Source organism: Rattus norvegicus, chromosome 1, assembly GCF_021556685.1.
Source record: "Rattus norvegicus strain SHRSP/BbbUtx chromosome 1, alternate assembly SHRSP_T2T, whole genome shotgun sequence".
NCBI lineage: Eukaryota > Metazoa > Chordata > Mammalia > Rodentia > Muridae > Rattus > Rattus norvegicus.
In genome coordinates this window covers 221,309,371-221,375,527 of record NC_141534.1, presented here as the reverse complement: position 1 = coordinate 221,375,527, position 66,157 = coordinate 221,309,371, and the positions used below count along the sequence as shown (strand labels likewise).

At 40.0% G+C, this 66,157-nt stretch overlaps 2 pseudogenes across 1 annotated transcript; one reads left to right on the top strand and one right to left on the bottom strand.

Moving 5' to 3' along the window:
- Oosp3-ps (oocyte secreted protein 3 pseudogene) lies at positions 6,884-21,447 on the bottom strand (annotated as a pseudogene).
- Oosp1 (oocyte secreted protein 1) lies at positions 27,626-39,567 on the top strand (annotated as a pseudogene). The gene is given in 5 exon segments (NR_190517.1): positions 27,626-27,733; positions 29,794-29,975; positions 31,153-31,250; positions 38,694-38,813; positions 39,284-39,567. The product of NR_190517.1 is annotated as an oocyte secreted protein 1 (transcript).
- Positions 39,568-66,157: the final 26,590 nt, after the last annotated feature.

The following is a 66,157-nucleotide window of genomic DNA, read 5'->3' as shown; positions in this document are numbered from 1 at the left end:
TTTTTTGGGGTCTTTGTGTGGTTTAGGTATAAGCATAATTGTGGGTTCAAAGAATGAATTGGGTAGTTTTCCTTCTGTTTCTATTTTGTGCAATAGTTTGGACAGTGTTGGTATTGGGTCTTCTAGAATTCTCCATTGAACCCATCTGGTTTTGCGCTTTTTTTTTTTAATTAACTTGAGTATTTCTTATTTACATTTCGAATGTTATTCCCTTTCCCGGTTTCCGGGCAAACATCCCCCTAATCCCTCCCCCTCCCCTTCTTTATGGGTGTTCCCCTCCCCATCCTCCCCCCATTGCCGCCCTCCCCCCAACAATCACGTTCACTGGGGGTTCAGTCTTAGCAGGACCCAGGGCTTCCCCTTCCACTGGTGATCTTACTAGAATATTCATTGCTGCCTATGAGGTCAGAGTCCAGGGTCAGTCCATGTATAGCCTTTAGGTAGTGGCTTAGTCCCTGGAAGCTCTGGTTGCTTGGCATTGTTGTTCATAAGGGGTCTCGAGCTCCTTCAAGCTCTTCCAGTTCTTTCTCTGATTCCTTCAACGGGGGTCCCGTTCTCAGTTCAGTGGTTTGCTGCTGGCATTCGCCTCTGTATTTGCTGTATTCTGGCTGTGTCTCTCAGGAGCGATCTACATCTGGCTCCTGTCGGCCTGCACTTCTTTGCTTCATCCATCTTGTCTAATTGGGTGGCTGTATATGTATGGGCCACATGTGGGGCAGGCTCTGAATGGGTGTTCCTTCTGTGTCTGTTTTAATCTTTGCCTCTCTATTCCCTGCCAAGGGTATTCTTGTTCCCCTTTTAAAGAAGGAGTGAAGCATTCACATTTTGATCATCCGTCTTGAGTTTCATTTGTTCTATGCATCTAGGGTAATTCAAGCATTTGGGCTAATAGCCACTTATCAATGAGTGCATACCATGTGTGTTTTTCTGTGATTGGGTTACCTCACTCAGGATGATATTTTCCAGTTCCAACCATTTGCCTACGAATTTCATAAAGTCATTGTTTTTGATAGCTGAGTAATATTCCATTGTGTAGATGTACCACATTTTCTGTATCCATTCCTCTGTTGAAGGGCATCTGGGTTCTTTCCAGCTTCTGGCTATTATAAATAAGGCTGCGATGAACATAGTGGAGCACGTGTCTTTTTTATATGTTGGGGCATCTTTTGGGTATATGCCCAAGAGAGGTATAGCTGGATCCTCAGGCAGTTCAATGTCCAATTTCCTGAGGAACCTCCAGACTGATTTCCAGAATGGTTGTACCAGTTTGCAATCCCACCAAAAATGGAGGAGTGTTCCTCTTTCTCCACATCCTCGCCAGCATCTGTTGTCCCCTGAGTTTTTGATCTTAGCCATTCTCACTGGTGTGAGGTGAAATCTCAGGGTTGTTTTGATTTGCATTTCCCTTATGACTAAGGATGTTGAACATTTATTTCTTTAGGTGTTTCTCAGCCATTCGGCATTCCTCAGCTGTGTATTCTTTGTTTAGCTCTGAACCCCATTTTTTAATAGGGTTATTTGTCTCCCTGCGGTCTAACTTCTTGAGTTCTTTGTATATTTTAGATATAAGGCCTCTATCTGTTGTAGGATTGATAAAGATCTTTTCCCAATCTGTTGGTTGCCGTTTTGTCCTAACCACAGTGTCCTTTGCCTTACAGAAGCTTTGCAGTTTTATGAGATCCCATTTGTCGAGTCTTGATCTTAGAGCATAAGCCATTGGTGTTTTGTTCAGGAAATTTTTTCCAGTGATTTTGTGCTTTTTTTGATTGGGAGGCTTTTAATAACAGCTTCTATTTCTTTAGGAGTTATGGAACTGTTTAGATGGTTTATCTGATCCTGATTTAATTTTGGTACTAGGTATCTGTCTAGAAAATTATCCACTTCCTCCAGATTTTTCAGTTTTGTTGAGTATAGCCTTTTGTAGTAGGATCTGATGATTTTTTGAATTTCCTCAGGTTCCGTTTTCACATCTCCCTTTTCATTTCTCATATTGTTAATTTGGTATTCTCTCTGTGCCCTCTGGTTAGTCTGGCTAAGGGTTTTTTATCTTGTTATAGATAAAAAAGAACCAGCTCCTGGTTTTGTTGAATGTTTGTATAGTTCTTTTTGTTTCCACTTGGTTGATTTCAGCCCTGAGTTTGATTATTTCCTGCCTTCTACTCCTCTTGGGTGTATTTACTTCTTTTTGTTCCAGAGTTTTAAGTGTGCTATCAACTTGCTAGTGTATGCTCTTTCTAGTTTCATTTTGGAGGCACTCAGAGCTATGAGTTTTCCTCTTACCACTGCTTTCATTGTGTCCCATAAGTTTGGGTATGTTGTTATTTTCATTTTCATTAAATTCTAAGAAGTCTTTAATTTCTCTTTTTTATTTCTTCCTTGACCAAGTTATCATGAAGTAGAGTGTTCTTCAACTTCCATGTATATGTGGCTTTGTGTTTTTGTTGTCATATAAGAACAGCCTTAGTCCATAGTGATCTGATAGGATGCATAGGATTATTTCAATCTTCCTGTATCTGTTGAGTCCTTTTTTGTGACCGATTATATGGTCAGTTTTGGAGAAGGTACCATCAGGTGCTGAGAAGAAGGTATAGTCTTTTGTTTTAGGATGAAATGTTCTATAGATGTTTGTTAAATCCATTTGGTTCATAACTTCTGCTAGTTTGTGTATCTGTTTAGTTTCTGTTTCCATGATCTGTCCATTGCTGAGTGGGGTGTTGAAGTTTCCTACTATTATTGTGTGAGGTGCAATGTGTGCTTTGAGCTTTAGTAAAGTTTCTTTTACCAATGTGGATGCCCTTGCATTTGGAGTATAGATATTCAGGATTGAGAGTTCATCTTGGTCAATTTTTTCTTTGATGAGTATGAAGTGCCCTTCCTTATCTTTTTTGATAACTTTTGGGTGAAAGTTGATTTTATTGGATATTAGAATGGCTAAGCCAGCTTGTTTCTTGGGACCATTTACTTGGAAAATTGTTTTCCAGCCTTTTACTCTGAGGTAGTAAAGTGTCTTTGTCACTGATGTGTATTTCCTGTGTGCAGCAAAATGCTGGGTCCTCTTTATATATCCAGTCTGTTAGTCTATATCTTTTTATTGGGGAATTGAGTCCATGGTGTTAGGAGGTATTAAGGATTAGTGATTGTTGTTTCCTGTTATTTTTGTTTTTAAAGGTGGAATTATGTTTGTGTGTCTATCTTCTTTTGGATTTGTTTCAAGGAGATTACGTTCTTGCTTTTTCTAGGGTATAGTTTCCCCCCTTGTGTTGGAACTTTCTGTCTATTATCCTTTGTAGGGCTGGATTTGTAGAAATATATTGTGTAAATTTGGTTTTGTTTTGGAATATCTTTCTCTATCTATCTTAACTGAATGTTTTGCTGGCTTTAGTAGCCTGGGCTGGCATTTGTGTACTCTTAGGATCTGTATGACATCTGCCCAGCATCTTTTGGCTTTCATAGTCTCTGGTGAGAAGTCCGGTTTAATTCTGAAAAGTCTGCCTTTATATGTTACTTGACCTTTTCCCCTTATTGCTTTTACTATTCTTTCTTTGTTTTGTGCATTTGGTATTTTGACTGTTATGTAAAGGGATGAATTTCTTTTCTGGTCCAATCTATTTGGAGTTCTGTAAGCTTCTTATATGTTTATGGGCATCTTTCTTTAGGTTAGGGAAGTTTTCTTCTATAATTTTTTTTGAAGATAAGTACTGCCCCTTTAAGTTGGAAGTCTTTGCTGTCTTCTATACCTATCATCCTTAAGTTTGATCTTCTCATTTTTTTTTTCTGGATTTCCTAGATGTTTTGGGTTAGGATCTTTTTGTGTTTTACATTTTCTTTGATGGTTGTGTCTATGTTTTTTATGGTGTCTTCTCCCTGTAGATTCTCTCTTGTATTCTGTTGTTGATGATTGCATTTATGACTCCTGATCTCTTTCCCAGGTTTTCTATCTCCAGGGTTGTCTCCCTTTGTGATTTCTTTATTATTTCTATTTCCGTTTCTTGATCCTGGATGGTTTTGTTCAATTCCTTCACCTGTTTGGTTGTGTGTTCCTGTAATTTTTAAAGGGATGTTTTGTGTTTCCTCTTTAAGGGTTTCTACTTGTTTACCTTTTTTGTCCTGTATTTCTTTAAGGGAGTTATTTCTGTCCTTCTTAAAGTTCTCTATCATTATCCTGTGATGTGATTTTAAATCTAAATCATGCTTTCCCAGTGTGTTTGGATAACCAGTATTTGTTGTTGTGGGAAAACTGCATGCTTTTCTCTTACCAACTGGTTGTGTCTAGTGTTAGCTGGTCTTTCTATCTCTGAAGTGGTTTGACCCTCCTGTAAGCCTGTGTATCAGCACTCCTGAAGACCTGCCTTTTCCCTGCAGGATCTGGGTACAGGGAGCTGTGTCACAGGGTCAACTTCAGGTGCAGGTAGACACCAGAAGGATCCTGTCCCAGAGTGCTCCTGGGTTCCTGTGTCCAGAGGGCTCTAGGGCGGGTTCCTCTTGTGCCAGGAATGTGAGCAGTAGTGGTCATCTCCTCTGAGCTCTCAGGATTGTCCTCATTTCTGAGAGTCCAATTCTCTCCTTCTCTTCCCAATGGAATTTGGGTACAGAGAACTGTGGGACCAGGTCAGCTCTGGGTGCAGACAGAAACCTGAAGCTGTTAATCTTTACTGCATCTAATTTTAGATTGCTTTGACCTGAACACTCAAGTGGACCAACAGTTCAAGGTCTTTTTTTTTTTTTTTGGTCTTGAAAGCTTGTCTCAAAACAAAGCAACAATACAACAAAACAAAAACAAAAAATAAAAACATTTCTGTTTAATATCTATTGATACTAGTTTTAGAAAAATATTTCACACAGTGTTCTTCCCAAGGTTCTTTAATGACAAGGAGTCTTATGCCTCTTTTTTAGGTGATGTCAATTTTTCATGGAGATTAAATAAATGATTTGTTGACCAGTCTTTCTGGAACTGGAACCCCGGTTTCCATATAGTTTTTTAGTAAACATCTTGTGTGATATATTGAAGGTCAATGGCTGACACTAGAAATAGCCTCATCCTAAGCTTCCTGTTAACTGTTCCCTATTGTATAAATTTACTCTTTCTGATCTTTTTAATGACTACCTTGTTTATTTGCATTATATCCTTTGGTTTCTATGGGAGCTGAGTGACTTTAGAATGGGGAAAGAAAAGAGGAAGATAGATTCAAGTCCAGGACTTGAAGCCAAAGCCTTGAACCTTGCCTTTTCTGATTTTGAACCAGCTCTGCAGAGGCAGAGTGAAGTTTAGGTGTCCTGTACCCTCCCTGGGAATGAAAGTGACTTCTGTACAAAGGGCTGAAACCACTGTAGGGTGCTTCCTTTACTAGAATTCAGTTAATTGGATATACACATAGAAAGTATACATTATTCTATGTATGGATATACATTATTAGTTTCTAAACAGAAAGTATGGTAATGATACAGGCAAGGGGAAGTTGTACTCCTACCAGGTAAATATTAACCTAGATTTGAGACAAGCATGAAGTAGACTGTCTGGATTTTGGAAAGCTGCCTTGTACTTTCTTACCAAATTATGAGGTGACAATGCCCAAGTCCTCACCACAGAGCAACAACTGCAATTGAATTCGACCTTTGTCAGGATAGCAATATTGGTGAAAGAACTACTGGGAAAATAGCAACCCATGGTCACTACTTTCACTGTCTAGAGCAACCAGCCCAGTTAATTCAGCATCCTTGTATTGAAGAACGGAAAGGTCGCTAACACTGCCTAGGACTGACTGACAGAATAACCATGTTAACAACTCAAAGCTTAACTATCTGCCCCTGAACTTCTGTTACAGAATGGTTTGGTTCTGGAAGAGCTTCTATTTTCTTTTCTTTTCTTTCCTTCTTTCCTTCTTTCTTTCTTTCTTTCTTTCTTTCTTCCTTTTTTTTTTTTTTTTGCATTTGCCTCTGTGTTGCACATGCCTGTAGAGGTCAGGGGCCAATGCCAGATGTCTTCTTTACTGTTCTTCATACTCTTTACTGAGGCAGGGTCTTTTGCTGGCAAGCCCAGCTAGCTAGCTTGTCCAGAGGATCCTTTTGTCTCTGCTTCCAGAACACTAGGACAGTATGTAGACCATCATGTCCTCCCTCCACTTAATTTTAATGTGTTTGGGATCCAAGTTCCAGTTTGGCAATGCAAGCTTCTAATTTACTGATCCATTTACCCAACCCCTGGGGAAGAAGGTTTTTTGTTTTGTTCTTTTTTTAGAGTTTTTTTCTATGTAGCCCTGGCTGTCTTGGAACTTTATAGACCAGGTTGGCCTTGAGGGAGATCTGACTGCCTCTGCCTCTGCCTCTGCCTCCTTAGCCTGGGATTAAAGCATGTGCTACCACCATCCAGCTGCAGGGAGGATTCTAACAGATGTTCTGTTTACATATCTGAGCTCTCCATACTTCTAGTGGGTTTCAGTGTCCACTGACTCTTTTTCAAGCAAGTTTGTAGGCCATATGACTGCACACAATGAGGACTAGTTTTCTTTTTCTTTTCTTTATCTTTTTTTTAAAAAAAGATTTATTTATTTATTTATTTATTTATTTATTTATTTATTTAATGTATATGAGTACACTGTCATTGTCATCAGACACACCAGGAGAGGGTATTAGATCCCATTACAGATGGATGTGAGCCACCATGTGGTTGCTGGGAATTGAACTCAGGACCTCTGGAAAAGCAGTCAGTGCTCTTCACTGCTGAGCCCTCTCTCCAACCCCAAGGAGGACTAGTTTTCAATTGGCAAATATTACAAACAAGGTATTGAAAACAAAATTAGTAATTACTTTGCCGCAGCTCCCACTTTCTTCCTAATTTAGCCTAGAAATATAAAAACTGAATTAGCTAGATTTAGAAGCACAATAATACAATAAAATGTTTTATTTAGAGGTTGTGGTTGCAGTAAAAGTTAAAAACACTGATAGTTATTTTCATAGGTATTACAGAAGAGTTAGAGTATATTAAAATAAAATTAAAACATGCAAGTATATAAATATCAACATCCATGTCAAATTCTTAAATGCTATGTTGCTGTGGTCAGTCAACGGTGAAATAATGAATGAAAAGTTCTTTGAAAGGAATCATTCTTCCACCCAAAAAACGGCTTTGACTGTGAAAAGAAGTTCAGCAACTCATGTTACTATTTTGAGATACCAAGGCTCAAGAATATTTTTCTTTCATTATTGGGCTTGTTTTTGTATTTTAAATTTTTAAATAGAGCAATAGTAATAACAATATTGAGTCCTCAATATATATCAATGACTGTTCTAAAAATTCTTTAGGAGCAATATGGTAATTATGAACAAAGATTGGGAGGAAGGGAAGAACAGGATCCAAAATATATTCCAATTTAAAAAATGTTTTAAATAATAAAAATAAAATATATAAAAAACCGCGTCAATGTAGGTAGGCTAACTGAAGACCTTCACCCCTTCCTCCTTCCCTGCAAATCCATCCCTTTAGCCCCACCCCTAACTCCTCAGCAGACTACTTGCTGCAGCCTCTTCCCCTCCTTGCCCCCTATCCAGTGCTTCGCACAGATATTCCCTCCCAAACCTCATTCTCCCCTCTCATCCCATTATTCTAGCTCCCACCTCCATCAGGCACTCCCTAGGGACTTACTAGACAAGCCTGCCAGAGAAGCAAATAAGTCATCTTAGTAGGTGGGTGAGCCACAGGAATGCAAGTCTTCACTCCCTCCTTTCCTCTGAATCCAATGTCCTAGTCTCATCCTCAGCTCTCTAGCAGACCACCATTGTGGCTTCTCTACCATTCCCAGAGGCATTAAGCAGCTACTGCTGGAACACTTTGATTGCATTCCCCCTGTGGATGATCTCAGCCCAATACCCTTCTTTTCCATTCCCAAGTGTCATCTCCCAATACCTAGAAACACATTTTCCCTGTAATACCCAGTGATGACACCTGGCAGGATCCTAGAATTCCCTACCAAGAAAGATAAAGCCACCACTTATGAGGAGTTAAAACCCTTGATGTTAAGAGTTGTACTGTTTCTTTTTTCCTCATTTCTTGTAGTTTTTTTGGGGGGTGGTGGTTAATCCAAGTTGAAGTTCTTGATAGTAAAAAATTCTCCCAGAAGCAATCTTCAGATTCAATGCCATCTCTATCAAAATTCCAACATAATTTTTCACGGACCTTGAAAGGGTAAATTTTAGCTTCATATGGAAAATTTTAGCTTTACTGTAAAACCCAGGATAGTTCAAACAATTCTTAATAATAGAAGAATTGCTGCAAATATCATTGTGCCCTATTTCAGGTTCTACTACAAAGCAATAGTAATAAAACCAGCATGGTATTAGCACAAAACAGTCATGCTGATCAATTCAATTGAATTGATGACCCAGACATAAATCCATACACCTATGGGCAACTGATTTTTGATAAAGAAGTCAAAAATACACAGTGGAAAAAGACAACATTTTAAACAAATGGTGCTAGTCAAGCTGGATGTCTGCATGTAGAAGAATGCAAATAGATCTATATTTATTACTCTGTACAAAATTCAACTTCAAATAGGTAGGAGACCTCAACATAAAAGCAGATAAATTGACCATGATAGAAGAGAAAGTGGACAAGAACCTTGAACTCATTGGCATAAAAAAAGACTTTCTAAACAGACACTGTTAACATGTCACTAAAACAAATTAATCAATGGCACCTCATGAAACTGAGATGCTTCTGCATAGCAAAGGGCACCATCATTCCAATAGGTAGCAGCCTACAGTGTGGGAAAAGATTTTTACACTCTACACATCTGGTAGAGGACTAATATTGAGAAATATGAAGAACTCAAGAAACTAGATATTGGGAAAACAAATGACCCAGCCAAAAAAATGGAGTAAAGATATAAATACTGAATTCTCAAAAGAGGGAACTCAAATGACTGAGAAACACTTAAAGCAGTGTTCAGCATTTTTGAGTCATCATGGAAATATAAATTAAAACAACTTTAAATTTCATCTTATGCACATAAGAATAGCCAAGATCAATAAAACAAGTGACAGCACATGCTGGTGAAGATGTGGAGTAAGGGGAACACTCATTCATTTGCTGGTGGAAGTGCAAACTTGTACAGCCACTATGGAAATCAGTGTGGTTGTTTCTCAAGAAGAAGGGAATAGATCTACTACAAGTTCTAGCTATACCTGTGGATATATACCCAAAGTATGCTTTATCCTACCATAGAGATACTTGTTCAACTGTGTTCATTGCTGATCTAGTCACAATAGCCAGAAATTGAATACAGTCTAGAGGTCCCTCAACAGAAAAATTGATAATAAAAATGTACATTTGCACAAAGGAATATTACTCAGCCATTAAAAAAATGAAATTCACAGGTAAATGGATAGAACTAGAAAAAATCATATCATTCTGAATGAGGTAACTAGGCCCAGATAAAAACATTATTTATTCACTGATATGTGGATATTAGCTGTTAATTCAATGGTAAGCAAACTCCAATATGTAGAACCACAGAGGCTGGGTATAGAGTAAGGGACTAGGAAGGCAAATAGATCTCCTTAGGAAAGGGAAATTGATTAGGTACAGATGGGCAAGGGCAACTATTGGGAATGGGAGGATCAAGTGCAGAGCAGAATGAGTGAGGGAATATATTTAAAATTAAGGGCCATTTGAGGGGTAGTATGGAAACCTAATGCAGTAGAAGCTTCCTAATACATGTACATATAAGAAGAAGATTTAAATGAGACTACCAAATAATAAGAAAGACAGCCCCAAAAGGACATGTGTCATCAAATGAAGCTCCCAGTACTGGGAATGGGTTACATCTAATTCAGTTGTTGGACAAAGGGGTATCATGGGAACTCTGGACAACACAGGCTGTTGCCAAAGCTATTGTCTGTTTTCCATAAACATAGCACTGCCTTATTGCTGATGACGATACTTCCGCAATTCACTGAACACAGAGAAGTTGAGTCATGGCCTCCTAGAGCCATTATGGATAGTGTTCCTTGGTATTAGAAAGTACTCTGTATGCTACCAAAGAAGAGACATAACACCAACTCTTATACAAATGCTTTGTTCTGCAATGGTATCCTGTCTGCAAGATATGCTAGTGCAATGTTGGCACAAAGCTTGTGGAAGGAATCCATCAATATCTGATTTTACTTAAGGCCCACTCAAGTAAAAGATAGAAACCATACCTTTTGCTGCTCTGGTGACCAAAACTTGAGACTAGATAGCCCAGGGAGGGAACTATCAGGTAAGCCAAATACTACGGTTCTACTAAAGGAACATAACAATAAAATGACTCCAAATGACATTCTGCTATACTCATGCCTTGCTCAGCCATCATCAGAGAAGCTTCCCCCTCCATCAGATGGTAACAAATCCAGAGACCCAAACCGGATAGAATGCAGAGGGGACACTAGCTTAAATGAGATGCCTCCATCAAATCCCTCCCCTTCAGGGCTCAGAGAACCCAGAGGAAGAGGAGGTGGAAAGAATGTAAAAAACCAGAGGGGATACAGGGCACCAAGGAAACAAAACCCTCTAAACACAACAAGATTGACACACTATTAATTCCTAGGGACTGAAGCATGCACAGGGCCCCTATTAGTCTACACTTGATGGGGTCCTTGATCTGAAAGGAAAAGAAGACACATGTTCCTATGCTTAACGAGAGGCTAGGTCCAATTAACAATCACTTGGAAATGAAGATTTAGTTTTCTCCAATGCAGTCTTACAGGAGAAACAAACTGTTCTTATGGGTAGGCTGCATGTTCAGCAGTAGATGATGAGCAGAAACAAAAAGAAAAAAACTCAACTGAATCCATCGAGGTTCCTTTTTACATAATGTCATTTCAGGTCATTTTCCCTTTTTTAAAATTTTATCTTTTTAAATTTTATTTCCCTAGCCCTTCTGTCTCTTTGCCCTATCAGCCCTTTGAGTATATATAGTGGACTTTTACATTTTTATGGGATTCCTGAGTGTGTCAGTGAGTGTCTCTGTATCTCTGTTTCTTGTGCCTTTTCTTGGGTTTCTTTCCTTCTGTTTGTTTTGTCTTATTCTGATGTTTTTATTTTATTTTATTATAAATATTCTGTAGAATCTATTTTGTTTTCTAATTGGAGACAGAAAGGTGGTGGATCCAGACGTGAGGGATGGTGGGGAGGAGCTGGGAGGAGTAGAGGGAGGGGAGAGCATATCAGGATATACTATATGACAAAAGTCAACTTTCAATAAAAGAAAGAATTAAATATATTATTCTTTGACAAATTTGTACATTTATAACATTTACACAATGTATTTATTCCTTTCTACCCATGAGTTTCTCTCATCCCCATTCATTTCTATGGAACTACCCTCTTTTTCTGAATACAGATAGGGGATATTTACTGAAGCATGATCAACCCAGCAGTGGCCTCACCACAAAAGAGAAGGACTCTTCTGCACCATTAACTGCAAATAGTTCCCCTGGAGGGGTGGAGCCTCATGAGCCCCTCCTCATGGCTCAAGAATATTTTTTGAAAGTCTAGCACTTTCTGAGCAGGAGATAGCTCACTTTAAAACAGGAGCAAAATGGTCCATAATCCATCCTTTATGAATGGGAGCCACATAGATCATTTTTCTAAAGACTTACAGAAAAAGGAGGGAAAACAGCTCTCAAAGAAATCTTGAATATACTTAACAAAAACCCAGTAGTAAATCATGACTGTTTTGCTCATATTTCTTTTCAGGGCCACATTTATCTTAAGATATTTGGTCTTTTTAATGAAAAACATGAAGAGAATGGTCCAAATTGGTATAACTTTTCACCCTCCCTTCCATTCCAAACCTTGGCATCGGATTCAGATGTTTAGTTTCAAATACTGTAAGGTAAAATAATACCGCCAAGGAAAGACACCCAAGAATGAGGAGAAGATGATGAGACTGGACCTTTTTGTAGCCTCTTATCAAGTTGTACAGTGACTATGTATGACTCTCCTCCACTGAGTACATGGTGGAGATCCTCAAACAAACACTGAATGTAATGGATAATTATAACTGTTTGGATATTAAAGTTGGCCCTTGTAGGAATTCTTACCCAGTTTTCTGGTAAGTGGAAATGGCCACAAATATTGCAGTATCTCTTCAGTACCAGGAACCAGCATTGAGGAGGAGCATGCCTTTGTAGGTTATCTACATCATAAGGGTGTCTACAGGGAAAACAAAACAATAAAACCAGGAATTAGAAATCAGAGCAGAGACTGAAGGAAAGGCCATCCAGAGACTGCCACACATTGGGATCCATCCCATATGTAGCCACCAAACCCAGACACTATTGCGGATGCCAAGAAGTGCTTGCTGACATGAGCCTCATATGGATGTCTGCTGAGAGGCTCTGCCAGAGCCTGACAAACACAGAGGTGAATGCTCACAGCCAACCATTGGACTGAGAACAGGGTCCCCAGTGGAGGAGTTAGAGAAAGGACTGAAGGAGCTGAAGGGCTTTGCAACCCCTTAAGAACAATATAAAAAGCATAATATATATAATCAGTAATTTACACATTTCTGTTTCTGTATCCTTGGCTTTCCTTCCTGGACTTATCTAGAGATGATGTGAATTACTCAAGGTCCAGGTATGTGTAAGTCATTCAAACAGTAAAACTTACGTAAATCTTTCATGCTTACTTTTTGCCTACAGTTAAAACATAGCAATCGTTATGTTTTAGATATTATTTTGGAATATTAATGTCTAGGATTAGATGATAGTTAAAGTGTACATTGGTTTAATATAAAGATACACTTTTAAAATCAGAATTCATTTAGCAAAAATATTTAAAGATGTTTTATGACTTGTAAAATTTATGTGGAATGTATTTTTGTAATTTTAGATCATATAACTCACATTTTTACTTAAAAAAATCAAGTAGCTCTTATTGGATGTGTATGTAATGTGTATATAAAATGTGTCCTTTGATCTCCACACATATGCTGTAGCATGTACACACATGCAAACACATACACACTCAGACAAATAAATGTAGTAATTTAAAAAATATGCAAATAAAAATGAAAAATAGAAATATTTGAAATAGGGTAATGTGAAATTGTATACATTTGAAACAGTTCAATAAAATATCTAATATATTCATATTACTATATACATGAAATATACATTCTACATATTTATATTGTGTGCTCAGATACTAAAATGAACAAACAAAAACATGAATTACCAGGGTCAATGTTAAGACACTGAGTATATATGTGAAGGAGCTACCTGAGAAAGAAAAAGATTCAAGACTGCACAAAAGATCCATAAGAGCAAATGAGGAGATTGTGAAAAGATTGGAACTTTAGGGATAAATAGCTAACTTTCACAAATGGGTTTTTTTACCTACACCTTCTATTCACCCATAAGGAACACAAATTATGATTTATGAGCAACAGAAGGTTGCTTTACCTTTCTACACAAGGTTGTAATCTGGTCTTATGGTAAAACAATGTGCCTAAGACATCGTCATCTCAGCAAGGACTGGATCGTACAGTAACCCCCAGGAATGGCCTCCCTGATACCCTGTGATGTAACGTACTGTGTACTGTATGAAATTTCCTCACTCAGTGCACTCAGGGATTTAATGGGGAAAATTCTGATTTCCCCCTTTGTGATTGTTTCTTTAGTAGAAAGCCTCTTCTTTCAGAATAAACATTTGAAAATGCTGGTGTGTTTGGAGCACTATCTTCAAATATATTGAGAATTATTCATTTTAGTTTGTGATTTGAAATAACAATCTTTAAATAAAAGCAGACTTGATTAGCTCCAAGTAACCTATTCATTCAACTTTGAGATAGAACATCTTCCTTTCAACCAAGTTTGCCAGGGGCCAGCCGTGGTGGGGTTCTTCTTTTTTGTCGGTTTTTCTTGAGGCAGTGGAGAGGGAAGAGCGTTGGTAGAGGTAAGACAAAGTCTTACGAGATACTTAGGGTTGCTGTATAATAAAAAGTTTACTTGTCTAAGTTACTGTGCTACTAGAACTGACCTGCCTGCTGCATTCCTCTGAGGCCAGAAGCTGCAGTCTCTGGCACTTAGCCCGGCTTCCTAAAACAGCAAAGGATTAGGTACATGGTCTTTGTCCTATCTCAGCAGGAACTGCGGGGCTCTAACTTTCTGCCTGCTAGTTGGAGATCACAGGAAGAAAAAGGAACATTTTGAAAAGTGAGTACAGCGTTTATTACTAGGTTGTAAGATGGTGGGGCAGTACGGGGGATGGATGGGAGGAATACCCGTTTCAGGGAGGGAGAGGGGATGGGGACTTATGGACAGGAAACCGGGAAAGGGAATAACATTTGAAATGTAAGTAAAGAAATATATCTAATAAAAAAAGTTTCCTATGAAAGCAATCTAAGGGGGAAAGCGGAAAGATCCTAAGTGGGGAAAGGAAAAAGTTCTAAGTGGGGAAAAGGAATAAGTTTCTACTCTAAGGCAAAAATTTCTCCAAGGGAAAAAAGTTCCTTCTGTCTCCTCTGTGTCCTCAGCACTTATACATCTTTCACAATACATAATCACATGTTACAAAGTTCATCACAAATTCACACAAAAAATCAAATCATAAATTGAAATAGAAGTTCACAACAGAGAATGTTTACATGCATATCCATTGGGAGTAATTATCTGGCTAAACACCACCGGTCTCAGCTCCACAGGTTCACTGAAAGCTTAAAACCATAACTAAGCTATCAGTGAAGTTTTGCATAGATAAACCCAGTCAATATTTTATCTTCTGTCCTAGCATGTATAACAAATTGTTACCTCCCTTTCTATGACCTTTGGTTAATTGTTTTGCAACCTCTTGGGATGTGCTCTGGGTAGAAGAAAGTCTGGTTACCATCAACGAACAATTAACTGGTGACACTTGGGAGACTGGCAGAGTTCTCATTGCAGTTTTGACTGTCAGAAAAGGACCTAACAGCAGTCCCACTATAAAAGAGCTTAATAATCACAGATATAATTTTAGGACTTCTTATAGGATCATCATTAAGATTTAAGAAGTCATCAATTTGTCTACATAGCATCATTACAAGACAGTATGTCTTCGTAGATCTGCAGAGATCTGCTTCAAAGGGGTAGGCTATTTAATGATTGTTGTGTATGTTCAGTAATAACAGGAAAAGCATATTAATAGCAGGAATCTTTCCTAAAATGAATTCCCTTACAGCCATGCTGAATAAGAGTGAACCTGTCGCAGATTATATAACAATCTGAAGGAGGCCATCTCAGGGAGATCACCTGCTAGTTATTAGCTTGTCCCATTATAGCTCCTGGCATAAGTTGGCGTGGTACTCATGCTCTGCACACAGAGTCGATGGTGAGGATTCAAGTGCTCTGGGCTCCCGAATGCTGTGGAAAGTCATCGTCTTGCCTGAATGCTGATGTCATACACAGTCTTAGTGCAGGAGCACTTCACAAACCAGAAATAAGCTATCAAACTTTCCAAGGTTTTTGTCTTATTTAACTCAAACTTCCTTCAGGAATTTAAAACTTTCTGTTTAAGCTAGATGACTGTATTGTAAAAGTTTCGTCTTGTATGTCATTATTACTGGTTTTCAAACTCAGGTAGAACTAATTTTTATTAGACTTTCTGAACTCTAATCTTTGAATAACCTAGAGTCTCAGTGTCCCTTCTCTTTCTTTCCTTTTTCACCTTCTCTCCCTCCCCCTCATGCCATCCTTTCACACCTTCCTTTTCTCTCTCTCTCTCCCTCTCCCTCTCTCTCTCTCCCTCTCTCTCTCTCTCTCTCTCTCTCTCTCTCTCTCTCTGTATGTGCTTGCTACATAAGTACTCTACCATCGGGCTCTAACTCCATCCCTCTTTTTATATTGTGACAGCTTCACCTAGGTTTTTTATGTCTGGCTTTGAACTCACTGAGTAGTGTCAGGTAGGTCACTCCTCCTAAGCCTTCTGAGTAGCTGGTTTTACCTGACTGCCATGAGGCCCAGCTAGTGTCCTTTGGATTGTTCAGAGAGTTAAAGCCAATCTGTGTACTTAAGACATTTCCTTAGATATTGTGTACCAATGTTGGTGTGATGCATTTGGCTTGGCAGCATGTCCTGAAAACCTTTCAAGGAGTAGATAGATGAACAGCAAAAACCCACCCATGTAACCTGTGTCATTTTATTGACCTAAAGTTTGGTCTCTGAGTAGGGACTGCAAGATGGATTAACATGCTTCAGACATACAGCTACTTAAGACGTCATGTATTTCAAGATTGTGGACAAGCAGTGACATATTTTTGCCAAGAGCTGTTGGAATTGAATCAAGAAATCAATGGGTGTTTTCCACTGACCTGGGAATGACACACTGCAGTTGAAGCTCAGCAGAAAGAGATATATTCCTGGGCTTATAGGTGATCCAGTTATTAACAATAGTTCTATCAAATGCGTGCTGTTGAGATAAGAGATCTTTGAGGTATACATATGGATTGTCACCACACATTTTAATATATTCAAATAAGAAATTGAAAAACTACCACCCCAAGAAATAAAGACGTGCAGACAAATTAATGTACTTAAAGTTCTCCCTGCAATGCAGAAGCACTTAACAAACAGGAAATAAAGCAACACACTCGACATAGGATTTGTGAATGAGATTGGCAGGAGGCTGATCCCATTATCCCTGGAGCTTTTCCACTAGGCTTTTCAAACAAGTTCTAGGAAGTGTTTCTTACTTATATGGAAACTTGCTCTGTGAGTATTTAGGAAGATGAAGAAGCTAGTTAAAGAATCCCGAAAGACTTTTCCTGATATAACTGACTTCAAACACAGTATTTGATTTTTACTTTGGATTTACAAGTTTCTAAAAAAGCACATCAGGAGAAAGACTGCTAACTAAAAAAACATGATGTATTTGTACTGGGCATGAAATGCATATACATTTCATAATAAGTTACAAATCTTATGGTTTTGCTGTACTTTTGGGATCACATTAGATATGGCATATGATCCCAGTTAATAGGTTCCAAAATCAGTAACTCATTGAATAAATAGATTAGCTGAAGAGTATCCTAGAAGATAGATTCAGGTGATTGCCAAGGTCTGAAAGATTTATCTCATCTAGCTTTCAAATCAAGAGGTTAGGCAGACAAACACTATTAAAACTGTGAAGTAGCCTCATGATGGCTGGCAGAGTTTAAACTGGGTCATTTGTAGAAAAGTCTACCCAGAGCAAGGGGCCAGGAGAGATCAATATACTTTGATCAGTTTCTTAGCTGTGGCCCTTGTGGCCCTGTAGGATAGGTAACTCTCTGTTATGTGTGTGCTAAATACCTGCTCCTCCTCACCAGATGTCAGCTGCACCCTCCCCTCTCTGGATGGAGTAATGAGTATTGTGTCCCCAAATTGCCCACTGTGGAGAAGATTGTTTCCACTTGATAATGGTTGGGCTTCACTTCTATGAAGGGCTCTGTCATGGTTTGAGTATGTTTGGCCCAGGGAATGGTACTATTTGGAGGTATGGCCTTGTTAGAGTAGGTGTGTTACTGTGGGCATGGGTTTAAGACCCTCACCCTAACTGCCTGAACGTAAATATTCTGCCAGCAGCCTTCAGATGAAGATGTAGAACTTGTAGCTCCTACTGCACCATGCCTGCCTGGACTTTGCCATGCTCCTGTCTTGATGATAATGGAATAGACTTCTGAACCTTCGAGCCAGCCCCAGTTAAATGTTGTACGTTATAAGACTCCTTGGTCATCTTGTCTGTTCACAGCAGTAAAACCCTAACTAAGACAGGCTCTGTATTTGACACTTGCTTTTAGCTGCCAAAAACCTCAAAATGCCTTTGGATTTCTTCTTATGGATACATGGAAACAAATCAGAGTGCCTGGCACCTTGCTGTGAGTAAGCATAGGCTTGAGAAAATGACCAAGATAGACAATATACTATGAGGCAAAGAGGACTAGAAGATCTTCACATCAATTTGGTTAAGTTATCCCATGCATATAACATGAAGTTTAGGTTCCTAGAAGAATACACTTATTTCCATGACTACAGCAATGAAAATGAAGATAAATGGAATCTTTTAAATTTACCTTGGATATGCTTGAGACTTGCTATATTAAGGTCTGGGCACTGAGCACAGTACACTAAGGAGGAGGAGTTACCCTCAGGAATAAGCTATAAGTTAGTGACGGAAACAGATCTGTAAATCAAGTACAATAGGAGACTTCCCCAGGGATATTTTCTATGGATTTTTCTCATCATTGTTGTTCATTTCATTCTGCTCAGAGTCAGAACTAAAGCAACAAGTTCAGACTAGGCATCAGCAAGCCTCTTCTCTGACCTTTGCTCTGCTGTGTTCTAACTTCATGTGTTGGGTTACATGACTAACTTTTATGGCCCAATCCCTCACTCTATATAAACGGAAGCAGAATTGATCCAGTAGGATTAGGTGTGTAAAAAGCCATGTGAAAATGATGTCTACCATATTAATAGAATATTAACTTGTTTTTATAGAAAACCTATAGTTTACTTATTAATGCCAAGTATCCTATACATAGTAAATCTCTGGTGAAGGAATAGAAGGTGGGTGGGTGGGGAGGGGACATCCTTATGGAGACTGGGGTGGGGTAGTCTGGGGAGGAGGTATGGGGTGTGGAATAGTCCGGGGGGTGGTGGACCGGGAGGAGAATAAAATCTGGGGTGTAAAAATAAATACAAAAATTGAATAAATAAAAAAGAATGTCCAAAAAATTAACAAAAAATTCTTTGTGTTTCTCTTAGGCTAAGGCACTAGGATGGTAATACCAGTGTTATGTATCTATTAAGACAAGAACAGAAAACACTTGAAAGGACTTTACAGATGGCACCAAGAAAAAGTTCCTTCTCTTACCTCTATGAAAGTCCCACAGAAACTGAGTTCATAACTAAACTCAAGCTCAGATGGTGTCATGGAAGTTACCGGGCAGCCTGGCCCTAGGAATAATTCATCATGGTGGATGAGTTCATCGGGATAAAACAGCGCCCTTTTAGCTATAACACGGAGTTTAAAGTAGTCACATTCCACAGATACTGTTGAAGAGACGAAAAGGGCGTCAGCTGCTCCACCTTCCTACGTACATAGCAAAGGACTTTGATCCAAATTAGGGGAAATGAAAAACCCAATTTAACCAAAATCACTAGAGTTTAGGGATGTGGGCAAAGGGGATTACTTTGATGGTATGACTATCCTTCTTTTTCCTACCTATTGATATTGCTTAAATAGAATCAAAAGTTCTGCCCGAGATTAACCATAGTGACTATTGAGAACGAAAGGGGCGGGGGAGGGGTGAAGAGGGATGGGGGAGGGGAGATGGGGGATAACATTTGAAATGTAAAGACATGAAATAGCCAGTAAAAATAAAAGAAAAAAATAGAATGAAAGTAGAGGTTTGTACTTTTATTAGGGAGCGAATATTGGATTCACCAAGAGCCTGCCAGCTTTGCTCTATTAACTGGCTAACAAACCCTGGCACTCCTTCCCTCTCTGCCTCCCAATCACTGAGGTTACAGGCTTTTTCTGTGTGTTGGAGATCTGAGCTTCGTTATGCTTCCATGAAAAGTAACTTTATCAGTTGAACCAGCTCCATGGCCCCTAGGCTTTAATTTTCAGGCCATGGCTGTGTACCAAATAGTAGCAGACATGTAGTTCATGTGGAGAAGATGCAAGTCTTTCAAGATCCAAGGATGAATAATGAGCGGAGTCTAAACATTATGCTTTATGGATTCACTACAGTACTGCCCTGGAGATCAGAATGTTCAATTTACACCTCTTCTGGACTCCTCCTGAGCTTTAGGACAGATATCCAGTTAGCTATGAGATATACAAAGGATATCTGCAATAGTCCTTCTCAGCATGCACATGATTTACATGAGATCCATGTTGTTTTACATCACTTCCATTTGTATTTTCCCATTCTCAGTGAACAGAACCACACTTACCAACACTGAAGCTTTAGGATCTAAGGATCTAATCCCAGTTCCCACATCTCTTCCTTCCCACATAGTCTCCCACTGAGTCAATTCTCTTTTACTTTCAAACTTTATCTCGCATCTACTTCTGCTTGGCTGTGCCTTTGGCTCCATTACTGTCCCTTACATGGGCAACCTCAGCAGCCTGGCAGAGGAGCTCACTGCCTCCAGCCTCATTTCTTTCATTCTTTGCAGCTGCCCTATTCTGACAGAAGGGTCCTCTTGCCTACACCCCTTTTCCGCCACCTCAGAGACCTCCACTTTTCTGTTTTTAAAAGTCCTTTAAATTTTAAGTAATATTTTTTCAGTTGTTTAAAAATATTTAATTCATTTTGGTCATATTTCATCATTTTGGGCTATCACATTTGCATCACGTGTTTTGCACAATTCTCCTTTCATTTATATAAAAAAGGCAAAGAGTAGGGACTGTTTCTTGCCCTCTAATACCCCGCCCTTCCTGTAAGCAGTGACATTATTTGAAGGTTCCACAGTTACAGCGCTACCTCCGGCAATTCCCTTTTGTCCTCCCAATACTACACACATTATTCTTAGTGCCCAGACTCATAGTCAACTCTCCTTCTGAGACATTCTAATAGTTTCTTTGGAAAACTCTTAAGTTTTGTCTCCTTTGAGTTGAGTTCGTGCTGGTCTGCAGGACTTGATGGTGTTTTAAATGAGTTCTGTCCCATCATGCCAGTGGTGGAACAAGGTTGCTCAGTTGTTTGGGAAACTCAGACCTCCTAGGATCTGAGAGCAGCCTGGGGTCAGTTCGTGTGGGACACTGAATGCTAGTCTATGCGTCACTAAGTTGGCTGTAGGAAAACACTGGAATGTTTAAGAACTGTTTATTGAGAATATCTTAAAAAGAATTATATAATGACATAGGGAGGGCATGAGAGATGATTACATAAGGAAAGTTAGTTAAGAATGTTGAATAATGCAGGTAGGAAACTGTTAAAAGAAAGATAAGAAGTAGGGAGAGAGAATCGTGTAGAAGAACAGGCGGCTCAAGGGTGACCTAACTGGAGTGCCTATGTAGGAAGCGGGTGGGGTAGGAAATCCAACTCTGAGAACCTCAGCACACTAACGACTTGAGTCCAGAACACCTTTACTAGCGGGGATGAGGGGAGAAGACAAGACATGGATAATGAAAATTAAGTTTGTAAATCCTGTATGTTGGGCCATTAAGGTTCTAGTAATCCAGGCGGAGACAGCATAGAGGCCTAGGAATTATTAAGTCTCCAGCTTTTCAGACAGAATGATAAAATCCTGAAACCTAGAACCTCATAACTCCTAGACAGTGAAGGATCCCCTGGAAACAGCACCAGGCAAGGCCCACTCTGGTACCTGGCTCTATCCCAGAACATCTCCACATCCCAAATATGAGCAGCAGCAGTCCTGACGAAACGACGGCCTTCATTATGCCAGACCTTGGCCTGGGACCTCCTCAGGTGTCAGATAGTTGAGAGGAACTAGTAAGGCAGACTTGTTTTTATGCCTAAAGCTATACTCAGATGTATTCAATGAACCCAATTCAGGAAAATAAAAAACCAAAATAAATAAGCAGGAGAAATCCCTTTACCATACCATTAACTCCAGCTCCCAAGTCTTTCTTTATCTTATGGGCTAGAAATATATAGTATTGGCTAAGTGAATACAGCCACACATTATGAGGTGCTTTTGAACTAACTGTGTAAAGCCTGAAAATGCTTGACTAGGTAATTAATTTGCCGGCCAGTTTTTGGTATTCTATGAGTAGATGTAGGGATGCCACTGACTCTGACACAATGCTGTACTTTGTCACTTGTGGTTGAAGCCATCTGCCCCAAGTTTGTAGTAGTTAGCTTAGTTGATTAACTTATTAATTAATTAATTCATTGGTTGCATTAGGAGCTAACTTACTGGATGTTACTCACTATTAACAACCCAAGAAGGAGAGGCAAATAGAGGCCCCAATATTGGCCATTTCTGAAACAACCTTAAGAGATTCCCAGTGTTCTTCAGTGTTTTCATAATATCCTTGCTAGAGTGACATGTCTAAGCCATTAATCTCTTATACCTTTGTAAATGAGCCTTTCTAGACCAACAGACAGATTGAGTCCCAGGCACTATGGGATGTCCTGAGTGTATGTACCTCCTGGAGAGAGTGTTTCATCTGAAGGCTTAAAAAATTCCTGTGATCCACAATACTTTTCTATTGCTGTGCTAAAATACCATGACCAAGGCAACTTATTTATTGCCTTTATTCATTGTTCAGAGATATGGGCTTACTGTTCAGAGATAAAAAGCCCATGACTATCATGGTGGGGAGCTAGGCAGCAGGTAGGCAGACATAGTGCTGGAGCAGTAGCTGAGAGCTCACATCTTGAGATACAACCATGAGAGAGAGAGAGAGAGAGAGAGAGAGAGAGAGAGACAGAGAGACAGAGAGAGACAGAGAGAGACAGAGAGAGACAGAGACAGACAGAGAGCACTGGACATTCTTTTGAAATCTAAGAGCCCTCCCCCAGTGACTACACCTGCTCCAATCCAATAAAGCCATACTCTTAATCCTTCCCAAACAGTTCCATAAGTATTCAAATATATGAGCCTATGTAGGCCATTTTCATTCAAACAGACAGATCATAAAAGTCTTGTTTTCTTTAGGTATGTCAATAAATGTTTGTTAACATCTATGCTAGAATTTATTGTACAAGTTCAGGATGCTAGTATTATGTTTTTTAATATAAGCAACAGTAAAATGTGCATGTGTAAAGTGTCCTGGGAAGTGTATTAAGAGAAGTGCTTGAAGTCTTATCTAAAAAAACAATTTTACACCCATGAAAAGGATACTGTAGCATGAAAGAAAAGATCCACGTATACCTAGAATAAAACACGTAATTCAAACATGCAGCTTCCAGCTCAAACGACCTATACTATGATGTCCAGTTTTTTCCACCTCACAGATAATTTGAGAGGGATCAGCTAGATAATTCTGAAAATATCATTAATTTTTACAATATCTTAACCAGCATCCTCATAGGGCAGAATATGACTTCCCATAACTCTAGCTACAATGGATTTGATGCTTATCTGGTCTTGGTTGGCACGTATATCCGTGTTACATTTCAACACAGATACAGAAACAGTAAACGAGAGGAATGTAAAGAGTACTGATCATCACTTTTAAATCTTTTTTTTTTTTTTTTTTTCAGAGCTGGGGACCGAACCCAGGGCCTTGCGCTTGCTAGGCAAGCGCTCTACCACTGAGCTAAATCCCCAACCTTTGATCATCACTTTTAAAAGCTGAACAATTAGCAAATAATCCTACTCCTTGGACCTTACAAAGGAATAATCATGTTTGCTTTTTATGCCAATAACAATCAAATTCACAGTTACAGCTCAGAAGTGTCACATTGCCGTCACATGTCACTGTGATGACACACACCAAACCTTCAGACTGGTGAAGCATAACCCTCACTCGGGAAGAAACTCAGAACTTTAGAGTTGTCTTTTTCCTTTTCTTTAGTACAGACTAAGAATTCCTTATTATAACTACACGAGAAAATAATAGTTTAGATTGGTGTATTTTGGAATGAGGGCTATTTCCATATGCATAGGGGGACACAACTGAGAGAACTTGGATCTAATACAGAATTCATTATTTTTCCCATTCACCTCAGACACATATAGTGTGAACGTCACCTTACAAAATATTTTCACTCTGATTTGATTGAAGCATTTTTTTTCACTATGTAGATGTTTGCTCTTGTTGTACACAGTCAGGATTAAAATGATTTTTGAATTAGAAGCTTGTAGATTTTAGGTGTCTGGGTTAGTGGTGTTTAATGCGCAAGACAAACACTGCTTAGACGTGTCTCCTAGGCTGAAAGGAACAGTTTTACTAAATGTAGTACCAACTCTACTGGAGAAAAGAAGAGAAAATGAATATTTATTCTGTATTGACTGCGAAATGCTATATTAATGCAATCTGCAATAAATTAACCTTAAAGATGCTTGAGACAGGAGCTGCAAGCAAGTCTGCCTGGAGAGAATGGGAACTGGGGACAACACATCTTGTAACCATCATGACAACTCTGCATCCACGATGCTACTTCCTGTGGCTGTTGAAGGGATTTTGATCATTTTATTGCTCTGTACTATGGAAGGCTTGCCATAGATGGGCTTTTGCACGTAGACAAGTTTTTATTATACATTAAGATAAAAGTAAATGCTTTAGCGTATCTGCCCCCTACAAATAAACAATGTTTACTTTGTTATTAAACCAGTATCATAGAATTTTGTGGAAAAAAAGTTAAACTAGGTATAGCAAACTTGACATCTAAGTATGTTGAGGCAGAAAGGGGGAAGAGTCCTGTTATCCAAACAACCTTAAGAAATCCCATTAGCGAGGTGTGGTGGCACACACATTTTATCCCAGAGCTCAGGAAGTGGAAGCAGGCAGAACTCCGTGAGTCTGAGGCCAGCCTGGTCTATATAAGGAGTTCCACAACAGCCAGGACTACATAGTATGACCTGTTTCAAACCTCTGACTTCAAACAAAACAAAAATGAAAGCAAACCCATGAAATGATTGAAAATGCAAGTACAACATTTGCTAAAAATATAAATCTAAAAAAAAATATAAATCTAAAGGCCAATCTAATACATTCCTTAGTGACAGATATTGTGAATCTTTCTAAACTTTTCCAGAAGGTATGTATATATGTATGAAGTGCACATGTATATGTATATATAAATATATGCCATATAAATGTATATTGCGTGTATATACACATAGAAATATACTGTAAATGTGCAGATTGATTTAGTCGGTTTTATATTATTTACATGTGTATCATTGCATTGCATTAGAGATGCCTGCAGAGCATGGGTCTGTATGCTTGAAAGACTGGCAACATCACAGAAGAATATGGCTTACCCTCTTCCAGCAACCATTAATTGCCTATTGTTCCTCAGGGAAGGGTGAGACTTTATGAGCCTCTCTTCCATACATGATGGTGTGCTAGAGGACCTCATCTTGTACAGTTTATCCTGAGAATAGCCACTCCTACTGTGAGTTCATGTATGCAATAGCTGTGTCATGTCTGGAGGGCATTTTATACATCCCCTCCCTGTGCCCCAGATCTTACATTCTTTCTGCCTTTCTTATGTGATGATCCTTGAAAGTCTGTACCTGTATGTAGGGGTCATTTCTACAGAGATGCTCCCTGAGCCTCGGCAAAGGTGATACAGATGCCCCTTTAGGGATGAACTCTCAACAGCGCTATTCTCAACACACTGACTGCTTATGAGTCTCTGCATTGACCATGGCCCACTGCAAACAGAGCTTCTCTGATGAAACCTGAGAGCGATGCTAAACTATTGGCACAAACATAAATGTTTCATGGCAGTTCGACAGTGTCCATTTAGTGAAAAGGAAGTGCTCTGATTTTGAAGAACTCTAGCATATATAACCTGCATGTTTGTCTGCATGTTATATGTGTGTCTGTGGAAGTCACAAGAGGCTATTGGTTCTCCTGGAATCGCAGATGCTTGTGAGCCACCGTGTGGGCGGGAGTTGAATACAGGTTCCCCTGGAAGAGCAAATAGTGATCTTAACTGCTTATTCATCTCTCCAGCTTCCTATACCCTGAGTTTTTAAAAACTGAGAAGTTATACAAATTTAAGCAGAAAGAATTAGAGATTGGATGCATACATCTTTATTGTATTAAGAAATAAAAAAATAATAGCAGGGATAAGAAAGAAGAGAAGTAGGTCCCAGGGTGCAAACTCCCCTTTAGCTAAGGTGATGAAATTTAGATATGTAGCATACGGCACGGAGACTATAGGTGATAACATTGTATTCCATACTGAACCTTTGCAAATGCTCATGTGCATGCACACAGAGACACTCACAGACACACAGACACACACACACACACACACACAGAGAGAGAGAGAGAGAGAGAGAGAGAGAGAGAGAGAGAGAGAGAGAGAGAACACAGAGAGAGACAACTGACTATTGAAGGATGAAAGGAGAAGATTTGTTCATTTACTTGACAGCAAGTATAAGAACCTCCTCAGGTTGACTATGTTTCTGTACTACGAGTAGGTTGAATATATTTGAGAAATTCTATTTTCAGTGCTGGGGTCTGAACCCAAGACCTTGAGATTTCTGGGCAAGTGTTCTACCACTGAACTAACTCCTTAACCTTAAGAAATTGTTAAGTGGTAAATGGTTACATTTCTTTCTATTGTTACATCTTTGTCTCTTATTTTTGCAATAGATTAAGTAATTAATTAACTAATTTTGGTGTGTGTTTTGTTTTGGGAGAGCATCTCATGTAGCCCCATGCATAATCACACCTAATTTTGAAGTGCTGAAGATCAAACCAAGGGCTTTTTGTGTGCTAAGCAAGATGTCTTCTATTTCAGTCACAACTCCAACTTTCTATTAGAAAAGACTGTTAGTGCAACAATACATTTCAGGCAATGCAGTCACGAGATGGGACAGCTCTCTAGTCATTTTACCTTTCAGTAACTCTGTCCTCAATGCTATCATATTATGGGATGTAGTTCTGAAATCAAATAAGTGATGATCTAGAGACAAAAACGCAGGGTGAGCTTGGATCTGATATTTTGGGGTGCTTGGAATCAAACTTTTAAGCCAGCACAAGGTAGGTAAGTTTCTTACATGAAGTTACATTCCCAACACTCAGATATTCATTTGAGATTTTTGTTTTATAATGGGAGTTTAACTTCTCATTTTAAAGAAGTGTTACCTTTCATTTGGAAGAAAGGCATTTAAATGTGATGTAAATTATTTTCAGACCCTGCTACTTGAAATGTAGTCATAGAGAGTCATTGCGATCACCTGAGAATGTATTCCAACTGCAGCATCTCTGGGTCTCACCCCCACTTCTGAGTTAGAACCTGCTTTGTAATGATGTGTCAGGTGATATGTATAATTTTTTTAAGTTTGCAAACAAAACCTGCTAATGAGCATCAACACAGTGTACTCCATGAAGGCAAGTCCCCATGGCCAGAGACTCTGAAGATTAGTATCAGTGTATCCTGGGAACTTAGAAATGTAAATTCCCTGTCCCACTCTAGAGTTGCTCAGTCAGAAAATAGAATGGATGTAATTCAGCCATGGCGTATTAAAAAAACACTCTTCAGGTGAGTGATTGAGAGCTATGCTCAGAGGTGGACTGATGGGGTGTTTATGTGAGGTCTCAGTGGGGTTGGGTTTTTGCATTCTCAGCTACACAGGACAATTACATTCTCAGACAGTTACTCCTTCAGTGTTCAGACATGGAGATGCAGATATTTTGGGATGTTAGGGAGTTTTAAGAAAGTATATAAAATCACTCTATACATAATGGTACAGATTCTAATGCAAGTCAGGCTTCTATTCCTTTTGAATCACCTGCAGAAGCCTCATCTCCTCTCTGCAGCCATGGTCCAGAGCTGGATTTGAGTTTCAAGTGTGCCATGAGACCATGCCAGGGGCAGGTTTGACATCATGTTCACTCTAGCCTTTCAATCCCTAAAGAAAGGGTTACACTTTAGACCAGGAACTGTTGGCGTGTGTGCTGGTATAGGTGCTAGCTAATCACTTCCACCTGAAGGTCCTCTGTTCCAGCACATAAGAAGGCCTCTTACTCTTTCCTGTGTCTCTTCAATCTGAGCAATGAAGCCTTTCCTGGGCCTACAGGGACTCCTCCTGCTTCTTTCCTTTATGAAGACTTGTGCTGATGATTGGTCAGGTATCACTTGTGACTTAGAGAATTTTAATTTCTTAACATGTGCTCAAGAATGTGGCAGTAGACTTTTTCATATAGACTGGTTTCTTTCAGATGCATGATCTTAGAATGTCACAATTCTACTGAGACTAGATGCTATCCTAACTTGAGGTTTTTTTTCTTTCTCTAACTCCCCTTTTCTTTTGACCCTTTCCAGACCATGCCACACTCTGGGGGCTCAATACTTGAAGTGAGTTAGTCTTAAGGAAAGTGGAGTGGCCTAGAAATAGAAAGCACAGAGGTGTCCCCGGGCTGTTAAGAACTCCGGAATCACTGGGCTTGCTGGTACATTCCTTTAATCCAGAACTCCAGCGGTAGGGGCGGGGCAGACAGATTCATGAGTTCAAGGCCAGCCTGGTCCACAGAGGGAGTTCCAGAGCCATACACCGTCTCAAAAAACCAAAAATAAATAAGTAAAAGAATCCCGGATTCCTGTGGCTTGTAGGAAAGGAGTGTTTGCTCAGCCTTCCTTGGCCTTATCTGTAAGAGAGCCACAATATCTCAGAGGGAACGTCAGCTCCTTGTAGTAAGGTGACTAACTGATCTAGTTTCCTCAGCTTAAATGCCAACAAGTCTACCTCGAGCAAACTAAATATGAGTGTAGACTCTTAGTTTGAAAGCTTAGAACTACAATTAAAAGGTAAGTATTTTTGTCAAAGTACTTTCAACAGGGTAATCCAGTCTTGATGTGAGGGAAGTTGCAAGTCTCTTAGTGGATTAATGTGTTTCATTTCTTCCTATCGGAAGCTATTTTAAGGAGACAGCCCTGGAAATTGTTATTCTCCTCTCCACTACCTCCCTCCCTGGAGTTGTTCAGTCCCCGCCCACCTGCTGCTTCTGCTCACATTACTTAGGGTGCAGTGGGCATCACAGTGTGAGTCCCTGTGCTTGCTCTGATCTCCGCGTCTTCTCTCTGTTCACATGAAAGACGACCACTGAGCCGCCCCTCTGCACATTCCTCCATCCCACTTCGGCCTCCGAGAAACACGGGCATGGTTTGCAGGCATCTGAAGTTTCATTTACTGTTCATTCCACAGCTCTACTCGGCTCAGTATTCTTTAAAGATATTTTTAGCATTGATTTGGTTTACTTTAATTACTACTTTGTAACCTATGAAATGAATACATTACAAATCGGTTTTGTTTTCTGTTCTTATTGTTAGGGTTTCTAAAGTGTTATTTATTGGTGTGTTTGTGTGTGTGTGTGTGTGTGTGTGTGTGTGTGTGTGTGTTTCTCCAGATAGTCTGAGTTGAAAAGAAAAATGTGGTATTATTTTCTCTCAAATTTCATGCACATCCATTTGCTTATGGTGTTATTTTTTCTCTTTTGATATTTAGTTTTGTTCTTTTTGTTTTTACTTTAAAAAATTCTCTCACACATTACTTCCCAAACATTTCTCCTCCCCTCCACTCCTTCCAGTTCCTTTCCCCCACCTCCTTTCCCCAGATTCACTCCTCCATTTCCAAAAAATAAAAATAAAAATAAAAATAAAAATAAAAATAAAAAAGAACAGGCCAGGCCTTCCAGGGATGTCAAACAAGCATGACTTAATAGGTTGGTTAGTTACAGTGTTCTTGACAAGCACTTATCACTCCATCAACCTTTGGGGCTTGCATTTATGTATCATGAGGCATGGGTAGAGAAGCAAAAACCAGGGCTGGTAAAGGAGGAGGAGATGATCAGGAGTGCAGGGCATGTTCTGTCCTTCACATACGTTACAATCGAAATGTGTTCTTATGTCCCGTCTGTATAAAATGCTGACTGGGAGACTGGTGCATGGTGGCTCACACCTTTAATCTCAACACTTGGGTGGCAGAGGCAGGTGGAGCTCTGAATTCAAGGCCAGCCAGGGCTACATAGTAAGGCATGAAGTAATCACAGGTGATCGTCTTTTACAGCCTTGCTTCTCTAACGTGTTTTATTTTGTAAGGGATGAGCTCTTGTATTAACTAGTTTTGCTCAAATGGTCTGTGATGATTCCCATACAGCCTATTAACAGAAATATTCTCCTTTCTCTTCCTTAGCCATTCGTCTGCGATGTGCCAATCACTGGTTCTATCTCAGGATCAAGGCTACAGTATTTCCCAATATTTTTATGGAACCCGATGAAGTGTTTTTAGGATTTGGCTGCCCTGTGACCACTGTCTGGCCAAATGATGTCTATGACTTTACCTACCCTACTTATGCCTGTGGCATTGTCAATAAAGTAAGAAGAAACACTAGTGTCTATGGTCCCTTCCTTGGACCCACAAAATGGAGATTATAGTTTCTATTTGTCAAACAGCTCGGTTAATGTCTTTAACATCCAGAAAAAAGTGATGTTTAAGTTGCTAGCTGAGGTTAGAGACCAGTTTTCTATGTATCATAAAGTAGTTCCCCAAACTAGTTCCACATTCCAGCCTGCGACATTTGGCTAATCTTAGATGGAAGGGAGTAATATTGTTGAACATCACAAAAGTCTTCAGCGTTCCTTATCAGGGGAATGGAGAGGTTAGTTGTGCATATTGCTGTCTGTCATGAATTGGGATTTTGAGTTGATTAATAAAATAAAAGTCAGAAAGGCTTTGCTGTAACAGCACTTAAGAGAATCGTAACACTTTGACCGGTTGAGATGAGTGACAGATTTGGTGACACAGGAAGGAAGTTTTAGATGGAGCTGACCATGCAGGATACAAGGGTGCTCATTAAGTGCCCTTGGAGAATGACTATTGTGAAGGAGAAATGGCTATGATGAACTCAGCTGTGGCCAACGCCGCAGACAGTTTAGCGTTCCAGTCAGGGAACTGACTAGAGCTGGAACTTCATCAGGGAGGTTGCTGTCCTTGCTTTTTAAGAAATGACATAGGGACTGGGACTGCAGACATGCATCTCAGACGCTACAGTGCGCACCTAGCATGCACGAGGCTCTGTGTTTGTCCCTAAGAGCACAGAAACCGGGCATGGTGGAGCACACCAGTAACCTACCAGGGACAGCACAGATTACGAGTCCCAGTATCAAAACAGAACGTTTACAGTTAATCATTTAAGTGAAGATTTCAGAAGTCTTAGTTCCAAATGGGTGTTAGCTTATCTGAAAGCTGGCGTTCTCTGCAATAAGCAATACTTTACCTTCTACTCTGCTCCTGAAAAGGAGGTATAAGCACGAGATATTTTAAAAATAGGAAATGAAGATCTGATCTTTCAATAAAAAGTATTATGCAGCATTTACATCCAGGAAATATTCCAGTTGAACTCATCTCTTTATTTGGAAATTAGTTTTGCTTTCCGTGATTACTTGTTGGAAAATGACCTTTTCTCTTTGAGAACTTGAAGAACTTATAAGGTCCTGCTCAAATCAAGATTTGCAAGATAAACACGGATTTAAAATTTTCTTTATCCTGTAGGTTCTTTATGACATCACTCTGCTTCAGACGAAACTTACATATATCTCAAAAAATGCTTCTCTCCGAGCTGAGATGGGTTTGTCCTGTGTTCTGCACAGGTGAGTGCCATATACCATGCACCTGTCCAAGGCTCTGGCTTCCTGGAAAAGAGACCCCAGCCCTAAATGTTAAATCACACAACCCAGGGTGGGCATGGCCATGGGCATGGGTGTGAGAGGATGGTGGTAGGGGGAACTGAAGCCTAATGGGAATGTAAATCTCTGTATCTTTGGCCCTGGGTTTTTAAAATTATAGTTATTCCTAGGGTATTAGCATGCTGAAGAAGAGAAAGGGGATAATCCACTTTTCCAATACTAGTCAGTGAGAATGAAAACCTCACCGGTTTCACTCAGCTAATCAATCAAATGCTTTAGAAATAAGTCCACACTAAAGCTTACTCAGGACGGAGAGAAAAAAAAATTCTGAAAGATACAGAAATATATCAGAAAAATCAAGTCCTGCATGCAGCATGGGTGGTGGGTCTGTGATGCTGAAGCTGTAGGGAGAGGGAGCACTTTCAAATCCTACCCAGGGGGTGAGATTAGGCTTCCTTTTCTATCTTATTAGTTGATGCCTATGAGAAAGTCTAAGGTGTAGGTCATTAGCAACTTTAATCTGGCCTTAGCAAAGTTATGCTAAACTTGGCAAGGCTTCAGGGAGCAATTCATACGATTTCTCTGTTCAAAATCATTTAAAGAAAAAATTTAAAGGTATTTAATATCTGACAGGGGTCAGCCCCAGGATTCACACAGGTTCCGGCAGAGGAGCTAAGGACCGGGCTGATGGGGGAGTGATGAATAAATGAGTACCTCTGACTAAATAGCAACCATGATGTTTATTTATACACAGTCCACAAAAGAGGCAAACTCATGATTTCCAAAGCAATACAGATTTTCTTTGCTTTCGTGATACAGATTTTTTTTTTTAACCTGGAGAAGTGTTACAACCACAGAGAGAATAGGCATTATCAGTCTCAAACAACTTTAGACTATGTAAGCATTTATGACATATGGCATTCTGTTCTTTGGGAAACTAAAATATTAAACAGAAAAATTTGAGTCAGTCTAGACAAGTTCCCAAGCCTTGAACAGTGCATAGTGATTGAAGAGTTAGCCTAGCTTAAAAATTTGAAAGCTTTCCCAGGGTGCAGGCTCACTTGCTCCATTTATTTGTCTTCTCTGTGGTTTTCTTTTTTCTTTTTTTCCTTTTCTTTTTTTCTTTTCTTTTTTTTTGTAGTTAAAAGACCTCACTGCAACTTAATGTGAGCCAGTCTTTTTTAAAAAATTTTTTTACTGTTTATTTATTTACTTATTGAATTTTTTTTACAGTCCAGTCTCTATCTCCCTCCTGGTCTGCCCTCGGATTGTTGCACATCCCATACTTCTTCCCCACTCCCCCAGTCTCCAAAGGATGTCCACCCCGAACACCCCACAAGACCTCTAAACTCCCTGAGGCATCCAGTCTCTTTGAGGGTTAGGTGCATCTTCTCTGACTGAACCCAGACCCGGGAGTCCTCTGCTGTGTATGTGTTGGAGGCCTCATCTCAGCTGGTGTATGCTGTCTGGTTGGTGATCCAGTGTCTGAGAGATCTCAGGGGTCCAGGTTAATTGATACAACTGATCCACTTACAGGGTCGCCCTCCTCCTCAGCTTTCTCCAGCTTTTCCCTAATTCAACCAGAGGAATCAGCAGCTTCTGTCCATTGGTTGGGTGTAAATATCTGCATCTGACTCTTTCAGCTGCTTGTTGGGTCTTTTGGAGGGCAGTCATGATAGGTCCCTTTGTGAACACCCCATAGCCTCAGTAATGGTGTCAGGCCTTGGGGTCTCCCCTTGAGCTGGAGCCGCCTTTGGGGCTGTCACTAGACCTTCTTTTCTTCAGTCTCTTCTCCATTTCTATCCCTGCAGTTCTTTCAGACAGGAAGACTTATGGGTCAGAGTTTATGACTGTGGGATTGCAACCCTATTCCTCATTTGATGCCCTGTCTTTCTGCTAGAGATGGGCTCTACAAGTTCCTTCTCCCCACTGTAGGGCATTTCATCTAAGATTCCTCCTTTTGAGTCCTGAGAGTCTCCCACCTCCCAGATCTCTGGTATACTCTGGAGGGTGCCTCCACATCCAACCTCCTGAGGTTGCTTATTTCCATTGTTTCTGCTTGCCTGCAGGGCTTTAGTCCTATTGCCCACCCCAATATCTGATGATGTTCCCCTCTTCCTTCCCTGTCCCCTTTTCCACCCATGTCTCTCTCTCTCTCTCTCTCCCTCCCTTCCTCCCTCCCTTCATGATTGCTTTTTTCTCCCTCCCAAGTGGGAATGAAGTATCCTCATTTGGGCTCTCCAGCTTGTTAACCTTTTTGAGTTCTGTGGATTGTATCCTGGGTATTCTTTTTTTTTGGCTGATATCCACTTATTAGTGAGTACATACCATGCATATCTTTTTGTGTCTGAGTTACCTCACTCAGGATGATATTTTATAGTTCCAACCATTTGTTGCAAAACCCAGGATGTCCGCATTCTTCATAGCTGTACAGTATTCCATTGTGTAAATGAACCATATTTTCTGTATCCATTCTTCTGTTGTGGGACATCTGGGTTGTTTGTAGCTTCTGGCACAAATAAGGCCACTAGGAGCATAGTGGAACATGTGCTCCTGTGGCAGAGTGGGACATCTTTTGGGTATATGCCCAAGAGTAGTATAACTGGATCTTTAGGTAGGTCTATTTCCAATTTTCTGAGGAACCTCCAGATTGATTTGCAGAGTAGTTGTACCAGTTTGCAATCCCACCAGCAATGGAGGAGTGTTCCTTTTTCTCTACATCCTAGTCAACATGTGTTGTCACCTGAGGTTTTAATCTTAGCCATTCTGATTGGTGTAAGGTGGAATCTCAGGGTCGTTTTGTTTACATTTCCCTGATCACTAAGGACTTTAAACATTTCTTTAAGTGCTTCCCAGCCATTTGAGATTTCTGTGTTGTGAATTCTTGGTCTAGTTCTATATCCCATTTTCTGATTGGGTTGTTTGTTTTTTTGGTGGTTAGTCTGAGTTCTTTATATATTTTGGATATTAGCCCTCTATCAGATGTGACGTTAGTGAAGATTTTTTCCCAATCTGTAGGATGCCAATTTGTCTTATTGACTATGTCCTTTGCCTTACAGAAGTTTTCCACTTTCATGAGGTCCCATTTACCAATTCTTGATTTTAGAGTGTGAGCCATTGGAGTTTTGTTTAAGAAATTTCCCCTGTACCAATGAGTTCAAGGCTCTTTCCCACTTTTTCTTCTATTAGATTGAGTGTATCTTTTATTTATTTATTTTTTTTTTTTGGTTCTTTTTTTCGGAGCTGGGGACCGAACCCAGGGCCTTGCGCTTCCTAGGCAAGCGCTCTACCACTGAGCTAAATCCCCAGCCCCTGAGTGTATCTGTTTTTATGTGGAGGTCTTTGATCCATTTGGACTTGAGCTTTGTGCAAGGTGACAAATATGGGACTATTTTCATTTTTCTACATACAGACAGCCAGTTAGACCAGTACCATTTATTGAGGATGTTTTCTGTTTTCCATTGTATATTTTTGTCTTCTTTGTCAAAAATCAAGTGTCTGTAAATGTATGGTTTCATTTCTGTGTCTTCACTTCTATTCTATTGACCAACCTGTCTGTCTCTGTACCAATACCATGTAGTTTTTAATCACTATTGCTTTGTAGTATAGCATGAGGTCTTTCTTCAGAAGTTCTTTTATTGTTAAGAATTGTCTTCAATATTCTGGGTATTTTGCTTTTTCAAATGAATTGTCTTGCATGTCTGTGAAGAATTGTGTTGGGATTTTGTGGGGATTGCATTGAATCTATAGATTGCCTTTGGTAGGATGGCCATATGTTATTTCTGCAAATCTATGGGCATGGGAAATCTCTTCATTTTCTGAGACCTTCTTTGATTTCTTTCTTGAGAGACTCAAAGTTATTGTCATACAGATCTTTCATTGCATGGTTAGAGTTGCACCAAGATGTTTTATATTACTTGTGGAGGGAGTTGTTTCCCTAATTTCTTTCTTAGCCTGTTTATCATTTGTGTAAAGAAGGGCTACTGATTTGAGTTAATTTTAAATCTAACTACTTTGCTGAAGTTGTTTGTCAGCTGTAGAAGTTCTCTGGTAGAATTTTTTGGGGTCACTTATGTATACTATCATATCATCTGCAAATAGTGATCCTTTGACTTCTTTGCCAATTTATATCTCCTTGATCTCCTTTTTGTTGTCTTACTTCTCTAGCTTGAATTTTGAGTACTATATTGAATAGATATGGTGAGAGTAGGCATCCTTGTCTTACCCATGATATTAGTGAGGTTGCTTCAAATATCTTTCCATTTAATTTGATATTGACTGTTGGTTTGTTGTATATTGCTTTATGTTTAGGTATGGGCCTTGAATTCATGATCTCTCCAATATTTTTAACATTAAAGGATGTTGTATTTTGTCAAATACTTTTTCAGCATCTAAGAAGATGATCATGTGATTTTTTTCTTTGAGTTTGTTTATATGGTGGATTATGTTAATGGATTTTCATATATTGAATCAACCTCGCACCCCTGTGATGAAACCTACTTGATTGTGGTGAGTGATGGTTTTGATGTGTTCTTGGATTTGGTTTGTAAGAATTTTATTGAGTATTTCTGCATCGATATTCATCAATAAGATTGGTTTGAAGTTCTCTATTTTGTTCGGGTGCTTGGGTGGTTTAGGTATCAGAGTAATCGTGGTTTCGTAGAATGAATTAGGTAGTGTTCCTTTTGTTTCTATTTTATGGAATAGTTGGAGGAATATTGGTCTTAGGTTTTCTTTGAAGGTCTGGTAGAATTCTTCACTAAAGCCATCTGGCCCAGGGCTTTTTATTTGTTGGGAGGTTTTTAATGACTTCGATTTCCCTAGGGGGATAATAGCCTGATTAGATAGTTTACCTGCTCTTGATTTAACTTTGGCATGTAGTATCTGTCTAGAAAACCATCCATTTCATCTAGATTTTCCAGTTTTGTTGACTATAGGCTTGTGTAGTAGGATCTGAAGATTTTATGAATTTCCTCCATTACTGTTGTTATGTCTCCATTTTCATTTCTGATTTTGTTAATTTAAATACTGCCTCTGGGCCCTCTAGTTAGTATGGCTTGGGGTTTATCTGTCTTGTTGATTCTCTCAAAGAACCAGCTTTTGGTTTTGTTGATTCTTTGTATCATTCTATGTTCTTCTATTTGGTTGATTTACCCTTCTACTATTTCTTGCAGTCTACTCCTCTTGGGTGTGTTTGTTTCTTTTTGTTCTAGAGCTCTCTGGTGTGCTGTTAAGCTGCTAATGTAGGATATGTCAAATTTCTTTTCCAGGGCATTTAGTGCTATTACTTTTCCTCTTAGCACTGCTTTCATTGTGTCTTATAAGTTTGGGTATGTTGTGTCATCATTTTCATTGAATTCTAGGAAGTTTTTAATTTCTTTTCTTTCTTCCCTGACCAAGTTATCATTGAGTAGCGAGTTGTTCAGTTTTCACTTGAATGTGGGCTTTCTGTTGTTTCTGTTGTTATTGAAGACCAGCCTTAGGCCATGCTGATCTGATAGGATGCGTTGGATTATTTCAATCTTATATAGGTTGAAGCTTGTTTTATGACCAATATATGGTCAATTTTGGAGAAGGTACCATGAGGTGCTGAGAAGAAGCTATAGTCTTTTATTTTAGGATGAAGCGTTCTGTAGATATTTGTTAAATCCATTGGTTCATAACCTCTATTAGTTTCACTGTGTCTCTGTTTAGTTTCTGTTCATTAGTGAGAATGGGGGGGTGTTGGAGTCTCCCACCATTATTGTATGAGGTTCAATGTGTGTTCTGAACTTCAGTAAAGTTTCTTTTATGAATGTGAGTGCCCTTGCATTTGGGGCATAGATATTCAGAATTGAGACTTTCTGATGGATTTTCCTTTGAATATGAAGTGTCCTTTTTCATCTCACTTGATAACTTTTGGTTGGTAATTTTTGACCCAAAAGTGCTAACATTTTTAATGCAATGTTTTAATAAATTATTTGAGGATTGCTTACAAAGTACTTTTTGTCATATTCATCCCCACATCCATCCTATCTCCTCCTACCTCTCATTCAGCAACATTGTTTTCTCTTTGGATGTTAAAAAATATTGTGCTCTTCTGTTGCAGTTTGTTGCAGTTTCCTCTCCAACCCGAATCGGCCAGTACAAAGAAAACGCAACTCAATTAATATGAAAACAATCTAGCGTCTAGATTGGGCAGATCCACCCTACACTGTCCTATTCCTAGCTTCCCAAATCCCCCTCATCCCTTGCACCTTTTATTTGCCAGGTCTCCAGCTTCTCCTTCTCCCACAACTCTCTCCTTGCTCCTTTCCTTTCTCCTCCCCTGACTGCTCCCCCTCCTGACTCCTCCACCTCCTGACTCCTCCCCTCTCCTGACTCCTCCCCTCTCGCTCCCGACTCCTCCCTCTGCCCAAATCTCGAGCTCTTGCCTTTATTTTACAAATTCAGAGAGAACTCCACGGCAAACCACAACACTCTTCTAATTTGTGTTGGGTGTGGGGTCATCCACTAGATTATGATTGGCCTACCAGGCGCCAAATTTAAAAAAAAAAACAAAAACCTGACTTTTCCTCCCCAAGGTTCCATCAACTATTCATAGTTCCTCAATTAGGGCTGAGGGCTCAAAAATCTTTTCCCACTCCATGGTATCATGTGCCTTACCTTGATCTTATGCAGGTCATATGACGGGAACTACAGGTACTATGAGCTAGCTCTTGGGTGTAGAGGGCTCAAAAATCTTTTCCCACTCCATGGTATCATGTGCCTTACCTTGATCTTATGCAGGTCATATGACGGGAACTACAGGTACTATGAGCTAGCTCTTGGGTGTAGAGGTCCTGTCATTTTTAGAGACATGCTATCTGGTCCTCCCTGACCTTCAGCTCTTCTCTTTCCAAACTCTCTTCCTTTATAGTGTGTGTGTGTGTGTGTGTGTGTGTGTGTGTGTGTGTGTGTGTCTGGTGTGTTGTACACATATGATATGATGATGAGATAAATGACTCATTTGTGCCTGATTACTGATGCCTGTTTTCTTTTCCTGACCAGTTGTGATTTGGCTGCCCACTGCAGCTAGGATTCTAAAGTCCCATATCATAGGCTTATATTGTAAGTGCTTCACCTGAATAGTTTGTTACTTATGGCAACTTCATGAAGTAGAGGCTAAGATATCAATCTTCAGGTGAGGGAACAGGCACAGTGAAGTTGAATTTCTTGCCCAAGGTCATTGATTGGTCAATGATGGAATCACAGATGAACCCACAGTCAACAATCACTGTTTTGTAATGTTTTGGGAAAAAAAAAGGTGGAAATTAGTGCATCCGTTAGTTACTGAAATTTGGCCTTGAGTGGAGCTTTTTAAACTCTAAGGTATGACTAGATCTTCAGCCCCCTGTGATATTTCTCCTTTTTCTTCCTCGATTTTAGTCGGTATCCTCTTTTCTGTGAAGCAGAAAGCAGAGGAGATTTCACTGGTAATCCTCCTGAATGGGCAGTAGATATGAGGGTAAGAAGAGATGATCGAGCTGTTCCAACGGTGCCGCCAAAGTAAGGAGATGCTAAACTAATATTTTACATTTTTGTCAGGGATGACTTAAAATATGCTAAGGAAACAGTCAATCAAGGACATGTCCTGTTTGATTAAAGACGTACTGTTCTTAACATCCTCTAGACACGCCTTCCTGTGTTTGTTTAAATTGTAATGATAATAGTAGTCTTGTTAGTTTGTTACTAGACAGTAGAGCTCCCACAGGAATTAGTGGTGTCCCTCTTGGGTACTGTGATAGTCGGTCTTACCTGAATAGTGAAGTCTAGGAGACATACCTCTGGGTGTGTCTGTAAGGGTATTTTCAGAGCAGATTAACTGAGTGGGGTAGGGCTCAAAGTGGATGGTATCTATGCTGAGACCTACGGTTGGCGGTCCAAAGAAGCAGTGTCACCTGAATCGCCTTCTTCCTGAACACATATTTATAGTTGTCATTACTGTCCTCTGATGACATCATATTTTATCTCTTCAGCTTTGCAATATGAAGTGAAGACCATCGGGTGTCCCAGGAGCCTCAGGCCTCTGGAAGGAGCAGGCCTGAGCTTGCTGAAGTATCTAGCTTCATTGATCAGAACTTATTGGTTCTCCATTTCTCCAGAATGCAGATGGCCTCATGATTTCTTATCCCCCCTTTAAAAAGAGACTAATTTGCAATTTTAAATAAAGTGGCATGTGACCTTCATATATTCTTATTTTTAAGAAGGAGCTGTCCCTGCTTTTATAGAATCTGATTAAGGAATAAAAATTTTGCATTAATGCTGTGTCTAATTATTGGAGTACTAATGTTCATATTTTAAGCCTAATGGTCATAAATATTTTTTCTTAAAACTTCTACTATAATATTTTGGGAGAATTTCATGTATGTATACACTGTATTTTGATTTTATTCAGCCTTCCCATTCTTCACCTTAACTCCTGCAAGATCCATCCTTCACCCCCCAACCTGCCTTTCAACTTTGTCTTTAAAAAAAATATATAACCTACTAAGGGTAATTTGTGCTTTCCTCATGGAAGAAGGAGTGGGAGGTGGCTGGCTCTCAGCTGAGCTCACAGCCACTCCCCATCACCAGGTACACCTGGTCCTACCCAACTGCATGTGGTTTGGGAAATGCTAATGTCTTCAGGCAGTGAAACATTAAAAGGAAGATTTCATCTACATAGCTTTAAGGAGCTCATCACCTAGGCTGAGGTGGGACTGTTCTGTGATGTCACTGTTGGGGGTTCATTCATATATCTCTAAGGTGGCCCAGTAAATTCATGAGTTCATCAAGCTGGACTCTGGTTCTCTGAAAGAGCAATTGCTCTTTTTTATTATTTACTTATTTACATTTCAAATGATGTCCTGCTTCCTAGTCTCCCCTCCACAAACCCTCCTCCATTCCCCATCTCCTTTGCCTCTACTCCCACTCCCACCTCACCCCTCTAGCATTTCAATGGGGTAACAAGCCTCCTCCATGACCAAGCCCCTCCTCTCCCATTGGTGCTAGATAAGGCAGTCCTCTGCTACATATGTATCAGGAGCCATAGACCTGCCCATGTATGTTCTGGTTGGTGGTTTAATCCCTGGGAGCTCTATGGGGTCCTGTTACTTGATATTGTTGTTCTTCTCATGGGGTTGCAATCTCCTTCAGTCCTTCTCCTAACTCTTCCATTGCAGTCCCCAGGCTCAGTTCAAAGGTTGGCTGTATCTGCATCTGTGTTAGTCAGGTACTGGGAAAACCTCTCAGAGGACAGCCATAACAGGCTACTGTCTCCAAGCACTTCTTGGCATCAGCAATAGTGTCAGGGTTTGGTATCTGTGGATGGGATGGATCCCAAGGTGTGGCAGTCTCTGGATAGCCTTTCCTTTAGTCCCTGCTCCATATTTTGTCCCTGAGTTTCTTTTAGAGAGGAATAATTCTGGGTTAAAATTTTTGAGATGGGTGAATGGCCCCATCCCTCCCCTGGGGGTTTGTCTATCTACTAGAGGTGGTCTCTTCAGATTCTGTCTCCATAGTGTTGGGTACTTTGGGTAATGTCATCCCCATTGGGTCCTGGGATCCTTTGTCATCCCTGGCATCTGGGACTTTCTAGTGGTTCTCCCCATGTCCACCTGTCTTAGGGTTTTACTGCTGTGAACAGATGCCATGACCAAGGCAACTCTTATAAGGACAATATTTAAGTGGGGCTGACTTACAGGTTCAGAAGTTTAGTTCATTATCATCAAGGCAGGAGCATGGAAGCATCCAGGCAGGCATAGTACAGGCAGAGCTGAGATTTCTACATCTTCATCTGTAGCAGAATACTGTCTTCCAGGAAGCTAGGATGAGGGTCTTAAATCCCATGCCAACAGTGACACACCTACTCCATCAGGGCTACACCTTCTAATAGTGCCATTCCCTGGGCCAAGCATATACAAACCACAGCATTACACTCCCTGGCCCCCATAGGCTTGTTTAAGCATATGAGTCATAATGCAAACTACATTTAGTCCAACTTCAAAAGTCTTCATAGTTTATAGCAATCTCAACATTGTTAAAAGTCCAAAGTTCAAAGTCTTTTCTGAGATTCATCTAATCACTTAACTGTACTCCCCAAATCAAGACAGGAAACCAGCTGGGCAGACTCCAAACTCTGAATCTCCATGTCTGATGTCAAAGCAGCCTTCAGATCAACTCCCTTTTCATCTGTGTTGACTGCAACAAACTTCTTTCCCCTGGGCTAGTTCCTCTCCATTAGCAACTTTCTTTGAGATGGCTATGGCATCTCAAACTTCTTGGGGTCTTCAAGGCAACTGCAATGTTATAAGTTCTTATCTTAATGTATGGGATCCACCCATTATTTTCTGGGCTCTTCCAAAGGGCTAGCATCACTTTTCCAGCTCTGCCCTCTGTAACACTTTAAGCTCAGGTTGATCCACTTTACTGCCGCTGCTGTTCTTGGTGATCATCACATGGTACTGACATCTCTGGTATTCTGGGGTCTACTATTATTATAACTAGGTTTCACCAATTGCCTCTCATAGACTTTCTTCATGGTGCCAAGCCTCAACTCCTTTGCATGACCAGTCCTGAGCCATCAACTACAACTGAGGCTGCACCTTCAGAAATGGCCTTCCATGGCCTCTCACAGTGCCAAACCTCAGCTATTGTTCACGACTCCATTCATGCCTCAAAACCAGTACCACCTGAGTGACTTACACATCACCAAGTACAGCTGCAGCATGAGGTACAACATTGGCTATCTCTGGAACACAGCTTCTTTGTGCTCTTAGAAAACATTTCCCAGAAGATTTTACCTCAGTTATGCTGGTCTCTTTTTAATCCCCACTAACTTCTTAGTTCTAGCTAACCAGCATCAATTGTCCCAGTTATCCCTTCTATTTTGGACTCTAAAGCCAGAGCCAAATGGCTGAAACTGCTGAGTTTGGTTGCTTGCTAGGACTGGAACAAGGAATATCCCCTTATCAATGAGTCCATACTGTCTTACCTTACTCAGGAAGATATTTTCTAGTTCTGTTCATTTGCCTACAAAATTCATGAAATAATAATTTTTAATAGCTGAGTTATATTGTACAACGTACCACATTTTCTGTATCCATTCTTCCATTGAGGGACATCTGGGTTGTTTCCAGCTTTTGGCTATTATAAATAAGGTTGCTGTGAACATTGTGGAGCATGTGTCCTTGTTATATTTTGGAGCATCTTTTTTTTTTTTTTTTTTGGTTCTTTTTTTTCCAGAGCTGGGGACCGAACCCAGGGCCTTGCGCTTCCTAGGCAAGCGCTCTACCACTGAGCTAAATCCCCAACCCCAACATCTTTTGACTATATACCCAGTAGTGGTATAGCTGGTTCTTCAGTTAGAGGAACCATCAGATTTATTTCCAAAGTGGTTGTACCAGCTTACAATCCCATGAGCAATGGAGGAGTCTTCTCTTTCTCCATATCCTTGACAGTATCTGATGTGGCCTGAGTTTTTGATTTTAGCCATTCTGATTGGTGTGAGGTTGCTTTGATTTACATCTCCTTGATGACTAAGGAAGCTGCTTCTTGGCCATTTGAGATTCCTCAGTTGAGGATTCTTTGTTTAGCTCTGTACCCCATTTTTAATTGGGTTATTTGGTTTTCTGGAGTTCTTTGTATAGTTCGGATATTAGATTCCCATTGAATAAAAATCTTTTCCCAATCTGTAGGTTGCTGTTTTGTCCAATTGACACTGTCCTTTGCCTTACAGAAACTTTAAGCTTCAAGATGTCCCATTTGTCAGTTGCTGATCTTAGAGCCTGAGCCATTGGTTTTCTGTTCATGAAATTTTCCCCTGTGCCAATGTGTTTGAGGCTCTTTCCTACTTTCTCTTCTATCCTTGATCCACTTGGACTTGAGCTTTGTACAAGGTGATAAGAATGAATTGATTTGCATTCTTCTACATGCAGACTGCCAGTTAGACCAGCAGCATTTGTTGAATATGCTTTCTTTTTTCCACGGGATGGCTTTAGTTTCTTTGTCAAAAATAAGTGACCATAGGTGTGTGGGTTTATTTCTGGATCTCCAGTTCTTTTTTTTAATTTTTTTAAATTTTTTTATTTTTTTTTATTAACTTGAGTATTTCTTATATACATTTCGAGTGTTATTCCCTTTCCCGGTATCCAGGCAAACATCCCCCTCCCCCCTCCCCTTCCTTATGGGTGTTCCCCTCCCAACCCTCCCCTACTTGCCGCCCTCCCCCCACCAGTCTAGTTCACTGGGGGTTCAGTCTTAGCAGGACCCAGGGCTTCCCCTACCACTGGTGCTCTTACTAGGATATTCATTGCTGGCTATGAGGTCAGAGTCCAGGGTCAGTCCATGTATAGTCTTTAGGTAGTGGCTTAGTCCCTGGAAGCTCTGGTTGCTTGGCATTGTTGTACATATGGGGTCTCGAGCCCCTTCAAGCTCTTCCAGTTCTTTCTCTGATTCCTTCAACGGGGGTCCTATTCTCAGTTCAGTGGTTTGCTGCTGGCATTCGCCTCTGTATTTGCTGTATTCTGGCTATGTCTCTCAGGAGCGATCTACATCCGGCTCCTGTCGGTCTGCACTTCTTTGCTTCATCCATCTTGTCTAATTGGGTGGCTGTATATGTATGGGCCACATGTGGGGCAGGCTCTGAATGGGTGTTCCTTCAGTCTCTGTTTTAATCTTTGCCTCTCTCTTTCCTGCCAAGGGTATTCTTCTTCCCCTTTTAAAGAAGGAGTGAAGCATTCACATTTTGATCATCCGTCTTGAGTTTCATTTGTTCTAGGCATCTAGGGTAATTCAAGCATTTGGGCTAATAGCCACTTATCAGTGAGTGCATACCATGTATGTCTTTCTGTGATTGGGTTAGCTCACTCAGGATGATGTTTTCCAGTTCCAACCATTTGCCTACGAATTTCATAAAGTCGTTGTTTTTGATAGCTGAGTAATATTCCATTGTGTAGATGTACCACATTTTCTGTATCCATTCCTCTGTTGAAGGGCATCTGGGTTCTTTCCAGCTTCTGGCTATTATAAATAAGGCTGCAATGAACATAGTGGAGCACGTGTCTTTTTTATATGTTGGGGCATCTTTTGGGTATATGCCCAAGAGAGGTATAGCTGGATCCTCAGGCAGTTCAATGTCCAATTTTCTGAGGATCCTCCAGACTGATTTCCAGAATGGTTGTACCAGTTTGCAATCCCACCAAAAATGGAGGAGTGTTCCTCTTTCTCCACATCCTCGCCAGCATCTGTTGTCCCCTGAGTTTTTAATCTTAGCCATTCTCACTGGTGTGAGGTGAAATCTCAGGGTTGTTTTGATTTCCATTTCCCTTATGACTAAAGATGTTGAACATTTCTTTAGGTGTTTCCCAGCCATTCAGCATTCCTCAGCTGTGAATTCTTTGTTTAGCTCTGAACCCCATTTTTTAATAGGGTTATTTGTTTCCCTGCGGTCTAACTTCTTGAGTTCTTTGTATATTTTGGATATAAGGCCTCTATCTGTTGTAGGATTGGTAAAGATCTTTTCCCAATCTGTTGGTTGCCGTTTTGTCCTAACCACAGTGTCCTTTGCCTTACAGAAGCTTTGCAGTTTTATGAGATCCCATTTGTCGATTCTTGATCTTAGAGCGTAAGCCATTGGTGTTTTGTTTAGGAAATTTTTTCCAGTGCCCATGTGTTCCAGATGCTTCCCTAGTTTTTCTTCTATTAGTTTGAGTGTGTCTGGTTTGATGTGGAGGTCCTTGATCCACTTGGACTTAAGCTTTGTACAGGGTGATAAGCATGGATCGATCTGCATTCTTCTACATGTTGACCTCCAGTTGAACCAGCACCATTTGCTGAAAATGCTATCTTTTTTCCATTTGATGGTTTTGGCTCCTTTGTCAAAAATCAAGTGACCATAGGTGTGTGGGTTCATTTCTGGATCTTCAATTCTATTCCATTGGTCTATCTGTCTGTCTCTGTACCAATACCATGCAGTTTTTATGACTATTGCTCTGTAATACTGCTTGAGTTCAGGGATAGTGATTCCCCCTGAAGTCCTTTTATTGTTGAGGATAGCTTTAGGTATCCTGGGTTTTTTGTTATTCCAGATGAATTTGCAAATTGTTCTGTCTAACTCTTTGAAGAATTGGATTGGTATTTTGATGGGGATTGCATAGAATCTGTAGATTGCTTTTGGTAAAATGGCCATTTTTACTATATTAATCCTGCCAATCCATGAGCATGGGAGATCTTTCCATCTTCTGAGGTCTTCTTCAATTTCCTTCTTCAGTGTCTTGAAGTTCTTATTGTACAGATCTTTTACTTGCTTTGTTAAAGTCACACTGAGGTACTTTATATTATTTGGGTCTATTATGAAGGGTGTCGTTTCCCTAATTTCTTTCTCCGCTTGTTTCTCTTTTGTATAGAGGAAGGCAACTGATTTATTTGAGTTAATTTTATACCCAGCCACTTTGCTGAAGTTGTTTATCAGCTTTAGTAGTTCTCTGGTGGAACTTTTGGGATCACTTAAATATACTATCATATCATCTGCAAATAGTGATATTTTGACTTCTTCTTTTCCGATCTGTATCCCCTTGACCTCCTTTTGTTGTCTGATTGCTCTGGCTAGAACTTCAAGAACTATATTGAATAAGTAGGGAGAGAGTGGGCAGCCTTGTCTAGTCCCTGATTTTAGTGGGATTGCTTCAAGTTTCTCTCCATTTAGTTTAATGTTAGCAACTGGTTTGCTGTATATGGCTTTTACTATGTTCAGGTATGGGCCTTGAATTCCTATTCTTTCCAGGACTTTTATCATGAAGGGGTGTTGAATTTTGTCAAATGCTTTCTCAGCGTCTAATGAAATGATCATGTGGTTTTGTTCTTTCAGTTTGTTTATATAATGGATCACGTTGATGGTTTTTCGTATATTAAACCATCACTGCATTCCTGGGATGAAGCCTACTTGATCATGTGGATGATTGTTTTGATGTGCTCTTGGATTCGGTTTGCCAGAATTCTGTTGAGTATTTTTGCGTCGATATTCATAAGGGAAATTGGTCTGAAGTTCTCTTTCTTTGTTGTGTCTTTGTGTGGTTTAGGTATAAGAGTAATTGTGGCTTCGTAGAAGGTATTCGGTAGTGATCCATCTGTTTCAATTTTGTGGAATAGTTTGGATCATATTGGTATGAGGTCTTCTATGAAGGTCTGATAGAATTCTGCACTAAACCTGTCTGGACCTGGGCTCTTTTTGGTTGGGAGACCTTTAATGACTGCTTCTATTTCCTTAGGATTTATGGGGTTGTTTAACTGGTTTATCTGTTCCTGATTTAATGTTGAATATAGGTTTTTATAGTAAGATCTGATGATTTTTTGAATTTCCTCTGAATCTGTTGTTATGTCTCCCTTTTCATTTCTGATTTTGCTAATTTGGACACACTCTCTGTGTCCTCTCGTTAGTCTGGCTAAGGGTTTATCTATCTTGTTGATTTTCTCAAAGAACCAACTTTTGGTTCTGCTGATTCTTTCTATGGTCCTTTTTGTTTCTACTTGGTTGATTTCAGCTCTGAGTTTGATTATTTCCTGCCTTCTACTCCTCGTGGGTGTATTTGCTTCTTTTTGTTCTAGAGCTTTTAGGTGTGCTGTCAAGCTGCTGACATATGCTCTTTCCTGTTTCTTTCTGCAGGCACTCAGCGCTATGAGTTTTCCTCTTAGCACAGCTTTCATTGTGTCCCATAAGTTTGGGTATGTTGTACCTTCATTTTCATTAAATTCTAAAAAGTTTTTAATTTCTTTCTTTATTTCTTCCTTGACCAGGTTATCATTGAGTGGGGCATTGTTCAATTTCCAAGTATATGTGGGCATTCTTCCTTGATTGTTATTGAAGACCAGTTTTAGGCCGTGGTGGTCCGATAGCACGCATGGGATTGTTTCTATCTTTCTGTACCTGTTGAGGCCCGTTTTTTGACCAATTATATGGTCAATTTTGGAGAAAGTACCATGAGGAGCTGAGAAGAAGGTATATCCTTTTGCTTTAGGATAGAATGTTCTATAAATATCCGTTAAGTCCATTTGGCTCATGACTTCTCTTAGTCTGTCGACATCACTGTTTAATTTCTGTTTCCATGATCTGTCCATTGATGAGAGTGGGGTGTTGAAATCTCCCACTATTATTGTGTGAGGTGCAATGTGTGTTTTGAGCTTTAGTAAGGTTTCTTTTACGTATGTAGGTGCCCTTGTATTTGGGGCATAGATATTTAGGATTGAGAGTTCATCTTGGTTGATTTTTCCTTTGATGAATATGAAGTGTCCTTCCTTATCTTTTTTGATGACTTGTAGTTGAAAATTGATTTTATTTGATATTAGAATGGCTACTCCAGCTTGCTTCTTCTGACCTTTTGCTTGGAAAATTGTTTTCCAGCCTTTCACTCTGAGGTAATGTCTGTCTTTGTCTCTGAGGTGTGTTTCCTGTAGGCAGCAGAATGCAGGGTCCTCGTTGCGTATCCAGTTTGTTAATCTATGTCTTTTTATTGGGGAGTTGAGGCCATTGATGTTGAGAGATATTAAGGAATAGTGATTATTGCTTCCCGTTATATTCATATTTGGATGTGAGGTTATGTTTGTGTGCTTACATTCTCTTTGTTTTGTTGCCAAGACGATTAGTTTCTTGCTTCTTCTAGGGTATAGCTTGCCTCCTTATGTTGGGCTTTACCATTTATTATCCTTTGTAGTGCTGGATTTGTAGAAAGATATTGTGTAAATTTGGTTTTGTCATGGAATATCTTGGTTTCTCCATCTATGTTAATTGAGAGTTTTGCAGGATACAGTAACCTGGGCTGGCATTTGTGTTCTCTTAGGGTCTGTATGACATCAGTCCAGGATCTTCTGGCCTTCATCGTTTCTGGCGAGAAGTCTGGTGTGATTCTGATAGGTCTCCCTTTATATGTTACTTGACCTTTTTCCCTTACTGCTTTTAATATTCTTTCTTTATTTTGTGCGTTTGGTGTTTTGACTATTATGTGACGGGAGGTGTTTCTTTTCTGGTCCAATCTATTTGGAGTTCTGTAGGCTTCTTGTATGCCTATGGGTATCGCTTTTTTTAGGTTAGGGAAGTTTTCTTCTATGATTTTGTTGAAGATATTTACTGGTCCTTTGAGCTGGGAGTCTTCACTCTCTTCTATACCTATTATCCTTAGGTTTGATCTTCTCATTGAGTCCTGGATTTCCTGTATGTTTTGGACCAGTAGCTTTTTCCGCTTTACATTATCTTTGACAGTTGAGTCAATGATTTCTATGGAATCTTCTGCTCCTGAGATTCTCTCTTCTATCTCTTGTGTTCTGTTGGTGAAGCTTGTATCTACAGCTCCTTGTCTCTTCTTTTGGTTTTCTATATCCAGGGTTGTTTCCATGTGTTCTTTCTTGATTGCTCCTATTTCCATTTTTAATTCCTTCAACTGTTTGATTGTGTTTTCCTGGAATTCTTTCAGGGATTTTTGCGATTCCTCTCTGTAGGCTTCTACTTGTTTATTAATGTTTTCCTGTGTTTCCCTAAGGGAGTTCTTCATGTCTTTCTTGAAGTCCTCCAGCATCATGATCAAATATGATTTTGAAACTAGATCTTGCTTTTCTGGTGTGTTTGGATATTCCATGTTTGTTTTGGTGGGAGAATTGGGCTCCGATGATGCCATGTAGTCTTGGTTTCTGTTGCTTGGGTTCCTGCGCTTGCCTCTCGCCATCAGATTATCTCTAGTGTTACTTTGTTCTGCTATTTCTGACAGTGGCTAGACTGTCCTATAAGCCTGTGTGTCAGGAGTGCTGTAGACCTGTTTTCCTCTCTTTCAGTCAGTTATGGGGACAGAGTGTTCTGCTTTCGGGCGTGTAGTTTTTCCTCTCTACAGGTCTTCAGCTGTTCCTGTGGGCCTGTGTCTTGAGTTCACCAGGCAGCTTTCTTGCAGCAGAAAATTTGGTCTTACCTGTGATCCCGAGGCTCAAGTTCGCTCGTGGGGTGCTGCCCAGGGGCTCTCTGCAGCGGCAGCAACCAGGAAGACCTGTGCCGCCCCTTCCGGGAGCTTCAGTGCACCAGGGTTCCAGATGGTCTTTGGCTTTTTCCTCTGGCGTCCGAGATGTGTGTGCAGGGAGCAGTCTCTTCTGGTTTCCCAGGCCTGTCTGCCTCTCTGAAGGTTTAGCTCTCCCTCCCACGGGATTTGGGTGCAGAGAACTGTTTATCCGGTCTGTTTCCTTCAGGGTCCGGCGATGTCTCTGGCTGGGGTCCTGCCGCTCCTGGGCCCTCCCCCACAGGAGCCCAGAGGCCTTATACAGTTTCCTCTTGGGCCAGGGATGTGGGCAGGGGTGAGCAGTGTTGGTGGTCTCTTCCGCTCTGCAGCCTCAGGAGTGCCCACCTGACCAGGCGGTTGGGTCTCTCTCTCACCGGGTCTGGGAGCAGAGAGCTGCTGCGGGCCGGGTTCCGCGGGTGTGGGACTTCCGGTAAACACAGAACGTGCCCGGTTCTAGAGAAATTCTGTTTCCGTGTGTCCCAAGCTCACCAGGCAGCTTTCTTGCAGCAGAAAATTTGGTCTTACCTGTGATCCCGAGGCTCAAGTTCGCTCGTGGGGTGCTCCCCAGGGGCTCTCTGCAGCGGCAGCAACCAGGAAGACCTGTGCCGCCCCTTCCGGGAGCTTCAGTGCACCAGGGTTCCAGATGGTCTTTGGCTTTTTCCTCTGGCGTCCGAGATGTGTGTGCAGGGAGCAGTCTCTTCTGGTTTCCCAGGCCTGTCTGCCTCTCTGAAGGTTTAGCTCTCCCTCCCACGGGATTTGGGTGCAGAGAACTGTTTATCCGGTCTGTTTCCTTCAGGGTCCGGCGGAGTCTGTGGCAGGGGTCCTGCCGCTCCTGGGCCCTCCCCCACGGGAGCCCAGAGGCCTTATACAGTTTCCTCTTGGGCCAGGGATGTGGGCAGGGGCGAGCAGTGTTGGTGGTCTCTTCCGCTCTGCAGCCTCAGGAGTGCCCACCTGACCAGGCGGTTGGGTCTCTCTCTCACCGGGTCTGGGAGCAGAGAGCTGCTGCGGGCCGGGATCGGCTATGGTTTTCTGTAGTGATCTCTGTTCGGATGTAAAGAGAATTATGGGCAAATAAGGAACGCTGAAGGCAGGAGAAAGTCTTCTCAAGGAGGAGATGCCCAGTTGATTATCCAATTATGAATGGTCAGCCCTGAGATCATTTACATACAATTAACATTATATAGACTGAGTGGGTTTATCTACATATTTATGAATATGTAGATTTATTTTATATTTATAGATATGTACACATATATATTGATGTTTAACAACAGAATGAAAAAAGAGAGCAGATGTGAATTTGAGAGAGAACACAGATGGGGCACATTGAAGGGGTTCTCAAAGGGATGAAAGAGAAAGGGAAAAATGAGATAGTTATATTTTAGTTTCAAAAATAAAAAAATAAAGACTATACAGTCATTCTCATGTCATGTCTGACAGATTTAGAATATGAAGCAAACATACTTACCTGGCACCTACACTGCTTTGTATTGGGATATGCATAAAGTTGTGTGTTATGCATCCATATAAATTATCTTCTTTTGGTAAAGGGATAACAGGTTTGAAATGATTGATGTAACTAAAACACTGACTAGAAGAAATCAGCTGAGTTGTATCTGTAGGGTTTTGTTATACTAAGAAAAATGTGTTTTCCTTTGGGTTTCCCCTTTCTGGGCATTTATATTCTTAATCTTTTTTTTCTTTTTTTTAATGCTATGACTGTAGTATTTTTATTGTACACATATTTCTGCTCTTATAGAAGCAAAATGGTTTAATAAGAGAACAGAATTTCGGTATTTTCTGTTAGTCATGTAAGTATCAAGTCAGCATATCTTTTTTTTTACACTTACCATTTTTTTTATTGGGTATTTTCTTTACTTATATTTCAAGTGTTATCCCCTTTGTCAATTTCCCTCTGGAATCCCCCTATCTATTCCTCCTCCCCTGCCTTTATGAGAGTGTTCCCTCACATACCCACTCACTCACTCCCATCTTCCTACCCTGGCATTCCGGGACACTGGGGCATTGAGCTTTCACAGGGCCAAGGGCCTCTCCTCTCACTGATACCCTATAAGGCCATCCTCTGCTACATATGTGGCTGGAGCCATGGGTCCCATCATGTGTACTCTTTGGTTGGTGGTTTAGTCTCTGGAGCTCTGGGGGATCTGGTTGGTTGATATTGCTCTTCTTCCTATGGAGTTGAAAACCCTTCAGCTCCTTTAGTCATTTTTCTAACTTCTCCCTTGGGTATTCCAAGATTTTGGGCTAATATCCACTTACCAGTGAGTGCCCGTTTTTAGTCCAATGGTTGGTTGAGAGCATCGGACTCTGTATTTGTCAAGCGCTGGTACAGCCTCTCAGGTGAAAGCTATATCATGTTCCTGTCAGCATGCACTTCTTGGCATCCCTAATAGTGTCTGGGTTTGGTGACAGTATATGGGAGGATCCCCAGGTGGGGCAGTCTGTGGTTGGCTTTTCCTTCAGTCTCTACTCCAGACTTTGAATTTCCTCCTGTGAATATTTTGTTCTCCCTTCTAATAAGGACTGAAACATCCATTCTTTGGTCTTCTAAATTCTTGAGCGAGCTTCATCTGGTCTGTGGATTGTATCTTGGGTATTCCAAGATTTTGGGCTAATATCCACTTATCAGTGAGTGCATACTATGTGTGGTCTTTTGTGATTGGGTTACCTCACTCAAGATTTTCTCTAGTTCCATCCATTTCCTTAGGAATTTTATGAAGTCATTGTTTTTGATAGCTGAGTAGTAGTCCACTGTGTAAATGTACTACATTTTCTGTATCCATTCCTCTGTTGAAGGACATCTGGGTTCTTCCAGCTTCTGGCTATTATAAATAAGGCTGCTATGAACATAGTGGAGCATATGCCTTGTTATATTTTGGAGCATCTTTTGGGAATATGCCCAGAAGTGGTATAGCTGGTTCCAAGTAATCTTCTTGCAACAAACCCAAAAGAAGATAACCACAAGAACATAATACTACCTGTAACAACAAAATAACAGGAAACAATAATCACTATTCCTTAATATCTCTTAACATCAATGGACTCAATTACCCAATAAAAAAACAGATTAACAAACTGGATATGTCAGCAGGACCCAGCATTTTACTGCATATAGGAAATGCACCTTAGTGACAAAGACAGACACTAACTACCTCAGAGTAAAAGGCTGGAAAAAAATTCAAGCAAATTGTTCCGAGAAACAAGCTGGAGTAGCCATTCTAGTATTGAATAAAATTGACTTTTAACCAAAAGTTATCAAAAAAGATAAGGAAGGGTACTTCATCTTCAAAGGAAAAATCCACCAAGATGAACTCTCAATTATGAATATCTATGCTCCAAATGCAAGGGAACCTACATTCATACAAGAAACTTTACTAAAGCCCAAAGTATACATTGCACCTTGCAAAACAATAGTGGGAGATTTCAACATCCTACTCTCATCAATGGACAGGTCATGGAAACAGAAACTGAACAGAGACACAGTGAAACTAACAGAAGTTATGAAGCAACTGGATTTGACAGAGGTCTATAGGACATTTCATCCTAAAGCAAAAGAATATACCTTTTTCTCAGCACCTCATGGTAACTTCTCCAAAATTGACCATATAATCAGTCATAAAACAGGCCTCAATAGATACAAAAAGATTGAAATAATTTCATGCATCCTATCAGGTCACCATGGACTACAGATTGTATTCAATAACAACACAAACAATAGAAAGGCTACATACACACGAAAGCTGAACAATACTGTACTCAGTGATAACTTGGTCAAGAAAGAAATAAAGAAAGAAACTAAAGACTTTTTAGAACTTAATGAAAATGAAGGCACATACCCAAACTTACAGGGCACAATGAAAGCTGTGCTAAGAGGAAAACTCACAGCTCTGACTGCCTCCAAAAAGAAACTGGAGAGCATATATCAGCAGCTTGACGGCACACCTGAAAGCTCTAGAATAAAAGAAGCAAATACTCTCAAGAGGAGTAGAAGGCAGGAAATAATCAAACTCTGGGCCAAAATCAACCAAGTAGAAACAGAACAATACAAAAAAATCAACAAAACCAGGAGCTGGTTCTTTGAGAAAATCAACAAGATAGATAAACCCTTAGTCAGACTAACCAGAGGGCACAGAAAGAGTATCCAAATTAATAAAATCAGAAATTACAAGTGAGACATAACAATAGAATTTGAGGAAATTAAAAAAAAACATCAGATCCTAGTTGAAAGCCTATACTCAAAAAAAAAAAAACCACCTGGAAAATCTGGAGGAAATGGATAATTTTCTAAACAGACACCAGGTACCAAAGTTAAATCAGGATCAGATAAACCATTTAAATGGTCCCATAACCCCTAAAGAAATAGAAGCATTCATTAAAAGTTTCTCAACCAAAAAAGCCCAAGACCAGATGAATTTAGTGCAGAATTTTATGAGACTTTTAAAGAAGACTTAATACAATACTCTTCCAAATATTCCACAAAATAGAAACAGAAGGATCATTACCCAATTCCTTCTATGAAGCCACAATTACTCTCATACCTAAACCACACAAAGACCCAACAAAGAAAGAGAACTTCAGACCAATTTCCCTTATAAACATCGATGAAAAATACTCAATAAAATTCTCGCAAACCGAATCCAAGAACACATCAAAACGATCATCGATCACAGTCAAGTAGGTTTCATCCCTGGGATGCAGGAATGGTTCAATATACTAAAATCCACCAATGTAATCCACTATATAAAGAAGCTCAAAGTGAAGAAATAACACATGATCATCTCATTAGATGGTGAGAAAGCATTTGACAAAATTCAACACCCCTTCATGATAAAAGTCTTGGCAAGTTCAGGAATTCAAGGTGTATACCTAATCAGAGTAAAAGAAATATACAGCAAACCAGTAGCCAACATCAAACAGTGCAGAGAAACTTGAAGCAATCTCACTAAAGATACTAGACAAGGCTGCCCACTTTCTCCCCACTTATTCAATATAGAACCTGATTTCCTAGCCAGCGAAATTAGACAACAAAAGGAGGTCAAAAAGATACAGATTGAAAAGGAAGAAGTCAAAATATCACTATTTGCAGATGATATGATAGTATATTTAAGTGACCCCAAAAGTTCCACCAGAGAACTACTAAGCCTGATAAACAACTTCAGCAAAGTGGCTGCATCTAAAATTAACTCAAACAAATCAGTAACCTTCCTCTACTCAAAGGTAACCAGACTGAGAAGGAAATTAGGGAAAGGACACCTTTCACAATAGTAACAATCAATATAAAATCCCTTGGTGTGACTCTAACCAAGCAAGTGAAAGATTTGTGTGACAAGAACTTCAAGTCTCTGAAGAAACAAATTGAAGATCTCAGAAGATGGAAAGATCTCCCATGCTCATTGATTAGCAGGGTTAATATTGTAGAAATGGGCATCTTGCCAAAAGCAGTCTACAGATTCAATGCAATCCTCATCAAAATTCCAACTCAATTCTTCTAAGAGTTGGAGAAAGCAATTTGCAAATTCGTTTGGAATAACAAAAAACCCAGGATAGTGAAAACTATCCTCAACAATAAAAGAACTTCTGGGAAAACCACCGTCCTTGACCTCAAGCTGTATTACAGAGCAATAGTGATAAAAACTGTATGTTATTGGGACAGAGACAGGCAGGTAGATCAATGCAATATAACTGAAGACCCAGAAATCAACCCACACACTTATGTTCACTTGATCTTTGACAAAGAATCTAAAACCATCCAGTGGAAAAAAAGACAGCATTTTCAACAAATGGTGCTGCTTCAACTGGAAGTCAGCATGTAGAAGAATGCAAATAGATCCATTCTTATCACCTTGTACAAAGCTCAAGTCCAAGTGGATCAAGGACCTCCACATAAAATCCGATACACTGAAACTAATAGAAGAGAAAGTGGGGGGAAGAGCCTTGAACACATGGGCACTGGCAAAAATTTCCTGAACAGAACACCAATGGCTTATGCTCTAAGATTAAGAATCGACAAATGGGACCTAATAAAATTGCAAAGCTTCTGTAAGGCAAAGAACATTATCAGTAGAACAAAATGGCAACCAACAGATTGGGAAAAGGTTTTTACCAATCCTATATCTGATAGAGGACTAATGTTCAATATATACAAAGAACTCAAGATGTTAGACTCCAGAGATTAAAATAACCCTATTAAAAATGGGGGACAGAGCTAAACATAGAATTTTCAACTGAAGAATATTGAATGGCCCAGAAGCACCTAAAGAAATGTTCATCAGGGCAATACATCAAAACAATCCTGAGATTCCACCTCACACCAGTCAGAATGGCTAAGATCAAAAACTCAGGTGACAGCAGATGCTGGCAAGGATGTGGAGAAAGAGGAACACTCCTCCATTGTTGGTGGGATTGCAAGCTGGTACAACCACTCTGGAAATCAGTCTGGAGATTCCTCAGAAAATTATATTCTTAATTTTAATTACTTTTTTAATCCTGCCTTTTTATTTATTTCATGAACTGGACACTTAATCATGTCAATTAGGAATAATTATTTTTTTATTTCACATGTATGTGAGTTAGAATATCACAAATCAGTTCAAACTTTATGATACCTAAAAGTCATGCAATACAAACTATTTCCAACAACATAGTAATCGCTGTCAATATTGTAATTGGGGGCATTTAGGTGATTTTAACAGTTCATTGCAAATAGTTATCAATGGAAACATTTAAAAATACTTTTAATTAATTTTTTGTGAAATTCACAAATTATAAAGCATACTTTTATAAGATTTACTCCTAGCCCTTCCCCCTGAATTTTCTCAGCTCTACCCCTTTTTCAATCCCCACCCCCAACTTTCTGTCTTCTTTTTGTGATACTCTATTGTATCTAATTTGTGCTGCACAGCGGTGGGACCATCCACTAGAGCATGATCCACCTATCAGGTATGCCTCTTTGAGATTTGTGGTGTAAATAATGGTGAGAACCTGAGTTTGAAGTAGTCAGCACATCAATGAGGGCCCCTCAACTCCACAGGCTACCTAAACAAGAAAAATGAAGGCAGCTGAGCATGGGTTGCCATACAGAATCGCTTAAATCACTCTTGACTTTTCCCATTTGTTTCTGAGTGGTGCTGAGCTGGAAGTCTGCCCAAATGGGGGTCTCTGTGGTTTTCGAGGTCCTGGTTCACCTTGCTGTCTTGGTTTGGACTTGTGCTTGGGACATTGATGGTAAATAGCATTTGGAGATCCTTCCTAGACAGGGTAGTGTGTAATAGTTGATTGCCCTCCATGCAGGCTCTTTTGGAGGATGCTTCCTTGAAAACACTAGTGTGTGGTGATTGTTTTGCACTCAGGTCCTTTCTTCCCGACAGAGCTGTCACATTGCTATAAATTTTCTGGAAGACGAGTAATACTTTCAGGCAAAGCAGACTTGTGAATCTACATTTTTCCTCTTTCTGCCTAATGTCTAAGTTCTTAGACATGCTCTTTTCCTACGGTTTTGTCTTTTCTATATAATGTATATCATTTACAGAAGTATTTCATGACTCTGCATCCCAGTCTGCCTTTTCAAACCTATTACCAATTGTCTGTACTCGACAGTATTGAAATTAGTTGCGCTGTGTCGATGAAACTGATCTTCCTGCTTCCGTATTTCTTCTCGATGATAATATTGCTTTCTGTCCTTTTAAAAGTACTGCCCTAACTGGCTGTGATGAAACAAGTCTATCTAATTCTAGTACTTGGGAAGGTGAAGCTGCTGAATCAGGTGTTCAAAAGTCACCTTTGGCTACATAGCAATTTCAAGGCTAGCCTGGGCTACAGAAACACACACACAAAAGTACTGCTCTGCCAGTCACCCGTATCAGATCATGATGGTTCTAGGAAGCCATGAAGACCAAGGTAAAGCAAGTCTGTCATGTTTAAAGATTCACTTTGATATCTTTCCCCCATTTCACCTAGAATCAAGATACTTCCTAGTTTTAAGATCTGACTAAACACGAACTTTACCAAGGCAGAATTCTTGCGTTATTATTTACAAAGTTGACTTGTCTATTGCCTTTTATTGGAAATGGAGTTTCTTTTAGAAGTGAGATGTAGGTCTCTTTTTCGCCTGACTTGGAAACCTTGTAGGAGTGAGGACCATATGTAGTTTCTGGTATCCTTGCACTTTACAATGCAGTCTTTAGGCCATGCAGCAGTTAATGGCTGAAAAGGGAAGCACATGCAGAGAGGAAATGGTAACTAGCAGATTCCAGCTTTCTGGGACAGAATGAGTAAGCTATCTGTGACCTGGTCCTAGTTACTGTTTGGGGACAGGAAGAATTGCTTAAGTTGATGTGTACAACAGTTATATGTGGTCCTCAGTACTTTATTTGATGTTGGAGGGACCACCATAAAGCATCCAGCTGAGTGACGTGGTGATGGGAGGTGGGAGCAAAGCTGTGTAGCCTAGACTTTCAGTCTGCCTAGGTCCACTTACTTTTCAAACCCAATTTTAATCTTCGGTGGTGAGATATGTTTTTTTCTTTTAAGGAAGTTCTTCCCAAGTCTCCTATTTAGGGCACATTAGAATAAAATTTTAAACACACAAAGACATAGATGTAGAACACCTGCCTTCCCAAAAATTCCCCCAAACTCACCTTGTCTTCTTAATGAAGGCTTGTCTCTAAAGACCAAGAACTCACAGGCCGCACTGATTTTGGAGACTGCTGCAGCCTCACACTCATTGACCACATATATTTCCCATTTAGGGAAAATTCATTATGTAAAGTTTGTCCACTTATGTTAGTGGTTGGCTTCCTGAAGGTCTCAGTGTATGGGCTGAGACATAGAAGTGTATACGTCTCAGTGTGTAAGCTTTACCTGAAGGTGGATTTTCCAGCGCTGGGAAGCTCGGAGGAGGTTGAGTTTTCTCTCATGTTTGAGGCTGTTTCGAGTTCTTCGGGACCATATTTTCTCTTCATCCCTTCACAAAGGTCGTGAGGATAAAGCATTCCCTTTCACACACTCTCGAATAAAGCACCTTTTGTGGGATCTCAGTTCTTCAGTAGGAAAAAAAAAACATAGGTGATTTTATTTTGTCATCCTTGATGTTGCTGTATTCCACCTGTGATATATCAGACATCTATCTATGTACATGAGAAGTAATTAAGCAGATGCATTTAAAAATAATGGTAACCTCAAAGTCCTTCAGAGGCTCTTTTTAAAGCTATGTTTACTCTTGACAGAAAATTAGCTCTTTTCTGAAGCTAATACATACTCAATTTTTTTTCATGTGTATCTTTCTGCAGTGAATGTAAATTGTTCTCAGGACTGGATGATGGTCATCGTTAGCGCGACTTCCAGTAACACAGACAATCCATATGTTTTTGCTGATGAATTAGTTCTGGGAAAGGGCTGCCTTGCAACTCAAGTACTCACATATCAGTATGACTTTATATACCCTGTTTTTCACTGTGGCATCAGGTCAAAGGTGAGAACTTTGAAGTGCTGTCTGTAAAAGCAATAAGTTTCTTGCCATGCTTATTGACTTACTGTCAACCTTATGGCCCTTTAACTGAGCCATTTACATGCTTCTACTGAGAATAACCAATGACTACAGCATATTAGAGTCCCATATGTATTCCTCCCCAGTTATTGGGTCAATTTAAGGCCCAGAAACTTGTAGCACAGATCTGCAGACTCATGATGCAGGCAATAATTTTAAATAATTTAAAATAATTTAATTTTAAATAATTTAATTAGTCTATTTCACAGAAGCTTGGCAAGAAGGTTTTAAGCAAAATTTTATTTTTGTTTATCTATATTTGCACATGAATATGTGCAGATGTCCATGAAGGCCAAAAGAGGACATCGGATCCCCTGGAGTTACAGACAGTTGTAGGCCAAATAATGTGGGTGCTCGGAACCCAAACTGGGTTCTCTGCAAGAGCCTCAAGCACTTTTATTCACCTATCCATCTTCCTAGCCCCTTCACAAACAATTTTAAATTTTATTCAATGCTTCTCATGTTCTAGGTCACCAGTCCTGGTAATGCATATGATATTCAATGTTCATTTCAACAGTCAATTCAGTTCAGTCATCTGAAATTTACCCATGCTCCATTAGGATTTGTGCCTACAGGAGAATGGATTTTCATTAGAATTAAATATCTGTTAACTATTCAGCTAGGGTTAGGTTGATTTAAAAAATGTAATTTCATTTAGGGACATTGTTTTCCTGTAGATTTTTAAAGTTTATATTTATACTACAGTAATATTTTTGAGCCATTCACTGATTGTCTTATTACTTACGAGATAAGGCACTGCATTTGGAAACTTAGTTACCCAGAGTTTCAGATGGGGGTTTACACAATTGACCCAGGTGTGATTAATGGGCTGGTGAGGTTTTACAAATTAGACTGATTTCCCTCCAGAACCTGTGCTTTAAACCATTTTTTTTTGTTATTTGGCTCTAAATTGTTACTAAAAAACTGTTGAGGGCTAAAGAAATGGTTCTGTGGGTAAGAGTACTTTCTCTGCAAACATCAGAACCTGAGTTTGAAAGCCCATGAAACATGTGAAAAGGGAGGTGTGGCTATAGAGGCCTGTAATCCTATCACTGGGGAGCAGAGATGGGTGGATCCTGAGGGCTTGCTGGCCAGCAAGCCTAGCCCAAATCATGAGCTTCTGGTTTAGTGAAAAACCCTGCCACGAAGCAATAAGTTGGAGCACGATAGAGGAAAACATCTCCATTATGCTCTGGCTCTGCATGTGCACATCTACACACTTACGTGCATCTAGTACATGCAGGCCACAACACACACATGCATGTGTGTAGAACATGCATGCATGCATGGGTGCATGTGCATACGCATGCACGCACACACACACACACACACAGGGAAATGCAACAGAGAAATACAAAGAGAACAATGAAGAGACAGAGAGACAAAGGCACTCAGAAATAACTCCTGAATGCTTTTCATTAATACTCTATTACAAAGACTGTTAAATGACAGTTTGCTTCTGTGTCTTAGATACTCCTGTCTAAAAGTACGTTCAGTTCACACTTACCGTGATCCTTTTCTGTTCTTTTAAGTGGCTGGAAATTCACCTGCACCTGAGAATGACAGAAGCCACTTTTGAAATATTGATGATTTTTGTTTCATATTCACGTCTTCTGTTGCTAGAATACCTTCCTCCTAAACCATGTGATCTCCTAGGTTATCTCAGAAGAAACCATATGTTTTGAAACTGAGATGTACTTTCGTCCAAGGCATCATTGTTCCAAACTTCAGATAGTCCCTTTGCTGTGTTGTTCATCTCGGTGAGTCCTATGGATCTCTCTCCTTTGAGCTTCTCCCACAGAAAAAGAGACTTTAGAGACTATATCCTGACTTGCCCATGAGAATAATTCAAACAAACTCTAAGTTACTATTTATAAAATACTTCAGTAGATACCTTATTATTTTCTTCCTTTCTTTCTTCCTTCCTTTCGTCCTCTCTTCCTTCCTCCCTCCCTTCCTTCCTTCCTTCCTTCCTTCCTTCCTTCCTTCCTTCCCTCCCTCCCTCCCTCCCTCCCTTCCTTTCTTCCTTCCTTCCTTCCTCCCTCCCTCCCTTCCTTCTTGTCCTTCCTTCCTATCCTTCCTGTCCTTCCTTCCTTCCTAACTGTCCTTCCTTCCCTCCCTCCTTCTTTCTTTCTTTCTTTCTTTCTTTCTTTCTTTCTTTCTTTCTTTCTCTCTCTCTCTCTCTCTCTCTCTTCCTTCCTCCCTCCCTCCCTCCCTCCCTCCCTCCCTCCCTCCTTCCTTTCTTTCTTTTTACACTCCAGATTTTGTTCCCCTCCTGGTCCACCCTCCCACTGTTCCACATCCCATACCTATACTTCTTCCCACCCCAACCCCCCATGTCTCAACCAGGATGTTCCTACCCCAACCACTGCACCAGACCTCTATATTCCCTGGGGCCTCCAGTCTTTTGAGGGTAAGATATATCTTCTCTGATTGAACCCAGACCTGGCAGTCCTCTGCTGTATATGTGTTTAGGGCCTCATATCAGCTGGCGTATGATGCCTGGTTGGTGATCCAGCGTCTGAGAGATCTCAGGGATTCAGGTTAATTGAGACTGCTGGTCCTCCTACAGTGTTGCCTTCTTCCTCAGCTTCCTCCAGCTTTCTCCTAATTCAGTTAGAGGGGTCAGAAGCTTCTATTCATTGGACGGGTGTTCATATCTGCATCTGACTTTTTCAGCTGCTTTTCAGGTCTTTTGGAAGGCAGTCATGATAGGTCCCTTCTTGTGCATGCCCCATATCCTCAGTAATGGTGTCAGGACTTGGGGCTGGATCCCTCTTTGGGGCTGTCACTGGACTATCTTTTCCTCAGTCTGGTCTCCATTTCTATCCCTGCAGTTCTGTCAGACAGGAACAATTATGGGTCAGAGTTTTGGTTGTGGGATAGCAACCCCATCCCTTACTTGATGCCCTGTCTTTCTGCTGAAGGTGGGCTCTACAAGTTCTCTCTCCCCACTGTGGGGTATTTCATCTAGGGTCCCTCTATTTGAGTCCTGGGAGTCTCTCACCTACCAGGTCCTGGTACATTCTGGAGGGTCCTCCCAAACTTCTACCTCTAGAGGTTGCCTGTTTCCATTTTTTTTTCTGCTGGCCCTCAGGGCTTCAATCCTTTCCAACCCAATATCAGACCATGTTCCCCTCTCCCCCTTCCTTACCCCCCTTTCCCTCCCAAACAACTCCCTCCCTCCCCCATTGTGGTTGCTTTCTTCTCCCTCCCAAGTGGGACTGAGGCGTCCTCACTTGGGCCCTTCAGCTTGTTGACTTTTTGAGTTCTGTGGACTGTATCTTGGGTATTTTGTACTTTTTATGTTTTGGCTAATATCCATTTATTAGTGAGTACATACCATGCATGTCCTTTTGTGTCTGAGTTACCTCACTCATGATGATATTTTCTAGTTCCACCCATTTGCCTGCAAAACTCAGGATGTCCTCATTCTTAATAGCTGAGTAGTATTCCATTGTGTAAATGAACCACATTCTCTGTAACCATTCTTCTGTCATGGGACATCTGGGTTGTTTCCAGCTTCAGGCTATCACAAACAAGGCCGTTATGAATGTAATGGAACACATGCCCCTGTGGCATGGTGGGGCACTTTTGGGTATATGCCCAAGAGAGGTATAGCTGGATATTCAGATAGATCTATTTCCAATTTTCTGAGGAATCTTCAGATTGAGTTCCAGAGTGGTCATGCCAGTTTGCAATCCCACCAGCAATGGAGGACTGTTCCTATTTCCATATCCTTGCCAACATGTGTTGTCACCTGAGGTTTTGATCTTAGCTAGTTCTATACCCCATTTTTGATTTTTTTTTGGTGGTTAGCTTCTTGAGTTCTTTATGTATTTTAGATCTTAGCCCACTATTGGATGTAGGATTAGTGAAGATTTTTCCCCAATCTGTAGGTTGCCAATTTGTCCTATTGACTATATCCTTTGCCTTACAGAAGCTTTCCAGTTTCATAAGGTTCCATTTACCAACTCTTGATCTTAGAGTGTGAGTCATTAGAGTTCTGTTTAGGAAATTTCCCCCTGTGCCAATGAATTCAAGGCTCTTTCCCACTTTTTCTTCTATTAGATTCAGTGTATCTGGTTTTATGTTGAGGTCCTTGAGCCACTTGAATTTGAGCTTTGTGCAAAGTGAAAAATATGGGGCTATTTTCATTTTCCTACATACAGACAGCCAGTTAGATCAGTACCACTTATTGAAGATGCTTTATTTTTTCCATTGAACATTTTTTACTTCTTTGTCAAAAATCAATTGTGTGTAGGTATGTGGTTTTATTTCTGGGTTCTCAGTTCTATTCCATTGATCAACTTGTCTGCCTCTGTACCAATACTATGTAGTTTTTGTCACTATTGCTCAGAAGTAGAGCTTGAGGTCAGGGATGGTGATTCCTCCAGCTGTTCTTTTATTGTTAAGAATTGTTTTCACTATTCTGTTTTTTTGCCTTTCCAGATGAATTTGAAATTCCTTTTCCATGTCTTTGAGGAATTGTGTTGGAATTTTGATAGGGATTGCATTGAATCTGGAGATTACCTTTGGTAGCATGGCCATTTTTACTATGTTAATTCTGCCAATCCATGAGCATGGAAGGTCTCTCCATTTTCTGAGATCTTTGATTTCTTTCTTGGGAGACTTGAAGTTACCATCATACGGATCTTTTACTTATTTGGTTAGAGTTACCAAATAAGTAAAAGTTACCAAGATATTTTAGGTTATTTATGGCTATTTTGAAGGGAGTTGTTTCCCTAATTTCTTTCTCAGCTTGTTATCATTTGTATAAAGGAAGACTACTGATTTATTTGAGTTAATTTTATATCCAGCCACTTTGCTGAAGTTGTTTATCAGCTGGAGTTCTCTGGTAGAATTTTTGGGGTTACTTATGTATACTATCATATCATCTGCAAGTAGTGATACCTTTATTTCTTCTTTGCCAATTTATATTTCCTTGACCTCATTTTGTTGTCTTATTGTTCTAGCTAGCACTTCAAGTACTATATTGAATAGGTATGGGGAGAGTGGGCATCCTTGTCTTATCCCAGCTTTTAGTGGGATTGCTTCAAGTATCTCTCCATTTAATTTAATATTGGCTGTTGGTTTGCAGTAAATTGCTTTTATTGTGTTTAGGTATGGGCCTTGAATTCCTGATCTCTCCAATACTTTTAACATGAAGGGGTATTGTATCTTGTCAAATTCGTCTTCTGAATCTAAGGAGATGATTTTTTCTTTGAGTTTTTTTATATGGTGGATTATGTTAATGGATTTTCATATATTGAACCAACCTTGCATTCCTGGTATGAGGCCTACTTGATCATAGTGAAAGATGGTTTTGATGTGTTCTTGGATTCATAAATAAAATCAAGAATTTTATTGAGTATTTTTGCCCTGATACTCATAAGCGAGATTGATCTGAAGCTCTCTATTTTGGTTGGGTCCTTGTGTGGTTTAGGTATCAGAGTAATTGTGGCTTCATAGAATGAATTAGGCAATGATCCTTCTGTTTCTATTTTATGCAATAGTTTGAGGAATATTGGTATCAGGTCTTCTTTCAAGGTCTGGTACAATTCTGAACTAAATCCACCTGGCCCTTGACATTTTTTGGTTGGGAGGTTTTTAATGACTTCTGTCTCCCTGGGGGGCGGATAGTGGCCTATTTAGATAATTTACCTGCTCTTTATTTAACTTTGGTATGTGGTACCTGTCTTGAAAACCATCCATTTCATCTAGATTTTCCAGTTTTGTTGAGTATAGGCTTTTGTAGTTGGATCTGGTGAGCTTTTGAATTTCATCCATTTCTGTTGTTATGTCTCTCTTTTGGATACTGCCTCTGGGCCCTTTAGCTCTTTGGCTTGGGGTTTATCTAGTTTGTTGATTCTCTCAAAGAACTAGCTTTTGGTTGTTGATTCTTTGTATTGTTCTCTTTGTTTCTATTTGGTTGATTTCAGCCCTGAGTTTGACTATTTCCTACCTTCTACTTCTCTTGGGTAGTTTGCTTCTTTTGTTCTAGAGCTCTCGTGTATGCTGTTAAGTTGCTAGTGTAAGATCTCTCCAGTTTTGTTACCAAGGCACTTAGTGCTATGAATTTTCCTCTTAGTACGGCTTTCATTGTGTTCCATAAATTTGGGTATGATGTGTCAATATTTTTTATTAAATTCCAGGAAGTCTTTAATTTCTTTCTTCATTTCTTTCCTGACCGAATTATCATTGAGTAGAGAGTTGTTCAGTTTCTACATGTATGTGGACTTTCTGTTGTTTTTGCTGTTTTTGAAGACCGGCCTTACGCTATGGTGGTCTGATAGGGTGCATGGGATTATTTCAATCTTCTTTTATCAGTTGAGGTTTGTTTTGTGACCAATTATATGGTTGATTTTGGGGAAGGCACCATGAGGTTCTGAGAAGGTGTTTTTTTTTTCAGCTTTCTCTCTCTCTCTCTCTCTCTCTCTCTCTCTCTCTCTCTCTCTTTCTCTCTGTGAAATGTTCTCTATGTTCTCTAGATATCTGATAACTTCTATTAGTTTCACTGTGTCTCTGTTTAGTTTCTGTTTCAATGACCTATCTATTAGTAAGATTGGGGTGTTGAAGTCTCTCACTATTATTGTGTGGGGTTCAGTGTGTGTTTTGAACTTTAGTAATGTTTCTTTTATGAATGTGGGTGCCCTTTCATTTGGGCACCCACATTCACATTCAGGATTGAGACTTTCTGTGGATTTGCCCTTTGATGATTATGAAGTGTCCTTCCTCATCCCCCTTGATAACTTTTGGTTGACTGGATATTAGGATATTAGGAATATTGGATATTAGGATGGCAACTCCAGCTTGTTTCTTAGGACCATTTGCTTGGAAGATGTTCTTCCATCCTTTTACTCTGAGATAGTATCTGTCTTTGTTATTGATCTGTGTTTCTTGCATGCAGCAAAATGCTGGATCTTGTTTGCATATTCAGTCTGTTAGCTTATGTCTTTTTATAGGTGTGCTGGGTTCATTAATATTCAGGGATATTAAAGACAGATGACTGTTGGTTCCCATTATATTTGTTTTTATAGGTGGCTTTATGTGCTTGTGGTTCTCTCCTTGGGCTTTGTTGAGAGATGCTTAATGTTTTGTCTTTTTTTTTTTTTTGGTGTAGGTACCTTTTTTGTGTTGGAGTTTTCTTTCTAGGATCCCCTGTAGGACTGGATTGGTAGAGAGATACTATTTGAATTTGGTTTTGTCCTGGAATATTTTGTTTTCTCCATCTATGTTGATCGATAGTTTTGCTGGGTATAGTAGCTTGGGCTGGC